Source organism: Microtus oregoni, unplaced genomic scaffold (genome assembly GCF_018167655.1).
Source record: "Microtus oregoni isolate MIOR12 unplaced genomic scaffold, Mior012 000012F_ref0000307, whole genome shotgun sequence".
Classification (NCBI taxonomy): domain Eukaryota; kingdom Metazoa; phylum Chordata; class Mammalia; order Rodentia; family Cricetidae; genus Microtus; species Microtus oregoni.
In genome coordinates, this window is record NW_024543071.1 from 46588976 (window position 1) to 46659374 (window position 70399).

Sequence of the window (70399 nt, forward strand, 5' to 3'; positions counted from 1 at the left end):
TTTCTTTTTTCTGACTGAGACATAAGCTCTGCTTCACTTAAGTGTTTGGATAAAGGCAAGAAGTATGGTGGGCATTATAGGGTAGAAAACTTTTGCTCTGTGTAATAACTTTTAAAAATAGAGTTGGTACCATTCAGTCATTGAACATACCACCTTGAGAATACACAGACAAACTGAGCAAATTAAAATGATCAATGACCACCACCACCACCAAAAAGCTGTTCCATGCTAGGTACCTTGTGGTGGCCTTATCTAATGCATTTTTCTGATGATATAATGGTCTGTGCCTTTCATTGCCCTACAGTTATTGTCCATCTGTGTAAATCAGAGACAATTGGTAGTAACAAAGGTGCTTCTATCCACGGAGATGAAAAGAACTTGGTCTGTAGGAGAAGAACAGGCTCTCCCACCTCCCTAAAACCAGTTTGCACAGGCTCTCCTACACCTCCTTCCCAGCCAGTTTTGCACCAAGTAACCTATTTATACCAGCATCTCTGCTGTTTTGAGGCAGAATATCTCTCGAGCATCATCCGAACATTTTCCCCCATCAAAGGGAGCAGTCTGTGGGTCTGAACCAGTTTAGCTTCTTATTGGTTGCTTCATTATTAAGCTAAAAAGTTGAAATATATTTATTTCATATTTTCATGAGATTGACAATTACCCTGTTAAAATCAATTATGTTTTTAAAAATATTTTTTGAGACTTTTCAAAAATATTACTTATTTGAATGTTTTTGCTAGTGTGTATCTGTACACAATATGTGTGCAGTGCCTGTAGAGGCCAGAAGAGGGCGATGCCTCCTCTGCAACCGGAGTTACAGGCAGTTGAGAGTCATGTGGATGCTGGGAATCTAGGTTCTTCATTCAGTGGTCTTAACCGCTGAGCCATCTCTGCAGCCTGAAAGCAGCTATGTCTTACTAGGAAGCCTCGGTTCTGGCTTCAGAATGAATTCTTATTCTTTCCTCACCGCTACACTTCTGCCCAGACTTAAGATGTCTCTACACTTTAAGAATGTTTCACTCTAATTCCTCTTACTGGAGAGGTTGAAACAGGAGAACGGCAAGTTCAAAGCTTGCCTGGACAGTTTTGGGAGTCTCTGAAAGTAAGAAGAAAACAAAAGGCTGGTGCTGGAGAATGAGCTCAGCGATGGAATGTTTTCCAAGTCTACTCTGTATGCCAGGCAGCAGATTCAACCCCAGATTTAGGGTTTACGACCACCAGGAGGCGTGGAAGCCTTCGCTTGTCCGCTTGGGGCACAGTGGCAGACGGACCGGAAAAGGGGGGTTGGAGTAGAGAACCGCAGGGCTGGCTCGTCAAAGCCCAGCCTTTCTTGACTATCTTTATGGCAGCAGAGGAAGTCAGTAGGAGAGCGCACACCGCAGAGGGCAAAGTCCGGTTGGAATTAAGAAAGTATCTATGACCTTTAAAACTGAACGCAAAGCGCAAGATCCTCCCTGAACTAAATCTTCGCTGGCTCCGATTTTTGACCACCATCCCGCTTGACGTGTTATCCAAAATCAAATAGGGAGGAGACGGGGGCACTGTTGAAGAGGGAAGGACAGTGAGAGGAACCCCACTTTTTCACAAATTCTTCAAATCCTGAGGCTCTTTACAGCAAGGGGATGTGTGGGACTTTTCCAAATCAAACGTCTTTATCCTACAACCCTGCCCTGTAGTTACAAGTCAGTCACTTCTTTTCTCGCATAGACTTCGCAGCTAACTGCTAAGTAGTTTCTGATTTCCGGCTATGGAAACGGAATTCTCTCGAGGAAAAGGATTTCCCTAACAGTTATTCAAATTGTTAGTAAAAGATGATGATTGAACCGCCTACACGTCTCCAAGAGGCCCCAGGGCCACCAACAGCATAACTCTCAAATTCCTAGCCACAGCTCAAATCGGAGTTTCATCTTCGGTTACGTTCTCTGGAACCGGTCTCTGAGCCGGATCATACAATTCTCTACCTCGCAGATCCGAACTTTGAGGCAGAATATCTCTTGAGCATCACCCGAACATGTTCCCCCATCAAATGGAGCAGGAACCAGCTTGTCTTTAACAGGACGAATCCGCGGAGGGCTGGACAATATGGACAGTACGGAAAATATGGCATCGAAGCCAGACAGATCTCTTCTCTTTTTCTCTGTCTTGCGGGACTGGGGACCCGGGACGTTCCTGCTTCTTGGGTTGCCACGACGGACCGATGGCGCTGTGCGTGTGCGCGCGGGCCCTTTAATCAGGAGCGCGGGCGCGGCCCAGGTACGGGGCGGGTCCAGGGGCGGGCGAGCGCTGAGCCGGCGCTGGTCTGGGAGCCGGATTTGGAGCGCGGCGCCGGCGGGGGCCGGAGGGGGCGGCGCGGCGGACCTCGGTGGCCTCGGACGCTCCTCCTCGTGAGCGGCCGCCGCCCGCCTCCGCCTGCGCTAGCAGCTCCCTCGCCCCGGCCGGCACCAGCTGCCCTCCAGGCGGCTCACCTGGGACGCGCATACCTGGGACGCGGTGCCCGGCGCCCGCACTTGGGCCAGGATGAAGGACCGGCTGGAGCAACTGAAGGCCGTGAGTTTGCGGCGCCTGGGGATCCGGCGGGCCGGGGGCTGTGGGGGATCTGCCGCCAGGAGGAGTGGCGTGGGAGAGGGGCTCCCCTTAGCTCCCCTAACCCAGGTCGCGGGGGTGCTCTGCGCGCTAGGCCTCTCTCCTTAAGCCCCCGCCTCATCCCGCGGAGCTCTGTACCCTCCCCTCCCCGGCAGGGTCACGTGCTCGGTGATTCACCACCTAGCCCGATTTCCCTGAACGCCGGTAACCCTCTCATCCCTGTCCCCCCCACAACCCCCACAGCCAAGCTGACCAGTGTTCCTTCAGACCTGGATCCACCCCGGTGCTTGAAATCAGTGGGGCTTATGAGGTCAGGGGACTCACCCTCACCATCTGCCTTCTGTCGCCTGGCACTGTGCCCCAAATCGGTCTCCTCTCCTCTTCCTTATTTCCCTCCCGGAGCACCAGGCAGGGCTACCCCATCGCCGGAGTAGCTGAGAGTTCCGGGTGACCTCTGGAGCTGTAAGATTGTCAGGTCCTGGGACGGGCTCCCCTCCTACCAGCCGGTGGTCTCTACTTTTCCTCGCATCCCCTGGGACAGCTGTGGTCGTCTCTGCCGCACCAAAGCTGAAAAGCTTAGGTCACTTGCTTGTTTGAGCCCATTTCCTTGTCTGTCGAGTGAGAATCACCCTCCCGTAGAGGTCTGTAATGAAGATTGAACGGCACGGTGGGATTTGATATAGGGAAGTGCTGAAGGGTGAAACTTTGAGATATAGATTCATTTAGTAAGTCATTGAGTACCTTCTGCGGGATAGGGTTAGTGTGAAACTTTGGGGACCCACCCAGTGATACAGGCTGGCCCTTAATGGAATATAAAGCCCAGCCCTGGATACGCACAGCCAAGCCCATCTACCTGCCATACTAGAAGCTTCGGCCTCAGTCGAGACCTGGGGAAGGCCTCGCTGAATCTTCCCAGGTGATTAAGGAGCTCCTTAGAGTTGGGAAGTATTAGCCTGCATTAGCACTGCGGCTTTGTCCTGCCTGGCCCTGCTGGCCCTGCTGTTCACTGGTTACCCTTTAAACTCCAAGCTTCAGTTTTGTTGTCTGTAAAATGAGTAGTCGTGCAAGCTAAAAGCAAGCAAGCCTGTAGGAGAGCCCTTTGTATGACACGTAGGACTTAATAAATAGCGTTATGCTAATAACTGTTTTTTTTTTTTAAATAGAAATGGTGGCAACCAGCGGGTTGATATTGTAATTGTCTTCTTTCTTCTCCCTTGCTAGGGTGAGATCTTCCTGACCTGGTTCATGTGCTCTGGATACTGGGCTGCAGTGTAGGCTTAGAAGGCAGAGAAGAAAGGGCAGTTGCTTATTTAGTGGGAGGGATCCTCTGCCCCAAATTTGCTCTTTTGTATTTGAACCTCAGGGCATCCTTGTTAAGCACAAAATTTACTTGTCTCTGTTTCATAGGTGGGGAAACTGGAGCTCGCTAGGGGGAGGGACGCCTCCTGCCAAAGAGTTCAAAGCTGAACAGCAGTCAGAGGCAGCTTCCTTTCCTTAGGAGGGGCTCTGGACTTAGTATCTGGACTAAGATACTCCCTGACTCTCTTCAGTAGCTGGTTGTCAACACAGTAGTCTTAAGTGAGTTTTGAGTCCCAAGAATAAGGCATTTTCCAGGGAACCAGAGCAAATCCCTGTGCCTTTCAGTCCTCCAGGGTGAAGCCTGGTAAACCAGGGCTAATGACATGTTTCTCCCCTTCAGCTCTTTGGAATGTAGGGAAAGTGGGCTGCTGGTGCCTCTCTATGACAGTGTCTGAAACCACGGGGAGGCTGCTGTCCTGCTCTAGAGCCCTGCAGTGCACAGAGGACTGGCTTGAGGTTCAAAGACTTCTCTAATTGAGGCCTTGACACCCAATAGCTGGGATCCTTTTGCAACTTTGTGCTGCTGCCTCTGCTTCTGCTTCTTCTTGATTGTTTTTATTTATCCATTGACAATTCCGTACATGTGTACAATGTATCTTGATTATATTCGACCCAAATCCTCCCTCCACTGTCCTCAGGTAACCTCCAATGCTCCCCCTTTTGTACCTTTGTGTCTTCTTTTTTCTTTTATTTTCCTCTTTAAAATTTTTATATAACCAGCTGAATCTGGGAAGGGTTGCCTGCATGCAGATGAGTATGGGACCATCTACCAGGGCATGGGCAGCCTACCAGGTCCAGAAGGAAGAAAAAAAATTCCCCCTTTCCTAGAAGCCATCAACTGCCAATAGCTCCTCACCTAGGGGTAGAGCCTCGTGAACCCTCCCCCACCTGTGGTGGAATGTTGACTGGCTAGATTTTGCGTAGGCAATCACACCTTCTGTCCATGGGTTCGTGAGTGCTGCAGTCCTGTTCTGTCTGTCCAGAAGACAGCGTTTCAGAGCGTTTCTCCTCAGCCTGGCTCTGAAGTTCCTTCTGCCTCCTCTTCCACTATATCCCATGAGTCTGGATGGTGGTGGTGATGTAAGTGTCCCAGCTACGGCTGAACACTCAACTGTCACTCACTTCCAGCATGGACCAGCTAGGAGTCTGCCTTGACTGCTGCCCACTGCACCAAGGAGCCTCTCTGCCCACGGTTGAGGGCAGCACTGATCTATGGGTGTCAATGTAAACATTGAGAAGGCACTTGGACAGCATGACCACTTAGCAAAGCATCAGAAGGAGGTACCTTACCCCCAAGCTTCTTGATGCTTCCTATGTAAAACAAAATTCAGTTGTCTCAGAAAATACTTCTGCCATTATTAATGGTTTCTGTGAAGGATGTTAAGGTTTCTTAACCATTCTGTAGTGTGTCATCGCCTTCTTCCACTCTGTCCCTTAGCTCAGGGGGCATGCACCAAGATGGGGCATGGTCTCTCTCTGATTCCTGTTATATACCAAAAACCAAACCAAACCAAACCAAACCAAAACAAAAATCAACAGCAAAACAACAACAACAACAAAAAAAACCCCAAAATCTAAAACCAAAGCAAAATAAAAACATTTGCTAACCTGTGCATGCAGTACATTTCCCGTTGAGCAGCCAGTGCAATGAGTGTCTTTCTAAACCCCAGGCGGGAGGGGGTGATGGCTGCCTTCAGATGCTGGGGCTGTGTCATGTGCTTGAGACTAGTTGAGCTGTGAGTAGATAGGAAAGGAAGATGTGGGGCTGATGGGTAGAAATCAGACATCTTTAAGAGAGTAATTTAAAAATAATGTAATTAACAGTCAGGCGTGGTGGCGCACACCTTTAATTCTAACACTCGGGAGGCAGAGGCAGGAGGATCTCTGTGAGCTCGAGGCCAGCCTGAGCTACAAATCAAGTTTTAGGATAGCCAGGACTGTTATACAGAAAAGCCATGTCTCAGGAAAGAAAAATGTAATTAGTTGCCCAAGGATTGGGCAGGCCAGCTGAACAGGTCCTGAGTCCTCCAGCATGAGAAGCAAGCAGGAAGACTGTTGAGGTGTTGAGTGCTGTAGGAATTTTGAGCATCTCTTGAGGGAGGGACGAAGAGTGAGATTGAAGGCCTCCATGGACCCTGAGAGTGTATGGTTCTGTGAGATGTTTTTTCTTTGTCTTACTATTCTGGAGTCCACAAGGGTCGAGGCACCAGCGTCACAGCTGTCAAGGGGACCACTCTGCAGGTGAAAAAGAGATAATCTATGACACTCTATGATGGCTATCTACGACAGTACACGTGAGCTGTCCGCACTTAGCTCCTTGGGAGCAATGTCCTCCCTAAACCACAGGGCTAAGTGTAGTCACAGGACCTGGCTTACCTTATCTGCTGACTCTTCTCCTTGGGGCCGTCATTGTTTTCTTGTTGACCTGGAAGTTTGCTGGGAATGTGCACTGTCTGCTCCTGGCCCTTCTCTTCTCACCCACTTCTTACTAGCTGAACTTTGACTCTACTGGACAGCTTCTGGCCAAGAAACCTTTTGTGTGCTCCTGTTTATATTCAGTAAACATTTGCAAAGTGCCTATTGTGTGTCAAGCCCCCACAGTAGATGCTGGGATGTAGTATCAAGCAACACTTGTTTCTGGCGCTTAGGAAGTTCACAGTTGGGTAGAAAGAACAGAGGATTAGACAACATGACGTGTACTTCTTGTGATAGCAGCAACTACTGGAAGACCCTGCTGACTGGCCTCTAGGAGACAGGAGATGAGTCTGGGGATGCTATTCCCAGCTGTAGTTTTTCAGTGGAGGTCCCTCTTCAAATCTAATACAGTCTCTTCAGGTGCAAATAGAAGTAATTTGGAAGATAATATGGATCCTAGATTTTCTCTCCCTTTGGTGGGTGCTTCATATATAAAAGCATCAAGAACATAAAAACATGAATGCTTGCATCCAAAGAGGGGTATAGTGGTGTGTGTGTGTGTGTGTGTGTGTGTGTGTGTGTGTGTATAGTAATCCTGTCCAGCATAATCAGAATTTTTTAACTGCATAAGAGGTTTGGCAGAATTATTGTACAAAGTCCTTATCTTAAAGAGTAATTGGTCAGGTTGGGAAAAAAATATATTTCATGGAAAGAGAAACAAAATAAAGCCAACTTCATAATGCAAACAGAGTAGCCGGTGCTATATAGAATCAAGGTCAAGACTTTGAGCCCCCCAGAGACCTACAAACAAAACTAAAATGACTTGGATGTATTGGACATTCTAAGACCAAGACCATTAGGGGACAGCAATGAATCAGTCGCTCAACAGCCTAGGCTTAACCTTTGACTCTGCCTGTCTTGGTCTTGCTGCTACCCAAAGGCCTGCCCCTGTCCTTCCCCACCAGGAGTTCTGGATCTCCGTGGACACAGAGTTCCCCTTAGAGTAATGTGCTGTAATCCTCTCAGAAATCAGGGGCTGCACCTTTGCATTAAAGCAAATTTAGTCAGTGAGTGTTTACCTATCCGCACTCTGGGCTTTGGATCATAATAAATCTTAACATACCAACTTGCCCTTTGCTGAGATCCCGTTTTTCTTTAGTAATAGGATTTCCGCCCGGTCTGGCTTCCCTCTGCATCTCTCACTGTGCCAGGGAGGGCTGTTTTGCTGTCGGTAGACAGAAGCCGGGATGAGAGTGACGGGGATTGAGTGGGGATTATAGACCCATCAGTTGGAGCCCAGAGAGAAAATGCTGGGATGAGAAAAGGGATTAATTTTATTTTTATTCCTGTGAGCTTGGGGGAAGTTAGGGGACTGGCAGGAGAGGTCCATATTGTCTTCTCTCCCTCCCCGGTGCTTCCTTCCTATGCTGTTATTCTTGCACCGCTCCCCAGATTCATTCTTTGCAGGATTCTTTCATTCCCTAACTGCAGCCTAGTCTAGCCCAGCCATTGCATGAGCTTTGTGTTGTTTTGCAACTAAGTAAGTTAGTGTTTTTTTTTTTTAAATGTATTACCACTGAGTAGGTTTAAAACCTACTAACATTATCTTTTTTTTTTTTTCTAACACAGTCTAGTCCTGGCTCTCCTGGAACTCACTGTGTAGACCAGGCTGGCCTCGAACTCAGAGAGATCTGCCTGCCTTTGCCTTCTAACTGCAGGGATTAAAGTCGTGTGCCTCTGTGCACAGCTTCACTAGTCTTCTTCATGAATTTCTCTTTGTATTCTAAGTCATCTCTTTAAGGCTGGTGACTCAAATACTTGTCATGTGAACTACGGCAAGTATCTCTTATTGAGCAGATTATGACTGGGCAGGATTTTGGGTTGATGCCTGGCACACCTTCTCTCCAGTCCTCTCAGTTCCACAAGGGGAGGTGGCAATGTCTGCCAGTTCTGCTTTACAGGTGAGGCTTGGGTTTGATTGAGATATGTCCTCAGCCGGGAAGTGGTGGGATCAAGAATGAACCTGTCTATTTTGCTTCTTATCTCCCCACACTGTATCAGACCACAGACTGCCTGTGTACCTCCTTCCCCCAAGCCATAGGAGATCGTGAAAGGCCTCTGGGGTCCCAGCACCCAGCATCCTGCATGGTAGTCACATGTTACACCTTCTCTGTCTGCTGGTCCGCATCAGCTTGACTCTTACACACTGACACATCCCTTACTCATTATTATGGTTGACGTTTCTTGTTCCACTCCCTGTGGTAGGTGATACTTTACCTGATTGGAGTAGAACATTTACTCAGGGAATCCATAACTTAGCTAATGAAGCCAGAAGTCACTTGTTCATCCCCAAGGTCAATGAATTCCAAGGGTCTTCCCTTTATCAAAACTCTAGTGTCAGGATGTCACAGAGGCTGTCTAAGTGAAAACCTCATTTTTCCCCTGGTAAATTACTTCTCATCCCCTAAGGCTAGGCTGTGGCATCATCACCATGGGAACGCTTCCCAGGTTAAGTACGTAACTGCGCATTCCCTGATGTCCTCATTTATTTATTTTGATGATACAAACATAGCCATATGGTGCTTGTATTGCAGTTTCAGAAGCTTCCAGTCCTGTCAGGTCTGGAGCCCTGGAAGAAAGCGGACCACACACATACGTCATTTATTTCCTTCCCAGTTGAAGTGTAAACCACTGGGTACTAAGCCATTCAGTAAGTGGATGGAGTTACGCCGTTGACTGCTTTACTTCTAAGCAGAGTGTGTAGTTGCCGACGGTCCTTGTCTTAGTCTCCTTTGTGTATGGCCCTCTTCAGCTTTCTCCCACCACTGTCTTTCCTGTTAGGTCACCTGCTTTGTGGCCTTTGGCTGTTTCTGTGGCAACATTTCCCAGTGTGTGGAGACAGAGTGAAGTTCAGCTCCCACCTAAAGAGATTAGTAGAGTGTGTACTGTCTGGGTATGCCAGCTGTCTGGGTTAGGGCAGCTTGGTGTGGCATGAGGTTTGTTTAGTTCTTTAAATTCTTTCTTTTAAAATGCTTTCCGATTCATCAAGGATAAGACAGAGAGATCCTTTCTACTCATCCAGTTGCACCCCTGTTAACGTCTCTCTTGTACATTCATCAAACAAAAAAAGTGATACTGGCACAAGATTCCTCACTAAGCACCAGGCTTTCTCTGGGTGTTTTTGTTATACCACTAAAAATCCCTTTTCTGTTCTAGGATTTAAGCCAGGACACTTCATTGTGTCCACTTCTCATGCTTCCTCAGCTTCCTCTGTCCTGACACAGTTTCTTGGTCCTTCCTGGTTTGTCATGACTTTGTTGGCATGACATCCACTTTACAGTTGGAAATGCATGCTGGGCCAGGACTGCATGCTGCAGCTGGAGTGGGGGGAGGGGTAGGTTGAGAACAGGTTCCCCTGGCTCGAAACACAGCTGTTGGCACGGTAGCTGGCATCTTTCAGCATTAGTTCCTGGAAGATAGTGCAGGGATTGCATGCCGTGGTAGATAGGAAGTGCACACGTTAGGAGAGCCTTCCTCTCAGTGCTCAGTCAACGCTGCCTGCTCGGCTGGGATGTGATGCTATAGAAGGATCATGCTGGGAAAGAGGATAGGGAAAGGAAGGATCCAGCAGATTCGAGGAGGGAAGACCTTGTCCGTTTCTTCCTCCTCTCTGGACTGGAGGGAGAGGAAGAGAGTCAGAGATAGGAGGCTGGGTCAGGGGTTGAAAGACCTAAAGGGAAGCTGAGCTCAGAAGGAGGAAGAAGAGTTTTCTGTCCTGGCTTCAAGGATGAGAGTGAATGTAGGGTGTGGTGTTCTCACTCAGACTGGTCTTGCTGGAAATTTCCTCTGGGTAAATCAACTCAGTTTTCTCAAATGTTTTTTTGCATGCACTCTCTTAGAAGCTCCCCTCTCTGAAAGGCTCTCATGTTTGGGTGAGGTTGGGCACCCTGTCTTCTGTGTATAGTTTCTCATTATAATCGCTGCCCCCCTCCTCATGTGGTACTGTAGTCATCTCTTTGCCCTGCTGTCTCCCGGTTTAGCCGGAGAGAACCTGGAGAGCCAGGGATGCTGAGTTTGCCTTGTGAGTCTCCAACACTTGGACCATTACTTGGCAAGCGTCAGATGTTCTTCCTGTACGAAGAATGCAGGAACACATAAGCCTGTAGGGGAGGAGGAGAGTCTTTTGGGTGTGGTGGTTGGTTATGAAACCTTGAGATCCTCCTCCAAGTTAATGCAGTAATGAAGCTTAGATCATATCAGAGAGAAGTCCAGAATGAGCATTGTTCCTTATTAGCCCGGTGATTCTGAAGGAATTAACCTTCCTAATTTTTATAGCTGTAACGTCTACCCAGAAGGCCTCCCTTCATCTCCTTCCTCTCATGAAAATGTTCAGTGTTCTACTCTGGATCTAGCTTAGGTCTTGAGAAGCAAAATCAGGTGGTAGTAACTCAGCATGTGGGAATGGGATTTCAGTGTTTAACAAACAGAATGGAAGGCATTTTGAGACATATATAGAAGGTTAATAAATATTGACCCTATACTAAGACCCAAGAAACGATTCAATTCCATAAGCTATGAGTCAGTGATAGTCTTAGAGTGACAGTATAGCAATAGTCTTCCAGTTTACTCTTGTAGGAATTTCAATAGCTTCTTTCTAAATAACACAATAAAAGTCAAAACAGAAAGGACAAAGTATTAAATGAATGATAGTAAGAGTGGTAAATTTGTGAGAGAGTTGCTGGAGCACAGACCAGAGAGTCTTGTTTCAAACTCATACAGAAGAAAAGTGAAAGGCTTCAAATACAATGAACTGAATTCCGATTGTCTGAATTTCCCTCCTCACCCATCACTTCTGAAAACTGGCATTGGAGTCGCACGGAATGGGTGCCCCGTGCTGCTCTGCGCACTTCGCGTGTAATAGCTAATAGGAATTTTGTGATCAGAGTATTCTGGCCATGTTACAGCTGAGAAAACTGAGGCAGGTCTTCACCACAGAAGCCAGATGTACCAGTGTCTCCATATTCACGGACAGAGGCAGGGATACAGGCACGATACCCCTTTCACATGAGGATACAGGCCCATCTAGCTTAGTTTTATGGATGTTGTAGCATCCTCTAAAATAGGTGAAGATTTGTCATTGAGACTGCAGAGAGGCGCTTTCAGGGGCAGGCAGAGGCTCCCATGGCTCTGCTAGAGTAGAGTCCTAATGATGCCATTCAATGTCTAAATTGCTTTGGATGAGTTAATTAACCTAATTAGCAGTTACCCTATCTGTAAGTGGGGAAAGTAATATTTGTCCCTCAGGGTTGGTGTGTGACTTAAATAACACGTTTGAAGTCATGGAAGTACCTGTGACAAATATACAGAGTTATCATCTACTGTCATTGCTGTGACAGATATACATAGTTATGTACACGTTTGAAGTCATGGAAGTACCTGTGACAAATATACAGAGTCATCATCTACTGTCATTGCCATGACAAAGTACGAGCGAGAGTTCTGGGGACTTTGGCTCTTGACATCTAACTGGCTGGTTTTGAACTAATCTGATGATGACTGTATTCCTCGGTGTCTCCTCCTTTCAGGTAGAGCCAATGTTTTGCCTTCAGGTAGAACAAGACGTTGAAAGGAAAAGCAGGAGGCACACCTCGGGTATCATTGTCTCCCGATTTCCTCTTTATGCAGAAGATGAAACTCAGTGAAAAGAGGAAGTGTTCTCTCAGGGACGGTTTGTTAATAAAGAAAATTGTCCATGGGAGAACTGAGCATTGGAAAAGGGTCATCTGATTTTTCAGTGGAGGAACAGAGCACTGGGTACCCACTGAGAGCCCACATACTCACTTAGAATTTCTGAGTCTTTAATCAAAGAAGAGGGGCAGGGTACTCAGGTTGGGCCACCGTATGCCCTGTATGCATGTGTCCATATGTCTGGGGCCCTGTGAATGGTGAGTGGTGTCTGTCTTTGGGAGTTCCCAGACCCTGGTTCTAGAGGAGGCAGCTTTCGAGAAGTGGGCAGCAGGGATAAGAAAAGGGGGATGTCATCGTCCCTCTGAATCACACAGGTCGGGAGAAAACTGGGTTTATAGAGCAGAGTCTGTGTGTGGAGTAAAGGACTGTTTCAACCAGGGGAGAAGATAGAACAATTCATGTTCCGTGCTTGCTAGGAGGGCGCCTTTCCCCAGTCCTTTACTAGCCCTCTAAGTCTAGTCCCCTCTCCTCTCTTGATTCATATCTCTACTCCCTTCTTAGCTGCTGTCTACTTTAGTGATTTTCCACCTCCCTCCCTTCCTCTCTTCCCTCTCCCAAGTCCCAGTGAAGGAAAGACTGCACACTGAAGAGGCGGTGGGGCCCTGGAGTCCCCCTGCTGGGCTCCCCTTACTTGAAGATGCTGGGCAGTTCTGAGGAACATGGGAGGTATCCTGGGAGTTCTCCCAGGCCACAGTGGAGAGCTCAGCTCCTTACTTGGTGAGAAAAACCAATGTTTAATAAAGACATGTATTGTGTCCAAGGCCTACAGCTCCAATTTCACAGCACAGGGTATATTCTGCATGCCTGGGTTGCCAATTTCTTGTTCCAGGCTGCTGGTGGTGGTAGCCTTTGAGCAGGGAGCACTGCAGTAAGAAGGGCTTAGGATAGAGGCCTGATGCCCAAGCTGTGGGCTCTGTACCAGTAGCTGCAAGACCTTGACTGACTTAACTTCAGACCTCTGGTTTCTAAGCTACAGCATGTAGATGGAATTTGTAGATATGATGTGTAAAAACTGGTAAGGGTGCCTGGCCACCAACTACCTAGTAGTGGCTATAGGGGGCAAATAAATTTATCTGTTATATGAGCTGATGAAGAATGATCTTTAGTCAGACAGACAGAGGGTGGTAGAGAAGGCCTCTGAGAAAAAGACAATCTGCAGAATTATAGTTAAGTAGTTTGAGGTTACATTCTAGGCTCCTCAACTACTGTGCAGAAGGAGTCACCATTTGCCTTTGTCTTTGATATTTGGAGTACACTAGGCTTGAGAAGGGGAGATGAATCCTCGGGTAACTTGCTATTTCCTGAGTCGTTGGTGATATCTTTCATCTCCCCACAGGAGAAGTTATCAGGAGGAAGTGAGTGGCTGGGCTTGTGGTTCTCCTGCACACTTTTCTTCCCGTGGTTGAACTTTCAGTTACTGTAACGTCTTCATTACCACATGTCTTGATTCTTTGATAGTGATGTTGATGTTCTCTTGGTTAGGCTTAGTCATGTGAGTCAAGGATAAAGGTCAGAGTGTGTTTTCCTTGCCTCTGCCGGGGTTTGGGTGCAGACCCCGAGGAACCCGGATTTACCACAGCCACTGGTATCAGAAGAAAAAGAGCCCCTTCCTGGGGTACTTCATAGAGACGCCAGAGGATGGTTCTGGGTCCAGTGATGTCAGGTGACACATGACCATGGCCTTTTCTTTGCATTTTCTGTTGCAGGTTAAATGTTGTTGTTACTTTATGTATTTAGAGGCTATACATGGGAAGAGCTCTGTCTGAGAAGATGGACATCCAGAATCTATAGTAACCCCATTAGTGTTGGGCACTCTTAACGTTGCGTTTAGCTCCAAAAGCCCTGTTTTACTGTTGACCCATATTTTTGTCCCATAGAAAACACACAGAGGTCTATATTAATTATAAACTGATTGGCCAATTATATCAGGCTTCTTATTAACTAATTCTTATATCTTATATATCTGTGTTAGCCATGTGGCTTGGTGCCTTTATTAGTGAGGCAGTCACATCTTGCTTGCTCTGTGACTGGCTTCCTCTGTCCTGGATTACGACTGCAGACTGAGCTTTTCTCTTCCTAGAATTTTCCTGTTCTCGTTGCTCCTCTACTTCCTGCCTGGTTGCCCTGCCTATACTTCCTGTGTGGCTACTGGCCAATCAGCGTTTATTTAAAATACAAGTGACAGGGTACAGACCATTGTCCCACAGGATTTTACCTTAAAGACCCTTAGACTTACAGTAAGGCTATTAAGAAGTAGCATTTATGTACAGTGCTTTATTGAGCACACACACACATACACACATATATGCGCACACATATACACACACAAATATATTCACATGTACATATACACATATATGTTATATGTGCATTATATATAGTCTATATATAGATTATATAGCTTTATTGAGCTCATTTATGTATATACTACATAATGTATACATAGTGGCTATAATGACACTATATAGTATATAGACACTATAATGCAATATAACATGTATATACATACACAGTCACACATATAGACATATAGACACTATAAATATAATGTATATATGACTATGTCTATATACATATACAATTAGACATATAGTCACTATATACATTACACAGTATCTTTATATGTCTATTTACATATTTATGACTATATATGTATATATACATATGTAGTCACTACTATATGTATATGTATATACACATATACAGTCACTATACATATACACACACACACACACACAGAGTCATAGGGTTTCTGTTACTGTGAGGAGATACCATGACCATGGCAATTCTTATAAGGGAAAACATTTAATTGGTATTGGCTTACAGTTTCAGATATTTAGTCCATTATCATCATGATGGGACATGGCAGCATGCAGGCAGACATGCTGAGAGTCCTATATCTTGATCTGCAGCCAACATATTTGAGACCTCAAAGCCTGCCTCCACAGTGACACACTTCCTCCAACAAGGCCACACCTATTCCAACAGGACCATACCTTCTAATAGTGCAACCCTCTATGAGTCTAGCACGAGTCTGTGAGGGCCATACCTATTCAAACCAACACACACACACACACACACACACACACACACACACACACGAGCTCCATGAAGGACCATGGTACTGGTAGAAAGCCCAGTAGCAGGAGTAAACATGACATGTGCAGGAGATGTAGGATCAGGTTGGTTGTGACAGAAAGTGCTTGGTACCAAACAGGGAGACTGTGACTCTTAAGACAGGCATAGTCATCTTCTAAAGCATTTTAAAGAGCAGAACTTTGATTTTGTCCAGTGATACATTATATATATTATATATGGGAGATATTTGGATTGGAAAAGAGATGAAGTGGTTGGGCAGGTTGTTGCAGTGGCACAGAGCCTGCTACTCAAGCAAGGTCCTGTGTCATAGTTTCTGCTTTATAGATGAAGGAAAGGAGGCTCAGAGATGTTAAACCATGTTTTAGGGGTTCAGTAACTATCATGTGATAGGACCACATTATAATCCTGGTTTATGTTGCCCCAGCAGAACTATCTTACAGTTGCAGCCTTTAGGAAGGGGACGGGGATGGTCTCTTCCTCCTCACAGGGGTTCTGTTTTTCTATGCTTACATCTTTAATGCTAGGTGATGTGGAAATTGACACCTGGCAGGTGCTGGTTAGGGGGCGGAGCTCGGTATTGTGCTAAAAGATTTCCATATGTGATTTCTTCAGTTGTCATATAAGTAATAAAGTGTGTGGTGTTAGTATCAACAACGTTTTTAAAAAAATTAGGCATGTGTGGTGCCTGAGCGAGGTCTCACAGCTTGAATGGTGACAGGTGCTGGACTGAGTTTGTAGGTCACCAAGGACTATCTTTTCTTTTCCTAGTTCACTTTCTCACAGGTGGACCGGCCATTTGTCTCAAGTTGCTCAAAGCCGAGAGCCATTCTGGGCATTTGGCAGTCCTTGTGCACTATCTAGTCTTAGAAGCTCATGTTATAATAACCATTAAGTGGCCATTGTTTCCAGCTTCTGGAAACGATCCTTGGTGGCTCACTGCTGTCTGTTACTCCAGTACCAGTAGATACAATGTCCTCTACTGCTGTCCATGGGCACTATATGCAAGTGTTACACAGGCATGCATGCAGGCAAAGCAGATTAGTAAATCCTTTAAAAAAGGATGTTCTTGACCAAAGCCTACTAACTTCATCGAGAAAGAATGACTTTGTGTTTTCAAGGAAATATGCAGGCATCTTCCCTGGAGAGAAGATCCTGTTGAGACCTCTGAGAAGGTTGGGTGTTTGAGTAATGGAACATTTTGTCTCAAACATTAGAAACTGATATGTGAATTGAGGCTGCAGGCTACTGTGAATGCATTCATCTCAAAGCGATTCAATTTCTGTTAAATACTGGGAAACATGAAATGAATTATTGACAGGTGTCTTAGTCACTGTTCTACTGCTGTGAAGAGACATCATGACCAAGTCAACTCTTATAAAAGAAAACATTCAATTGGGGGCCTGCTTACAGTTTCAGAGGTTTAGTTTGTTATCATCATGGTGGATCATGGTGGGGAATATGGTGGCACTCAGGCGGACATGGTGCTGGAGAAGTAGCTGAGAGTTCTATGTCCAGATCTGTAGAGAGAGAGAGAGGAGAGGAAGAGGGAGAGGGAGAGGGAGAGGGAGAGAGAGAGAGAGAGAGAGAGAGAGAAAGGGTGACTGGTATAAGCTTTTGAAACCTCAAAGTCTAGCTCCCTTGACACATTTCCTTCAACAAGGGCACACCCAGCCCTTCTAATCCTTTCAAATAGTGCCACTCCCTGATGTCTAAGCATTCAAATATATGAGCCTATGAGGGCTGTTCTTATTCAAATACCACTACAGCAGTTATGGTGTTGCCCTTTGATTGCAGATGATAAGGCTCATGAGCAACAGAGCCCTTGAGCTAACTGAAGAATACAAGGGGAGATCTGCAGATTCTGCCTGCAGTCAAGGGAAGTGGGGCTCAGGAGAAGAGGGTGCCGCCGTTGGTTCACTAGGCTCCATTCCCTTCAGGAGAGGAGGATACCGCCATTGGTTCACTAGGCTCCATTCCCTTCAGGCTCTTCTCACAGCACAGATTCCTTAGGGAGCTTGAGTGATCCCATGGCCTCCCCAAAATCAGGTAGGAAGGGTGAAAGAGCTTTCCCTGGAAGGGACGCTGGGCTGGCAGGCAGACACACCAATGAATGTATTCTAACAGATACGCATGGTAACCTTGATCTCCGGGGATTTATGATCACTGATGACAGTAGGCTATGGTGGTTGCTATGGAGGGTCTTTACAGAGTGGCAGGAGTTTAGGGGAGGTTTTGAATTTTGCATGGGAGAGACAGGTATCAGGATGTCTGAAGTGAATTTGAAGATGACTGGACAGATGTATTTTTGGTTAGAATCCTGTGTGGCAGCATGGGAAGAAAGATATTACATTGAAGGGAAGGATGTGTCTAGGGACTGGAAGGATTCTCAAGTGGTTGATCTCAGGAATGCACTGGGGGAGAATGTGCCTGTGGCTGGACTTTAAAGGCCCTTGTGTGCTGTTTTGGGTAGAGGGATTTTGGTCCTAGGAAATAAGCTGTCATTATATGATCTTGGGTGTCAGGAGGATGTAATCAGTTGAGTTTTTTAGGAGATAGCGGTGGACTGAGTAGGAGGACCCTCAGATTCAGCCCCTCTCTTGAAGGTAGCTATTGAGTTTGGGAGCTGACTGTCTCAGAGCAGACAGAAAATCAGCTGCTGGGAAGACCCTTGGAGAGATTTCCCAGGGCCACAAATTTCTGTGGAAATTGTTCAGATTTGTGGGGGCGGTGACAGGTAATGTGGGCCTGGCCCTTTCCTTTGCTGGTGGAGTTTCCAACCGTTGAGGGTGGTGTAGAAGGCTGAATGCTGTTGAAGGGCATGATGAAGCCAGTGTAGGGGCTCCTCTGCCCCAGCTCCACTCTCAAAGGTCAGTGTTCTGAGTGCTTAGAAGCCAGCAGTCCCTGTATAGCCCTGGTCTGGGAGAGAGCAGTCAGGAGGAATGTGGAAACAGAGCAGGCTTTTGTTGCTGGGTGAGAATGGAGTCACTTCTACTTAGCCCTTTTGTAATTCTGAGGAGGAAGGCAAATGAGGTTGAGAAGGTTTGCACCTGGGGAAGAACTTCCTTCCCGGATAGGGAACAGCACGCTCTTCTTTGCAGTAGGTGGTTTCTAAACACAGGAACATCTTTACTCCAGCTGTGAGGCTCAGCAGCTCAGGCTTTGAAGGAACTGCTTGGAACTTGTTTAAACAGCTTTTGTAGGGTTAGAATCTGCCTGCTACTAAACCTTTCTTAGTTTTAGGTTCTACAGATAGAGTAAATTACTGAAATCCTACCATTAGTAGCAACAAGGTTGGTCTGGCTGTGGAGTTTAGTGACAGAGCACTTTCCTAGTTCCTTTTTTTTTTTTTTTTTTTTTTTTTTTTTGGTTTTTCGAGACAGGGTTTCCCTGTGGTTTTGGAGCCTGTCCTGGAACTAGCTCTTGTAGACCAGGCTGGCCTCGAACTCACAGAGATCCACCTGCCTCTGCCTCCCGAGTGCTGGGATTATAGGCGTGCGCCACCACCGCCCGGCTTCCTAGTTCCTGTGAAGTCCTAGGTTTTGACACCCCCCCTCCCCCAGTATAAAATAAAGCAAAACAAGACAAATGAACAACCAAGGCCCTAATGTTGAGTATATAGCATACTAGATCCTGTGCAGATGTTATGTGTTCATTATCTCATTTGTTTATTATGATTTTTTGGCAGATGGGGTTCCTCTTTGTATCTGTGATGTTACCCAACTGCTTTGTAGACCAGGCTGACCTCAAACTCAGAGATCCATCTGCCTCTGCCTCCTCAGTACTGGGTAGGTTTAAAGGTACTATGGCCCAGATAATCTCACTTATTTCTTAGCTAATTTTATAAAGTAGTGCTATTAGTTTTTGACAGTTAAGGAACCCCAGGCTCAACAAGCTGAGTAGTAACTTGCTTGTCCCTTCCTTCCTACTTTGTACAAAGTCAAGAGGTGGTAGAGTTTGGATTTAATTACAGACAAATTAAATTTTTATTCATTTTAAAGAAAATTATATATGATATAATTATATATAGAGAGATGCATAGGCATGCATGCGTCTATCACCTATCTATGTATCTTGTCTATGTGTGTATGTATGCTTAAATATAACTCTGTCAATAACAGTGGCTGTTGGTTGTGTCTTTCTTCTCACTCTGGCCTGCTCTGGTCTCTTACAGAAGCAGCTGACACAGGATGACGACACTGAGGACGTTGAGATCGCTATCGACAATACAGCCTTCATGGATGAGTTCTTTTCTGAGGTGGGCAGCCTTCCTGTGGTTTTTTTCCTGAATGTCTACAAGGAAACACAGTTTCCTCAGTAAGAATAAAGAAACCTCAGATCTTTCAGTGCTGGCAAGGGAACAGATGGGCAGGCAGAATTGTTCCAGGGAGATTCTGTTTTCAATTCTTGGGAGTATCTAGACTTTACATCTTACTAAGGAAGTCAGGAGACAGAGGCTGGAGAGATGGCTCAGTGGTTAAGACTACTTGCTGTACTTCAAGAGCAGCAGTTCTGACTCTGGGGGTCAGGACCCCAGGCTGAACCACCCTTTCACGGGGGTCACCTAAGACCAGTGGGAAACACAGGTATTTACATGGTGATTCATCACAGTAGCAAAATTACAGTTATAAAGTGGCAAGGAAAATAATGTTATGGTTGGGAGTCGCCACAGCGTGAGCAACTGTATTAAAGGTCACAGCATTAGGAAGGTTGAGAACCACTGCTCTAGAGGAGCCAGGGTTGATTCCCGGCACCCACGTGGTGACTCACACCATCTGTAATTCCAATGCCAGGAATCCCGTGCCTTCTTTCTGCCCCTGTGGGCACCAGGCTTGCACCTTGTACACATCATATACATGCAGACAAAATGCTCATACACATAAAATAAAATAAATAACTAAACAATTTTTAAAAGGTAAGCAGAGGGTAAATTATATATAATTGAAGATAGACTTGAGAAGTCTTAAGTACATGACTTTTTTTTAAAGTTTTTTTTTTATATTTTTTAAAAAGGAAAGCAATCTTTTTTTCATTTTACATACCAATACCAGTTTCCACTCCCTTCCCTCCTCCCATTCCCACCCCCCTCCTCCATCCAATCCACTCCTCAGAATGGGTAAGCACATTGCTTTGGGGAAGGTCCAAGACCCTCTCTACTATATCTAGGCTGAGCAAGGAATCCATCCAAATAGAATGAGTTCCCAAAACGCCAGTACAAGCAGTAGGGATAAATCCTGGTGCCACTGCAATGGCCCCACAGTCTGTCCCGGCCATATGACTGTCACCCACATTTAGAGGGTCTAGTTTGGTCCCATGCTGGTTCCTTTCCTGTCTGGCTAGAGTTGGTGAGCTCTCATTAGCTCAGATAAACTGTTTCAGTGGGTGAACCCATCATGGTCTTGACCTCTTTGCTCATATTCTCATTCCTCCCACTCTTCAACTGGACTTCAGGAACTCAGCCCAGTGCTCCATTGCAGGTCTCTGCCTCTGCTTCCATCAGTTGCTGGATGAAGGTTCTAAGGTGACATTTATGATATTCATCAATCTGACTACAGGGCAAGGCCAGTTCAGGCACCCTTTGCTCTATTTCTTAAGGTCTTAGCTGGGGTCATCCTTGTGGATACCTGGGAATTTCTCTAGTGTCAGATTTCTTGCTAGCCCCATAATGGCTTCCTCATACTACAAGGACATTTGTACAACTATGTTTATAACAGCATTATTTGTTACAGCAAGAACTTGGAAGCAACCTAGATGCCCCTCACCTGAAGAATGGATAAAGAAAATGTGGTACATTTACACAATGGAGTACTACTCAGTAGTAAAAAACAGTGACGTCTTGAAATTTGCATACAAATAGATGGAGGTAGAAAAAAAAATCCATCCTGAGTGAGGTAACCCAGACCCAGAAAGATGAACATAGTATGTACTCACTCGTAAGTGGATACTAGCTGTAAAGCAAAGGATAATAAGCCTATAGTTCATGACCCTAGAGAAGCTAAGTTATAAGGTGAACCCTAAGGAAAACATATATTTATCCACCTGAAAAGGGGAAATAGAAATGACCCCCTGACAAAATTAGAAGCCTGGGGGTATGGGGAGAAGGGAGGGCAGAAGAGGAAGAGGAGGGGAGAAGGGGAGGGAGGAGAACTTGAGGGAATGGGATAGTCGAGATCGAGGATGGAGAGGGATGAGAACAAGGAAAGAGATATTTTGATTGGGGGAGCCATTATGGGGCTGGCAAGAAGCATGACAACATTTTAATGATGTCTTTTCTTATTTAAAATTATATAAATACATTGTCAACCTTAGGGCCACAGCTAGGAGTAAAACCAAATTATTGCTTCTTTAGGCCTTTGATTCATATTGGTGAAATTTGTTGTTTCTTATAATTTTCCTAAATGTCTTAATTCTAGTGGTGATAGAGAGAACAAGATGCTACTGGCTTGTGTTTGTAAAGTCACATGTGCCTACAGATTCATGTGTACTTTGGGCATGAAGAGGGCCTTACAGGGTTGAATTACAGCAATATGGAGTAGTAGAAGCATGGTGGGGGGGGGGGCAGGAGTGTATCAAGACCAGAAATGCTGGCTTCGGAACTGAGAATCCTTAGGTTCAGATCTCCGTTCACTTCTGACCAGCTATTGATTTAGCCTGCCAGGCCTGTTTTCCTTATCTGTAAAGTGGGATCAGTTATACAATGATTCCCATAGGGTGATATTGGTTGGGTTACTAAGCAGCAGGGCAGGAGTTGGGCGTGGCTGTTTGGTCAATAAGAGTACTCATTCTGGATGGCAATGTAAGAAGCCATAAACCTCTGTGATCATGTATTTGAGAAATTTTCTTTTTTTCTGTCAGAAATGTATTTGTTTAAAGATACTGCTGTTTTCTTAATTTACTTACATTTATTTTGTGTGTGTGTGTGTGTGTGTGTGTGTGTGTATATATATATATATATATATATATATATATATATATATATATATATATATGCCTCTGTACATGTATAGGCCAGAGGATGACTTGACTTCAGGGAGTTGGTTCTTTCTGGCCACAGGGGCCCGAGGAATCTAACCTGGGTGACGGGAAGTCTCTTTACCCACTGAGCCATTTTGCTGTCCGTCTCTCAGATATTTAGAGTGCACATATCTTCCTAAAGGCTCCAAGAAGTCCCGTAGTGAAGAATCTTGCTTTCTAGGCTCTCTCGGTGTTTACCTTTCACAGACCTGACGTGGAGCTTTTATTAGTAAGGTTGAGTGGAAAATGTATCATTAAAGCTTTCTTTTGGGGAGTCTTCCTTAGTTTGGGCTGCTATCACAAAGTACATAGTTTGGATGGCCTGTAGATAATAGAAACTTTCTTGCTTGGTTCTTGAGCCTAAAAGTTTGTGTTCAGGGTTCTAGCATTATTGGATTATGTTGGGGTCCTTCTTCTAAACTGCAGAGTATTTCAGCTTCCTGTGGTCCCACAAAGTGGAAATAGACAAAGACAGCTAATCCCACTCATGAGGAATCCATCTTCATGACCTAGTAACCCACAAAAGCCCCACATTTAAATTCCTTTACATTAAGAATCAATGTTTGGCTGGGTGGTGGTAGCACACACCTTTAATCCCAACACTTGGGAGGGAGAGGCAGGTGGATTTCTGTGAGTTCAAGGCCAGCCTGGCCTACAAAAGCTAGTTCCAGGACAGGCACCAAAGCTACAGAGAAACCCTGCCTTGAAAAACCAAAAACAAGAAGCAAAACAACAGCAGCAACAACAACAAAAATAAATAAATAATCAATGTATGAATTTGTGGGGGCACGGCATTCAGTTCATTATAGGTGCACTTAGAAAATGAGACTATTTTGCTGGGGATACAAAGCATATTTCTCTCTCTCTCTCTCTCTCTCTCTCTCTCTCTCTCTCTCTCTCTCGTATATGCTTGTGCACGTTTGTGCATCTGTGTGTGGAGACTGGAGGATGACCTCAGGGTGAGCCTCAGAAATATCCACCTCTTTTGAGAAATTGTCTTTCATTGGCATAGATCTCACCAGTTAGGCTAACCTGGCATCTACCTGTCTGTGCCTTCCCAGTGCTAGGATTACAGACATGCCTCTCTCTATACCTTGGGTTCTTATCTGAGTTCTGGGGAACTGAACTCAGCTTCTTAAGTTTACAAGGCAAACACTTTACCAACTGAAACTTTCCCCACAACCTCAAGCATGTTTATTTCTTTACGCTACTTGTATTCATACATTCATCAAACAGACATTTAGAGAGTGACCCTGCAAATTTGGCATCGTGAGGTCTTTTCTGTTAGTCTGAGATGAGAAACACAGCGTTGGCATTTGAAGCATCTGAGTCGTACTTACAGAAGAGGCCAAGTTCTCTAGAGCTGGCTAGGAGGGTGTGTGTGGATGGAGCAGTAGGAGCTACAGGAGGACCAATCTTGAAGCACAGGAATTTGCTGCTTGGACTTGAGTTTTGTCACTTTCAAAGTGATTATAATTTAGAAATCTAGGCATGAGGTCAAAGCCGCAGGCTGAGAACTTCTTAACTCCTTCAGTAGGGCATTTGTATGAGAGGGAAGTAGGCAAACTGGTAGATTCTGATTTCTAGGCTCTTCCAGGAGTGAAGCTGGTCACTTGGTGATTTACTTTTTGACCTCTCTGTCCCATTTCCTTTCCTGCACTTTGCCCTTTCTTGCTTGAGCTACAGTAAAATGTATATAGTATATAGACTAGCAGATTTATATAACATGTATCTGTATACTGTACTCTGTTTGAAGCCACCTTCCCTACTATGCCCTTCCTTTTCTACTTGGTCCTTCTTCTAAGTTCCTAGTAGTGCTTCATCTACCTTCATCTCTTCTGTGTGTGTATTTATGTGTGTGTGTATAAATTCTGTATGAAAGAAAACATACCTAGTTGACTCTCTGAGACTACTTTAATATGATTTTTTTTCACTTAACATGATGACCCCTAGTTCCATCAATTTTCCTATAAATGACAGTATTTTATTCTTTATGACTCAATATTCTGCTATACATACATTTTAAGAATCTGTTCATCAGTTGGCAAGTATTTGGGCTCATTTTCTGTCTCGGTAACTGTGACTGTTGCCACAGTCATCATGGGTGTGAGCTGTCTCTACTGCGTGCTGACATCATTTCCTCCATGTGTATTTGCGGGAGTGGTGCAGCAGGGTCGTAAACCAGTTCTGATTTTAGCTTTTCGAGGGACTGCCATACTGTTTTCCATAGTGGCTGTACTAATTTATATCCTACCCACAGTGTATTTCCTTTATCCACCATGTTTGTTTTTTTTATGATTGACATTCTGATTAGGGAAGATTAGTGTTTCGGCTTAGTTGATTTGAGAATATTTTCTTAGAAAACTTGTTTTTATTGGTCAGTCAATTTCTGAGATCATACTTTTTATACTTCCATAAAAGGAAGCTGAAAAACTAAGTCATGATAAAAACCCTTTAGGGACTAGGAGTTTAGGAGAGGCAAAGACTAGTTCTTAAGCAGCAGAAGAAAACATCTCACTTTGCCTTTCAACTCACCTAGCCACAGTCTGCCGGGACTTTCTGTTTTCTGTCATTTCAATTCCATTGGAGAATTAGGTTCAGGAGAAGAGGCCTTTGATGCCTTCAAAATAACTACCACTTGCTCGGTGAAATGGCTCAGTGGTTAAGGTGCTTGCCATGCAAGTCTGAAGACCACAGCTCAGATTCCCAGGACCCATGCAAATGCCACGTAGGCGTGCTATCCACCTGTAATTCTAAGCCTCGGAAGACAGAGATAGGGATCCCTAGAGTAAGCAGCCATGTCCATGGATGCTGGGTTTGATTGAATGACCCTGCCTCGATGAATAAGGTGTCATAGGGATTGAGGATGATTCCCAACATATACCTCAGGCCTCCACATGCATTTGCACCCATATGTGTTCATACTCTTGCAAACGCAAGTACGCATAACACACATTTATGCGTGGAAATGGAAGCAGACAAATGCAACTTGTTCCTTACAGTGAGATGACTGTGGTTAATATCATGTGGTGATTCTAATTGGCAGCACCTACCATCAGGAGTAGGTGACTTGATGTTCTTAGATTTTTGTGAGTGACTACATTAAGATTGCTGTAGGATTCAATGAGACACACTTTTAAAGGGCAGCCTGGTGCCTGGCGTATAATCAACGAGCAGTTGTTATTGCTGTTGGTATTTATTGTTATCATCTAACATTCATTATGTCATTATGTACTTGATGTGCTGTAAGCTTGTTCAAGGTCATAAAATGCTAAGAGGTGGAGCTGAACCCTGGACTTGTGCTATCTGATACTAATTTTTAAAGTTGTATTATCGAGGGTTTCATATTGCTGACAGATGATTGGTAAATAGTCTGAGAACCAACAGATAGTAAAAAGGCACAAGGGATGCATTAGCCTCAAATTTAGTGGTGATTTGAAAAGCCTGCTTTTGGGTTGGCTTATTTCATCAGCAATGCTTCTATTCACTGTATAAAAAGCTCCGGATAAGGAGTTGTGGTCAATTTCCTGTTGGTTAATTGTTGCAGTGCTGATGTTCCTTTCACTTTGGGATAAGGCAGAGAGGCACAGTGGGTGCTGAGGTTTCTTCTGCATCTGCTGCCCCCTATATACATCTGTTTCAGGGGCCATGGTGTGCAGACAGCTGTGCCTGTGAATGGAGCTGATGTGTACTGTTGCTGATAGTGCTTTATCACAAAACTATAAACTATTGGAAATCTGTAAACAGGAACTGCTTTTTTGTTTCCTGGCCACCCAGACCCGAATAGTCACACAAAACTATATTAATTAATTTGACTGATGGCTCAGGCATATTTCTAGCTAGCTCTTACATCTTAAATTAACTCATTGGCTTGTGGTATAGCGGTAAGATTATGGTATCTTTCTCCTTCAGCAGCTACATGGCATCTGCCTGACTCTGCCTTTTTTCTCCCTCTATCTCTGTTTGGACTTCCTGTCTTACTATATTCTGTCCTGCCATAGACTAAAGGAGTTTCTTTATTAACCAATGGTAATGAAACATAGTCACAGCATTCAGAGGGGAATCCCACATCAACAGTTGTCTCTCCTGGTTATTCTCCATGGGTTCCCTGACCTTCTTGACTCTGATCTGAACCTTGCTATTCGAGGTGAGTGATTACTTTCCTCCCAGGGAGGAGCAGTGTGGATTGTAATGACAGTTTTTTATAGACCAATTTCCTCGACAGTGGGCATGGCACTTCCTGGGCCATTTTTTTCATCCTCTTCCACAAACGCAGAAGATGGACAGCTTGAAGCAGGAAGCGCTGCTAAGCGTTATTCTCAGGTGTGGACTCTTTCCTCTGTTGTCTTTCTGATTGTAGATTGAGGAAACTCGACTCAACATTGACAAGATCTCGGAGAGTGTGGAGGAAGCTAAGAAACTCTACAGTGTCATTCTATCTGCACCGATTCCAGAGCCAAGTGAGTGTTGACTGAGTGGAGTCACCCTGTACTGACCCTTTGCACTGGGGCTGAGACAGGCCTGCTCTCCTCCCTTCTGGAAACAGCAAGGGGGTGGATACATCCCCTTGTGCTAATGTACATATCACATCACAGATCACCTCTCTTCTCTCTCCCCGAGCTCTCGTTCCCAGCCTCCACCAGGTCTTCTCTCCATAGTCCCACTTGAACCATTCAAACTCCTTAACTTCCCGGGTCAAACCGCTCATGACTGGTAATGCTCCTCTTATACCCCAAGCCCTGTCCCAGCTCTGTGACTTGGCTTGCATTCTTTCTTTTAACTGAGAGTTGGCGAAGTCCCTTCTGTCTCTTCCTTGCATTTGTTTCTGCTGTTGAGGCAGCCTTTTGTTCCCTTGGGTGTTTTATATTTGCAGAATACAGTTTAGTACTGTCTTTTATGTTCCTAAGAAAAGCGGACTCTCTGCTCCTGTTCCCTGCCTTACTTTGCTCAGTGGTTCTCCAGTTCCTGAGCATATGGGGATTGTCTCCTCATGTTCCCACCTTCCTCTCCACCTTTCTCCTGCCACCCCTGCTCCATCCTGCTGGTACTTCCCTCATGCTAACCTCTGACTGTTCGTTCTTCCCTCATGTTCTTTATATATCATGCTTTCTCCTTGGGATTCCTGCTCTTAATCCCCTTGGCTACATAGTTAACCTATAATTTTTTTAACTAACTAACTAACTCTTTTACCATTTACTAACCTGTAGTTTTTTTATTTTTATTTTTTATTATTTTATTTTTTTATTTTTCTGTTGTTGTTGAGACACAGTTCTCCTGTCTGCCTTTTAGGGGGCTCTTCTCGATCCCTGAGGCTGTGCTAGGGATTCTCCATAACCATCCCATGCACATCTTGCTCAGAACTTAAACTATACCTTGTGCTACATATCAAGACTTCTGATGAACTCCCTATTCATCTCCTGCCAGGCTTAGCCCCTTGAAAGTGGAACCTGTAGCTTTTCCTTGATCCCTTAGTTTCTCAGTTCCAGGTATGAATGGAACTGAATGATGGTTCTGGAATGAAGGGTTATAGCTCTTGTTTAATTTGTTCCATAAGCCCACCAGAGTATGGTGCTCCATGCATCAGTTGGGTCAGCTCTGGGCATGTAGTAGATACATCAGAAATACTTGCCTCATTAAAGTTGGTGGGCTTTGGGTGAAATTTCTTTTCCCCAGAACTTCCATAGACTCCTCTCCTGTCGCCTGAGATTGAGCACACATGGCAAGCAAGTTGACTCCTCTAAAAGCGTGACTTGGATTGGGGAGGCTTATTAAATAAAGCAGATCCTAAGCTCTAACCCTGGGGTATTTGGTTCTTTAGGTCTGGGGTGGGGATGCGTGGAAAATGCCTTTTGATTTAGTTAATTAGTAATTTATTTTGGATGTGAGGGATTGAACCCAGGGCTTGGTGCATGCTAGCATGTGATCTACCACTGTGCCTTCCCTTAGTCTGAAAGTGCTTTAAGAAGAAAAAGAAAAAAAGAAAAAACAAAACCATCTTCCTGTGACTGTGTGGTGGATTCTGGAAAGCACAATGAGATCATGGTGCCAGCAGGTGTCTGAGAAAACTTCTGCCTTGCTGTTGATTTTTGTAACTCACAGAGCAGTGCGTCCTCTTTTCTAACCGAGTCTACCTCTTCTGTTTCTCCAGAAACCAAAGATGACCTTGAACAGCTCACAACTGAGATCAAGAAGAGGGCCAACAATGTCCGGAACAAGCTGAAGAGTAAGAAGGGAACACAGGAATAAGCCAGTCTCCACCACATCCAGATGCAGCTTCTCAGGGCTCACTTCTCATCTGTCAGTCATCTCAATGGGGGTGACATCACTTGTGCCATTCTTACTGGAGGCTTGGACTGTTCCTGGACTGACTTACTATATCCTTAGATATTTATTGCCTCTTGAATTCTCACTGTAGTTGAAGTTAGGAAGTGGGAGTTAAGATGAGCTTTCCAAGCTACAGCGGTGGTGGTGTGTGTCGTTAATCCCAGCACTCAGGAGGCAGAGGCAGGCGCATCTCTGTGAGTTTGAGGCCAGCCTGGGCTACAGAATGAGTTCCAGGACAACCAGGGTTGTTACACAGAGAAACCCTGTCTTTAAAAGCAAAACAAAACAACAACAAAACAAAACATAAAACAAAAACCCAGCCCAAACAAAAACAAAATATTTCTGCTTTCCACTGTATCATTTTATTATTTTAGCTTAGTCCTTCCATTCTTTCTTACCGGTTCCCCAGCACCATGTGCCTTTGAGAGGTAACTGCAGAGACTTACAGGTCTGTCGTTCAGCCGGCAGACACTTCTTACTGCGTACCTTCTCATTCCTGCCTCCTGCCCTGGTTTTGGAGCGCAGCTCAGTAAAGCCACTATCATAGACCCAATCCTCCAGGAAACCCCAAATACTTGCTTATTTCCACAGCTGAAATCTGTGTTCCCATTCAAAGTACTTGTTGAGTATGTATTTTTGGTCAGAGAGGAAAGTAGTATTATTTTTTTCCATCCAGTAAATTACAACAGTTATTTTAATGGGTATGGAAAGGAAGACAGCTTCTGAAAATAGTGATAATATGGTTGTCTCTGTGCTAAACAGTCTATTTCAATTTTGCATTGGTATTTTAAAGAGGTTCAGGTTGAGTGTCCTGAATCTAAAATTTCCAAATTAAAAATATTCCAAAATCTGAAATGTTTTTGAGCATTCACATGACACCATAAGTAGAAATTTCACACCTAACCTCCCAAGTGCACTAGAAAGATAGTGCAAAATTATCTCCAAGCTCTAAGGTGTCTGTGAAGCACAAATACGTCCTCTCTGCTCTGTCTATGCAAATATTCCACATTTAGATACAATCTGAGACGCTCCTGGTTCTAAGCATTTCACCTAGAGGGTGCTCAGTTTGTGTTGCTACCTTTTCCATTTTATTTACAAGAGGACAGGTGGCTGAAGGCGGTTACAAGGTTTTCCCCATGTTAAGCTGCTAGTCCATGGCTGGGTAAGGGTGAGCGCCTCAGTCCCTTGATGGCCTGAACTGCACGGTTAGTTGTGTTGCAGAGACTTGGTAATCACAGGCGGATGAGAGCAAGTGTCCAGCTCATGGAGTAGATGTTAGGTCTTTGCAGTCGTACCTCCCTGTTGACCACCTTCATGGCCCCTCTGTGTGAGGATGGGTAAGGGATCTGCATGGATAGGATGCTGTGCGGGAGGAAGGATGGATGTGTTGCTAGGATAACTCTCTCACTCCAGGTATGGAGAAGCATATTGAAGAAGATGATGTCCGGTCCTCAGCAGACCTCAGGATCCGAAAGTCCCAGGTAACTTTGTTTCTGGTTTAGCTGTCATTTTTTTTGCCACTCTTTTAATTATTTTTTGCTATTGTGCATTAAAAAGTGGTGTGATTCTGTTGTTTTGGAACTCAGTTTGAGGAACTGGGGAAAGGGAAGCATCCAGGTGGAAGCAGTGCTCAGGGCCCATTGTTCCCTTTTGGCCTTCTCTCACACTCAGAAGAAGGCACTTAAATTACTTCCCTAGATTCTTCAGAGCTCAGCCTCAGCGCCTCCTTGTTTTATAGGCAGAGAAACTGATGTCTTTCTTCTGAAGACTATTGTTAGTAGTTGTTCACTTCGGAGCCATTGAAACACGGTCCTTGTTCTATGAGAACTGACACAAAGCATAACCCGACACTTGGGAGGCTGAGGCAGGAGGACTGTCAAGACTACAAGGCTGCCCTGCCTGAGCTACAGTGTGAGAACACTAAAAAGTAAAAACCATACAGGAAAAAAAACGGAGGCGCTTGATAGGGTGTTTAAGTGGTCAGGAGAACAATGGAAGAAGACATAACTGAGTGCATGCTCACTCGTCACTGAAAGATCTCATGGAGAACTGTGGGTAGCTAGGGAAGACTGGGCCTCGGGGAAGCAAGAGTGCCTCTGTAGACAGGCTCAGGAGGCGGAGTTTCCTTTTTTTGAGAGGAATAAGAAATAGGATCGGGGATGAGTATGTTTGTACACGTGCGTGTTGGCAGCAGCAGAGGCGTGGTGGAACTGGCAGGGAAGATGGTGGCGGTGGCAGAGGGTTGAGTATAGGACAGCTATAGCAGGAATAGCCTGTCTTGAGAGAAGAGTTTGTTGCTGGGTAGCAGATGCTGACCTTCCAGCAGAGAAAGCAGTGTCACCCTCCAAAGGTCTTTACTAGTTTAGGGAATTTGGATCAGATTCAGTAGCTGACAGTCCTTTTTTTCAGGCCACACAGCATGCTAGGGGGGTTTAATAGCCTTTTGGATGTGAGTGGGGAAGAGGCAAGAGGCTGGGAGGCTCTTACTATGTTTTGCAATGATTTCATCTGAATTTACGAGGAAGTAGTGCGTTTGTTTAAAAAAAAAGGCATCAGTAGAGCTTTGATGCTGTGAGGTGGGCAAGGAATTAAGATTATTATGAAGGTCTGTTGAGAGAAAAATGTTGAGATTATCAGCTGGGGTAAGAACTGCAGGGTCTTTTACATGTGGGAAGGGTGGGTGACATCAGCCAGGGCTCTGGTGGGGCATTGCTGCTGGGCTCCCAGGTTCTCAGTGATTTCTCCTTTTGACTAACAGTTACGATGTGAGTTCAGTAAAGGGGGAAACGGGTAGTGGAGGCTACATTGAAAGTGGCAGTGGACTCTTCCCAAACTAGTTCCCAACTAGGAGAGCAACACTGGGTTTGCCATTTTGTCTTTGGGTTTCAAGCCCAGGCTGCTGCAGACTAGCCTGTGCTGGGGTGGGGCAGAGTTGTCCATCATCTCCTGGGGTCCGCTCACTGACTTTGTTTCTGTAGCATTCTGTCCTCTCCCGGAAGTTTGTGGAGGTGATGACAAAATACAACGAGGCTCAGGTGGACTTCCGTGAGCGAAGCAAAGGGCGCATCCAGCGGCAGCTTGAAATTAGTATGTGTTTGAAGATGGGCCAGTGTCTATCCCTATCTTTTCTTGCTATGTGGTTGTTCATCCCAAGTCCTGGGAGAAGCAACAGTGATCCTGCTGCTTGTGCCTTCTGCATTCTATTTGGTGCTCAAACCCAGGGCAGATGCTATGGCATTGGTATATCTGCCATATGGTATCCTAGGTTGGAAGGTGTTCCATTTGTTGAGCCAAGGAATTTTATTCTTATGGGATCCAATACTTATGCCTGCAGGGGACACCCACTAAAGAGCCGCTCTCCTGAGAACTCATTGCATCGTCTTGCTGCTAAATGGAAAAGTACATTTTATGACACAAATGTGTAGTGCTAGTTGCTGTGAGGAATTAAAAAATTAATAAAGTTACATTGTTTAGGAATTTAGTGATGTGGAAGGGTAGGCCTCACAAGGAAAATGGCTTCAAGTGGGGAAAGCTGTGTGAGCAAAGATATTATCAAGAAAAAGCAGATGTGTTTGTCTAGGAGTGGCAGCTTGTCCAGGGTTGGACGAAGGGTGTGTTTGAAGCTGCAGTGTAAAGTGGAGAGAGGGCTGCCCACAAATTGTGCCCTGTCATGAGGGCCTTGGGCTCTGAGGTATGGTGGTTGGGGCTAATAAGCAGTCTGAGCTGAGAAGTAATGGGGTACGTGCTTAGGGTGGGGGTTGGCTGCTGATAATGTTAAGGAAGGGTTGACTTGGGAGAGGAATCAGAAGAGTCAGTAGGTTGTTGGAGACAGCGCTTGTTTGGGAGGGAGTTTCAGATGGAGTTGTGCTTTGGTCTTCTACTCGATGTTTATTTCTTTTGTTACCAAGCTGGCAAGAAGACAACAGATGAGGAGCTGGAAGAGATGTTGGAGAGTGGTAACCCTTCCATCTTCACTTCCGGGGTGAGTGACCAGAGCACCATGGACAGCGAGGGTCATGGGGGAGATTCATGGCCTTGGCTTCACTGAAGTTGCGGCTGAGCAGGGGCGGAGCTTATGTGGGGTGGGAGGGCTCTGCAGGGGCAGTCTGTTACTAGTGCCGCTGATGGCCTGTCTCTATGGGGCCTGTTGTAGATCATCGACTCGCAGATTTCCAAGCAAGCCCTCAGTGAGATTGAGGGTCGGCACAAGGATATCGTGAGGCTGGAGAGCAGCATCAAGGAGCTCCATGACATGTTTATGGACATCGCCATGCTGGTGGAGAATCAGGTAGCTGGCAGGGGGAAAAGCACACCTTACCTTGAGAACCAAAAATGATATTTTGGAGGTTCAGTGAGGCAGGGAATAGGGAATTTTCACCATGGAAATAGAATTCTAGTGTCTGAGGCAGAGGTGTACATTCTTATCAGGTGTTGGCATTTAAGCCATTTCAATCTTGTTATTTCTGCCTGTCACTTCGGTTCACAGTGATTCTAGTTAGTAATGAAGTTTCCTATATCATGACAAGAACATGGTTCACTCAACATCTTTTTTTGTCTCCTGCTTCTCCCTTCCTCCCTCCCCCTCCCCCTGTAAAGACATGGGTTCTTTGGCTGGGGAATGTATCGTTCAGTTGACAGGATGCCTGCCCAGCTCTCATGAGGCCTTGGATCTAGGCCGTCTTCTAGCCCAGATCTGCATAAACCAGGCATAGCACCATGTACCTATAATCTCAGCACTTGGGAGATGGAGGCAGGCCGATCAGGAGCTAAAGGTTATCTTCCAATACAGAGCAAGTCTGAGGGGCAGCCTGGGATCCACCCTTCCTAAAAAAAGTTAAGTCTTGCTGACAAAACTTTGACAGTCAGCCTACTGATAGCAAATTATTTTACTGAAAAAATTTTCCCTCCAATTCACCATAGAACTTAGTTTTTTCAGTTTTGTTTTGTTTTTATATTTGTCTTTGGCTGAGCATGTTGGCACTTTTTGCCAAGAATCAACAGTAGGCATGAAGGAAGAATTAGGGAAAGAATATTTATAGAAACACAGGACTGGACAGTTCATCCCAAGGCATGCCTGCCTGTTCAGGGGCGACATTTGATATTGCTTGCAGATGGTCTTCATGTCTGTTGGATGTTTTGTCCCTGGTTCTTGGGATAGAGTTAGACATCATGCAGAGGTCGCAGTGCTGTGTGGCTTCCATCAGGAACTTCCAGCTGTTCAGCCATCTGGACAGAATTGGAAACTCCTGCTTAGTGAGCAGACCACTGAACCTCGTCGAAGCCCCAGCACTGGTTGACTGGATTTTAATTAGTTCTCTGCCCCTTGGTGTGGTGCTTTTTCTCCCATTCCTCTTTCTGGCCTTTGAGACCCTTTCTCAATCCCTCTATTCCCACTTTTCTTTTTTCCCCACCACATTGCCTTGCTGAGGATCTGGTTTGAGTTTCAAGTGATGGTAAGTGCCTTGCTCTGTTTATTGAGAGCCCTTTGGTGATAAGATGGGGTTGTGAAAGGTCTGGGTGAGGGGGGGGGGCGTACCCTACTTCAGATTCTCAGGGAGTAACCTGAGTGGGCAAACTTCCTTCAGAGGAAGTAAAAGCTGGGAAACAATTGGGAATCTTATTAATAGACTAGTGTCTAGAGGGGAAGAGAGCAGGGGTAAACCCAACACCTACTGCCTAAGGAACTTGGGAATTTCTCTTGAAGAACATAAGTACTTTCTACTGTGGCCAGCCTGATACTTCCTGACTACCTTTTATGTGTCAGGTGCTGTTTTACAGTACTGCAAAAACTCACTCTAGGCTGAATGAACTTGGTTTGGGTTTGAATGGTCAAGAAGAGGCCAGCATCCTGGGGATATTCTGAAAATAGGAGATTTCTTATTTTGGTCCATCCCTATATGCTTAAAAGATAAGGAAATGAAAGAAAACTGTGAGAGAGGGAATGTTTTTGTGTATATTTACACAGTCACTAAGCCTCTAGAAAAACTGCGCTGATCTCAAGGAAGTAATCCAGTGTTTATAGAATGAGTGACCGCACAGGGACTGGGGACTACAGGTCATCTGGGAAAATGGGAAGCTTGCTCGATGGAAGGCCGTGCCCTAAGGTTTCTGTGTGTGACTTAGCATGGAAGACTAGTGAGTCCCTTCACCACATTTGCTGGGGCTGTTGTGGGTGGGTTAACAGGTGTGGCTGTGTCTCCTTTTCAGGGTGAAATGTTAGATAACATAGAGCTAAATGTCATGCACACCGTGGACCATGTGGAGAAGGCACGGGATGAAACCAAAAAAGCCGTGAAGTATCAGAGTCAGGCTCGGAAGGTGAGGCTTTCCTTTTGTCTCGAGACAAGAGAGCCCATTTTGTTTGCTACTGCTCTTTTCCTCTCCCCTTCTTCTGTCTGTTTCTGTTGCCACCACATGCTGCATCTGGGGAAAGGGAGCCATGATTGATCGTATTGAGAGCAACATGGACCAGTCAGTGGGCTTTGTGGAGCGGGCTGTGGCAGATACCAAAAAGGCTGTCAAGTATCAGAGTGAAGCCCGGAGGGTGAGCGCCTGTCTCTGTTGTACCTTCTCTTCCTGTCTTTTGTCACCTTTATGCCTCTGTCCTTGAGCCCAAGTCCTTCTCTGTCCTACCTCTTCCAAACCTCTACCATAGTCTTTCCTAGAGACTTCCTTCCCAGCGTACCTTGCATGGATCTGGCTCTCACATGCTTTTGTCCCAAGAACCAACAGCACCCCTTTAGGCTGGAGACATGGCCTAGGTCTTGTCACTAATCTCCTGAATGTAGCTTATTAACCTTACAGCTCCTCGGATCTTTGGATCCCGTCTTCCACCTGGCTTGCCATTCTTTTTCTTTTTCTCTAACTTGAACCTAGCGCAGATGCTAATTGTTATGTAAAAGTTACCATTCGTTCATGGAAACACCTCCTTTCTTTACTTCTGGATGAAGCAATTTGAGGGTCAGAGGGTCAGTAGCTGGCTTCAGACCACCCAGCAGTCCAGGAGATGAGCTTGACATTCACAGCCTACTCATACTCTTTCCACTGTATCTTTGTGTCTGCCTGCCCTCCTGGCCTTGTGCTCAAGAACTTCGAAGCTTCTGTCCTCACTGACTGTGGACATCCAGCTATGGCAACTTCTGCCCTTTACTCTTCTTTGTTTCTCTTGGGCTCTGATATTTTTATTCTTCCAACTGCTTTCTCTTCCAGCTGTTCTTTCTCTTCCAACTGTTCCTATTGCTTCTGCAGCTATTCAGGGAACTGGCAAATTATTTTTTTTCTGAATCTATGCTAAATTGCACTTTGGACGCCTATAGTATATGTAGTCTGAGGTATATTCTGGACTTTTAAGGGGACAGATGAATACAAGTTGGTAATTAGGACTATGTCAGAGATACCTTTGTGCTCCCTGTTGAAAAGGCAAACATATGTTTTACGGATTGGTCACGTGCTGCTTGGAGACCTCATGATATAGCTTGCCATGAGTGCACATATGCAAGCCTATGAACTGAGAGCTGTAGGCACTTCACATTTCAACTCACTGGCTAGGCAAAAAGGAATTTAAGGAATGTAAAATGTACATGAGAAAATTTTTATATAGAGATGTATATTTTTTATTTGGATTGAGGAAAATTTTTTCCTTGGTAAAAGAGATGAGAAGGGCTAAATTTTAGATGAGTTGCTATTTTATAAACTTTTTTGTAATGATTTTATTTTTGTTTCTTATTCCTTTCTCCAGAAATTGATAATTATCATTGTGATAGTAGTTGTGTTGCTGAGCATTTTAGCATTGATTATTGGACTGTCCGTTGGGCTGAAGTAGAGTGGCCTATGGGGTCGCTGCACTGAAATGTAAGTAGATGAGTGGTTCTGGGGGCTCTGTAGGACTCCTCCTGCGGAGTCAGTCTGGGATGAGTGGTTCTGGGGGCTCTGGATGATTCCTCCTGCGGAGTCAGTCTGGGATGAGTGGTTCTGGAGACTCTGGATGATTCCTCCTGCGGAGTCAGTCTGGGATGAGTGGTTCTGGAGACTCTGGATGATTCCTCCTGCGGAGTCAGTCTGGGATGAGTGGTTCTGGAGACTCTGGATGATTCCTCCTGCGGAGTTGGTCTGGGATTTCATGATTCTGCTCTTTTCTAATGACAGTCACGGTGACCTTTAAAACTGTTGGTAGCCTTGATTGTTTTTCATGTTCTTAAAATTCTGTTCTTGGGTTCTGGCTGTAGCTGTAGGATCGTGGTCACGCCTTCTGTTTGTTTGTAGTTGCCTGAATATTCTGTTCCTACCTTGTCTTCTTGCTTGGCACACTTGGGCATCTCCTTTTGACTGTCTGTATGTAGAAAGCATAGGTAGATGTTGGGTATGATCTGGGAGCTGTCTTCTAAATCCTCAGTGCCGTCATAGATGCTGGGCTCAGCTTTCCTTGTCCTTTTTCAACATATCTGAAGCTTTATGCTGTGGCTTCTGGCCCTTAAGAGTTATGTTTATGGCTGAATGACTGGCTCTTGAATGAGGTACCTGTAACATTTTTAAGTGTTGACTCATAGCAGAGAGTCTGCTAAACACCTTATACATATAACAGAATCCTTCCGACATTCTTATGAGGCAGGTCATTTTATTTTAGAAGTAGAAAAACTCAAGTCTTAGAGAACGGCCAAACTCACACAGCTTATAGTGGGCCTAGGAGGTGCTCCACCCTAGTTTCCTTCATAAAATATGGTAGTGTTTATCATTGTCTATAAAGTCCAGAGAACTCGAGGCTATCAGTCACAACTTATTAAGATATAGCTGGCCAGTAACTTAGGCTTAACTTCAGTGATCATGATAAAAATGACCTAGTAGTCCTTGGGACTTAAGAGCTTTATTTTTTTTCTGAATAAAACAGAGTATCATTTTGAAAAGCTTGTAAGATATAGGCAGGTGAATATTATTTGTAATATTATTTGTCCAAACACATGGCAGGCTCACACACTCTCCGTTTTGCATAGTTCACACTGTATTAACATATAGTGTTTTTACCTAGGTAGGAAATCATAAAGTCACTCTTTATCACTAAAATCTTGTTGTAAATCTAATTCTCAACATGAGGACATTTAACATTTCCTCAGTGCTGGAGTTTATAGTATTTTGCTGTCATTAAATGTGATGAGCTTTGTATTTTTCTTTTTTTCTATAAATTCAGAAATTAGATTACTGAGGTAATAGGCATGAACCTCTCTGGGAGCTGGTGCAGGCTTGGATGTTGACACTGGGGCTGATCTTGCATTTCACTTTGTACCACCCTAGTGTGCCACTGCGTTTTCCCTCTTTCCATGTGACTGGAGGATCTGAGAGTCAATTATTAAATCTCAGATGCTCAGCTTTACGGGGAGAGACAGCAGCAGGGAGGCAATCAAGCTCTCGTTGGTTCTTTTGATCCCTTCTCTTTTTCCTGGCAGCATTATAGTCCTTGATTATTTATAAAGTTTTAGTCTTCTGCTCAGTCTTGACTATCTCAATGCAAAATATGGTAAAATAATAAAAATTAATGTAATATTTCCATATCCTCAGATGAAAGATGCCTTGCAAATTCTTGATGCCTCTTAATCCTCGTTCCTAGAATTCAGAATGCAGAAGACGCATTTTTGAGGAAGATAATATTGCTTTTTGCAGACTAACCAGACTGCACAGCATTAAGTTGCTCTGAAGTTACGTGGCTTATTGCGGGAGGCAAGGTTGATTGGCACCTGGGTCTTGGCTTACGAGTCTTCCATGCCAATTCATGACTGAGGGCAATCTGTGTTTACATTCTGCGGTTGCATGCCGGCCATAGTGCCAAGGTGTGTTCCGTGCCCCTCACTTCCAGAAAGCCACTGGAGAAACTTGCCCACTCTTAAATCACTTCTAAGATGAAACAGTCATAGTATAACACCTGAGATTTTCCAGTCTTTTGATTGTGCCTGTCTCCTTCTTATGTGAAGGGAGGGGATTTGGATAGAAGATGCTTCTGAAGCTTGAATTCAAGAGCTCCCATGTGCCAGGCAGAGGACTGGTGTTTTCAACTAGTGATTGTGTATCCCCAAGTTCTTCTACAGGTGCTAGTTTGTGGCACAAAGGCTTATAAGTGGCCTAGATATTTCTTGGTCTTACTTTTAAATAACTGAAATACTTTTAAAATTAGTATACAAAGTAATGGGGTTCATTATGTCATGTGTGTATTTTTTGTTAATCCTCCTACCCTGGATCCTCCTGCTTCCTGCTGGATCCCCAACCCCAGTAGCTTTCTGTTCTCCTTTCATGGTACATGTATTCTATCGTTGGTATCCCCCTCCACTACCACCACCATGGTTCCTTTACCTAGAGCAGTGATTCTCAACCTGTTGGTTGCAACCCCCATAAGATCATGAGAAAACACAATTCTAGCAAAATTACAGTTATGAAGTAGTAATAAAAATAATTTTGTTGGGGGTTTGGTCACCACAACATGAGGAACTGTATTTAAGGGTTGCAGCACTGGAAGGTTGAGAACCACTGCCTAGAGTTTTTATTGGTTCTTTACCATGCAGATCTTTTATTTCACATGTCCAGCCTTAGGTTTGTTTCTGGGCTATTTCAGTTTAGTGTTTACTTCTGCATGCTTTTTTGTAGGCATTTCTGATCTTTGATCTCCACATTTGGGGTTTGTGGCTAATTCCTTGTTTTTAGCATTGTCCTGTGTACTGATCTGCCCCCTTCTCCCCACCTCTCTTAGAACCTGATTTCACTCCAGCTTGGCCTGACCACTCTTGTCTCCAGATGGGAATGGAGTCCTAATGGCCTGAGAACGAGGGCACCTGTTCCTTTATTTCCCTGTAACCGCCCTTGGACCTGGCTCAGCAACCTACCCCTGGAGGAATCTAACCTACCTGGTGCAGCCCTGAGTTCTCCTCAGAATCACCTCCCACCCTAGCAGCTGAAGCACCCTCCCTCCTGGACTGTGTGAGGCACCCAGCTTTTCCTCCCTTCTACTGTGTCAGTTATGCCTTGTGTGTCGGAAAGTCCCTGTGAGACCAGCCTGAGGCGCTGTTTTTCTACCTCATAGAACATTCTCCTGGAATATACTTTGTAGGGGAGTAACTAACAAAATAGTGGGGTTTTTCTAAGTTTGTCAGTAGTGTGGCTTGAATCAGAGCCCCTAGCTGGCAAGACGCCAGTCCTTAGTTTGTTGTCCTATGTCCTGAAAGCACGGGGAACTAACAGAAGCCATTTTGGCCTTCTAAGTTGACTTATTAGAAACCCACCCTTTAATTAAGCTCCCAGTTCAGCTTGCAGGCCACTTTGAATTTTCTCTGTATTCGCTCATTTACTCAGAGTGATCAGGGTGATAGTCCTCTGAGGCTGAGGTTGGCAGAGACTGAGGTTATGGAATACGCTTCCACGTCTGAGTCTTGGAAACTGGCTAATCATTGTTAGAGAATCGTTCTTCGTGAAGCCATTACTTTGAGTCCAAGCAGAACCAGGGATTTACAACTGGGCCAGGGACAAGGTGCTACAGTCTCAGGCTCTGAAAGTGTCAGTCATTTGTGTGTTCCAGGTGTACTTTTATAATTGTATGTGAGAGATATGTACATATTTGTCTGCCTCTAGAACTACTATGTTCTCAAAAGAAAGAAAGAAAGAAAAAAGTGAGAAGGTAAACAACAGACTTTGGCGAAAATCAGTAAGGGGCATGTGTCTAGCTCAAGTGATCACTGTAGAAATGTGATTTCCCCTTGCCAGCCCAGAGCTTGTTTTCTGGATGGTTGCTGAGACGGGAATCAAATGAGACCTTTGGAGTAAGGACCGAGTTGATTCCCATTGAATTTTTCTGCATAACAGAGAGTGTAATATTTATTTATTCCCACCTGCTGCCTACAAGAGAGTGGTCCAGAGAGCATCCTGCAGCTACCTGATGTTATCTGCACTATCCATGTGATGTCCCTCTCTGGCAGGAGACTTGGGAGGCTACAGAGCAGCTCTTCCTGCTCTCTTGTCTCCTGCGAGTCTTACCATGGAGGCAACAGCCTGGAAGTCTTTAGTGATTGCAACCCAGTGGTAAGCCTTACACCTTTGGTGGTTCCTGCCATTACCCTGATTGGATAATTAAGACCCAACTTTAATATTTTGTGGGTCAGGGTGAATATTCTAATCCAGATCCTGCCCATGAGCTTCCTTTGTAAAGGCTCTTTCTTCAGTCACCCAGCACTCAAGACAGAGCCACAGGGATGCCCTCCTCCCTATGGCTGTGATGTCTGACTGGATAAGGGCCCCAGCAAGGAGGGGAGATAACCCTCAGTGCAGGCCTTCTCTCTCCTCTGACCATGAGTTCGGGGGCATAAAAGTTCTAAACGAATGTCACATGTGAAGGGCTTTTGTTGTTTGTATTTTTTTAAATGTAAACTTGATTATTTTATTGCTAATTTAAAAATAAATGACTTTATATTGATTGCAAAACACTTTGGTGATTTGGTGTCACCATGTGGTGACTTTTGGTGCCCCAGAAGAGACTGTCACTCAATTTGATCTAGTAGGAAGTAGGGGACCTGTTGGGATGCTATCCAGAAGGCAGAAGGGGCAAGCCACAGATCCCTGTGGATATGATTTTAAGTCTAACCTGGAAACATTCCTGTGAACAGGCCAGATCCATCCATTTTCCTTCTGGCGCTTCCTGTCTCCTCCCTCTCCCGTGTCTAGCTGTACCTGTCCCCTTTCGTAGTGTGTATCTGCACAGTGATGCTGTTTCTCATGTCATTCTCTCTCCTTATGATGAGCAGAAGAAGATCATGATCATGATCTGCTGTATTATCCTTGCCATCATCTTGGCTTCCACCATTGGGGGCATATTTGCCTGAAAAAGGTGAGCTGTCTGGCCGGGGCCTGGGGGTCAGGCCTGCTGTCTCTCTTACTTAACCACTTATATTCTCCTTGCTTTCATTGTATGTCACCAGATTGCCTAATTAGGGGTGGGGGTGGGCGCAGGACTAGGTGAATGGTAGAGAACACAAAGGAAAGGGATGTTTTGGGAGACATAGGTGAGGAATGATTGGGAGGAGGTAGTCAGGGAGATGGGAGACAAGGTAGGAGTCGGCCCCATGATTGAGTCTGGTAGGATAGTGATTCTGAACAGTAAGGGTGTTCATTCCTCTTGTACAATCTCAGCCCTTGTATTTAGAAATGGTAAAAGGAGTAAGAATTAATTTTTGCATTGAACTTGCCTTAAAATCTCCCACTTCCAAGGTTAGGACAAGCCAGTAGTTTTGAGAGTAGTTTCTCACCCCTGCAATGGAGAGTTGGTATTCTGTCCATGAGTACCATGCTGTGTAATACATGGTTTTTCTTTCCATTTTCTGTTACTTCTTTCTGCTCTCACAGATGGAATCTCAACAGGCATCTCCAGTCTTCCACCTCTGGTGCCGTCACTTCTCCCTTCAGAGTCCTCGACAACTCTGCCTCTTTTCATTAGTAAACTTACAACACAGGGCACCAATCAACTGCTTTTCAATGTTACACAGAGGGGGAAGAAATGAATTGAAGGTGGTATGGATGAGAAACAGGGAGCACAGCAATGTGCAGCTGGTTTGGATGTTCTTGAAGGGCAGGCCTGTGTGGTAGAGAAGCATAATGGGCCCCTGCTAGGGTACAACATGAGCCAGAATGCCAGGACAGTGAAGAGGCAGGTATTATAATGCCAAATTCACAGGGTCTTCAGTGCACTCTGTGAGTCTGTCTCTCAGAATGCGGTACTCAGTACTTTACTCTTAAGGCTCTTCTAGGCCTCAACCGTAGCCAACCACATTTCTGCTTCCTTCTTCAGGGTCCAAGAATAATTTTGAAGCCTAGACTGTTTCAGGATTGGCACCATGCCTGTCTTTACCACCACCATGTCCCCACTGCTTAGCACGTGCCTGCCACCTCCACATACTCGCTTACTTGTAGTCGAGCTTTGATTTCATTCATGGAAGAGTTCTCAAGCCTGGTTTTTAAACTCTTTAAGGTATCATAGGGAACATGGTTTATTGCTATCAGAGGCTTATGCAAAAGTACTACAACCACCCCCGTTACCATATCATACTCTTTTTTTTTTTTTTTTTTTTTTTAATATTTTATTTATTATGTATACAGTGTTCTGTCTGTGTGTATGCCTGCAGGCCAGAAGAGGGCACCAGACCCCCTTACGAATGGTTATGAGCCACCATGTGGTTGCTGGGAACTGAACTCAGGACCTTTGGAAGAGCAGGCAATGCTCTTAAGCTCTGAGCCATCTCTCCAGCCCCCATATCATACTCTTTAAAGTGTCTTTCTATGTGTGTGTGGGGGTAAGTAGAAGTTGGGTTTCTATTGGTGGTATAGATTTCTATCAATAGACTCTCATCTGGCAGAGATGGTGGTTGCTTTCAGGATGGAGGTTCATTAACTTCACCAAAAGGAAGAAGTTTATACTATGATTCAGTTCCCAATAGTCAACCAAACCAGCACACTTTGTGATCTGGAACAATGGGAGGTGTAAGGGAAAAAAGTGTGATCAGGCTATTGCTTCCGACCATACCAGATCCGTGTTAGCAGAAACGGCTGGTCAGTGACAGGTGCAAGAACTGGTTCAAGCACATCTCCAATCTAAGGTTTCACTGTGTTTCGATTTTAAAAATATTTATTTAGAGATTATTATATTGAAGACACTCATTAAGATAAATTAAAAATCTGGGACTAAAAATATCCTTTTGAAAGTAAGTGAAATACTTCTGTTCTTTGTTGGAGATGTTATTTTTTTCACAAACAGGATAAAAACCCCTATGTTTCATCAGTGTGCTGTTTTCTACCCACCTTCAAAAGCCAGTGACCTAATACTTCTACCAGTTCCTGCTTCCTTTAGTTTGAATAGGAGATACTGGCTAGCTCAGAAAAACAGGTTAATCTTGTTACATACAAATGGAGCTGGAGCCACGAGGTTTTGGATCACACAGGACCCTCATTTATCCAGCAGTAAGTTGTTTGCTCCACACACATTAGATCCTGAAGGAACACAGAGCCAAAATGTCCTTCCTTAGATAGTTTCAGACCTAGGAAGCGCCAAAGGTTTCAACTTTTGTTATCAGTTTTTTGCTAAATGGTACATTCCTTGTCATATTCCATGTTTCCCCTTCTGAGACTGACAGAAGATGAGCAGCTGGGTATTAATAAATATCTGTTGAACCTACTAATCTACGTACTGTCATTTTTATCTTTATTATTCTAAAAAACGTGCTTGTAATTAGCAAAATGTCATAAACTAGGCAGTAAACACATTTACATTTCCAGCTGTGAGATAGAAAAACAAGTTTCAGCCCTGGAGACATGCATGCTACAGTGTAGGAACTGAGACGTCCTACCAGGGTCCCCCCGCCAAGATCTTGCATGTAGCATGGCTGGCTTTGAACTCGATGGCCTGCCTTTGCTTCCTGAGTGCTGGGATTAGTGGCATGCTCCAACACAGCTGGCTATGCCAAATCATTCTTAATCTCTTTTTTTTTTTTTTGGTTTTTTGAGACAGGGTTTCTTTGTGTAGCTTTGGAGTCTGTCCTGGAACTCGCTCTGTAGACCACGCTGGCCTTGAACTCACTGAGATCCTCCTACGTCTGCCTCCCAAGTGCTGGGATTAAAAGTGTGTGCCATCATCGCCCGGCTCGTTCTTAAACATCTGAAAATGACCAATGCAATACCTCGAGTTACACTCACACTTTAATAGAAACAATCTGACAGCACAGCTTTTCACAAGTCCCTTGCTCATGTGCCCAGTTACGATCCAAGAATCACCAGACCCTAAAGACAGCAGAGACGCAGACTCAGTTTCAGGAGTCTGTGCTTCCTCTACACACGCTGCGGCAGGTAGAATTTGCCCCAATATTGCCCTTTCTGTGTCAAGTCATACGGGCTCAGGAATTTCCGTATGCCAAGCATGTTGGCCGTGGCTATGCGCTCAAAGGTCCAGGGATTTTGGTTGTTATGTTCTCTTTCTTTTTGATCTTGGCGCATCTTTTCTAGAGTCTCACGGCTCACAGCCTTTGCTGGAAAGGGCAGCTTGTGGGCGACCATGTTCAGGAAACCCTGGACCTCTTTAAATTCACAGCGTCCACCCACCTCTACTATGAGGCAGCCAGTCTTCACAGGGGTCACATAGTGATCAATGGCACCTTTGCCTCCCCCCATGCGCTGCCCAACACCTTTGCGAGTGATGGGCTTGAAAGGGGCTGGCACTCGCCATATGGCAAACATGTTCCTGGGGTCCATAGAGCGGTTGATTGTCAGGCGCATCATTTCAAAATGGCCCCAGTGGAGATAACCACCTCCTAGTGCCTAAAAATGAATAGAAAAATTAGAACACATGGGGATTTAGAAATCTTTTACAGAGTCTATTATCTGCCTCTTTTTATAGTAACTGGCTTTAATGATATACTTGAAAATAAACATATAAGTTCTTATGGAAAGCTGAGGATAGAATCCTAAGAACTAGTCAAGAGAGGAGGGTCCCAGACAAACATTGATGTAAATGCCCTGGTACAGCAAAGGGCTTGGTGAGTTAGAGCAGAAGCCAGTGTTTGCTGGGGTGCAGGAGGAGGGCAGAGTGGACAGAAGGCTCTGAGGTCTGCAGTAGTGCTCATGCAGGCCGGGGGGAAACTCTACAGCTATCACTCTGGCTGCCGTGGAGCAGAAATGCTAGTGCATATCCGTTTGTGTGTCTCTGACATTAATCTTTACGGAAACCACTCAACAGATAATGAAGCAGCTGTTCTAATCCTCTACCAGGAATATTTCACCAAAGGCTTAAAAGATCTTGTTCTAACTGGGCAAACGAGGCAGCCCCTTTGCGCCCTGCTTTCCCAGGTGCCTTACTCACCCCCTGTAGTCCCCATCTGAAACAGAAAGTGGAGATCCTGGTGGAAACAATTTATAATTTTAAACTAAACACTTTTTGGAATAGCAAGACAAAAAACCCAAACATTATCTTGTTCTACACAGTTCCACCTAGATATGAATCAACTGTCTGTTCAGTGTATACCTGTTGTATAGGCTACCTCCTGTGGGGTTCTTAGTAGCCACTGGTTTATCAGGTTCACTGTGACAGCATCACAGGGCTTGTACAGATTCAGTACTATCCACACTCTCCAGCTTCCAGTACAGGACTACTGTGTTTTCAACCCTACGACCTATACCTATTTAAAGAACTGAAATGTGGTATCTAGGTGTGGCAGTTCTAAGAATGTGGAGGAAGAGACAAGAATCAACTCAAAGAGTGGAAAACTTTGTTAATCTCTTATCACTCACCAAAATTGCAAAATTGCCTTCTGTAAATTCAGTGGCTTCAGTTGAGGGTCCGCGTATGTCCTTCAGATTTTTAGGTTCTCTTCTTACTTTTGGCACAAGTGGCACCCTTTCAACAAATTTAAGCTTGGACCTTTCAGGGATGGAGACATCTGGGAGGGACAAAACCAACCAAGAGTAAGTGAAGCTACGTTTCTCAGAGGATCTCTCCCATGAAGATTCACACAATCAAGTGGAATTCTTAGGTTACTGAATAATAATTCCAAAGGTTATTGGATTTCCAATATTAATGGTTTATCCATTCTTCTGTGGGTGTTTCCAGCGAGACTGGAATCTTTCAGCTATAACGTTTTCTACAATGTTTCTAAACCAAATTCACTTACTATCCCCCTGCTCTATGTTCGGCACCAGTAGCAGGGACTGTCCTAAGCGATTATTTCACTCCACCTTTAAAGCAGCCTTGGCATTTGAGACGGTCTTCATGGCTGTCAGGTGATCACATTTAACCTCAATCTTGTAAGAAGTGCTGGACTGAGTGTGTGCATCACCACACCCTTGTGACCTTTATACTACTTAGGGCTTCTTCTTTTTTTTTAAAGCTTGAACTTTTGAAAACTAAACCACATACACTAAACGGACAAGGTGGGGGGCATATTACAAAGTATTAGAAATCAAAAACAAAGGGCCTATGAGATGTTTCAACTGGTAAAAAGCACCTGCTCTTAAGTCTGCCCACCTGAGTTGCATCCTTCAGGCCCACAGGGTAGAAGGAGAGCACTGACTCCCAGAAGTTGTCTTCTGACCTCTATATAAATGCCATGGCACGTGTGAGCCCACATGCATACAAAATAAATAAAAAAAATAAAGAAATAAAAAAGAACAAACATATTTTTCACCTAGATCAAGCAAACATAACAGGGCAGGTGGTCTTCTCGTCTCCATTTTAAAGAGGCACTGGGGCATAGAGACATTTTACAATTAAATCAGTTAAAACATCAAGGCAGAAACATGTTCTTTACAAAAAACCAGTCACTGCCCCTCTGAATGCTAATGGAGGTACAGAGTACTACACTGGGCAAAAATATATTAAGTTCTTCAACGTGCTGTATTTTTCTTGAGAAACTTACAGCGTGGGAATTCTCTGATCAGTATTTTAACATCTTTACCCACTTTATTTGGCAACTTAGGAAAAACAATTGTTATTCATAAGAAATTTAAATTAATATGAAAAAAGTAGGACTTCAAGACAGAAATAAAACAAATCAGGAAGCCTCAAAGACTCATCAAATTATCAGTGGAAGTATAAAATTGATATTCCAAGTTATAAAACCCACCCTTCCCCTCAAATTTTTGGGGCAACTACTGAGAAACTTGGTAATGTTCTTTCATCTACAAGTTAGTATGCACTTCCAAAAGCACACAGTACTCTTGTTTCTTAAAAAAAAAAAAAATTTTTTTTTTTCGAGACAAGGTTTCTCTGTGGTTTTGGAGCCTGTCCTGGAACTAGCTCTTGTAGACCAGGCTGGTCTCGAACTCACAGAGATCCGCCTGCCTCTGCCTCCTGAGTGCTGGGATTAAAGGTGTGCGCCACCACCGCCCGGCCTCTTAAAAAATTTTATGAGCGTTTTGCCTGCATGAATTGATGCGCAGCAGAGGGTGTTGGATCCCCTGGAACTGGAATTATAGATGGTTGTGAACCATCATGCGGGTTCTGAGAACTGAACCTGGGTCTTCTGCAAGAGCCACTGCTCCAGCCCACAGTAGTATAACAGTTATGTGCAGAAGACCCTCAGCAGCCCAGGCTGTTTGCATTTTGGAGACTTTAGTATACTACAGAGTACAGTTAGAGTTACAGGGTTGTACCTGACCTGGTTACTATTGCTATGTGTGCATATATGTACTGTCGTTTAGAGAGAAGATCAAGTCTAATAAATGACTCTGAGTAGATCATGGGAGCCACACATCAGTGTCAGGATGCCGGGGAATTAACCCAATAGGTATTTGCTCCGCATGGGTGAGCAACTTTTACGTTCTTTGCCTCTAGTTCTCAGAACACTGCTTGTCAGCACAGTATGCCTTCATCATCTGTGTTTGTTCAATCACTCAAGGAAGCTAGGAAGCACCAAGAACACCTATGTCTTTTGCCATCCGCTGGAGAAACAAGTGGAAAGGACAGGCGCTCACCTTCAAAAGTTGGCACCGGGAGGAGGGTCTTCAGACCAGCACTGGTGGGAAGGGCTGCCCAAGAATCTACAAAGACAAGACAAATCATTCTTGGTACGCTCTGGGCCACTCCTGATGGAGATGTTTAGAAGTGTGGGGCGCGAGTTCCACTAAATGGGCTCCCAAGAGAGCTAGCAGGGTCTCGGAGTGCCTACTCCCGCACATCGACTGGGACCCAGAGATCCGCCCGGCGGAGGTGGCGGCAGGAAAGCGCACGTCTTCCCAGAGTAAACATTGGAGTGGGGGGGAGGAAGAACAGGGGAACGCCTTTTTAAAAGACCAAACAGGCTTTAGGACCTGAAAAGTGCACTCGCAGGAGCGGCGCGGGGGCGCGCGCCAGCAGCCTCCACATGGCCACGCGCAAGCGGCCGGGTCAGGATTCTCTTCGGCGACAGCAGCAGTTTCCCTCCGTAAAACGCAGCGCTCAGGCGGCCGGAAGCCACCCAGGACAGGAAGTGACGTTATACTCTCCATCCCTTAGAGAGTCCCGACGGAAGCGGAGGAAATTTGGGCCCAACTCTTGGTTCCGAAGCAGACGTCTGCAGGTTAAAGGTCTGGCACGCCACGCCCCACCACGCCCGGGTGTTCCATGTTTCTGTGAGGATCTCTGGTTTTTCCCGCATAGTGACCGATCAGGTTTTTCCTCCTTGGTGTAGAAAGCTGTGAAAACATGAGGTTTGGTAGGCAAGTTGTTCCCTTAACTTTCGTTGTATTATGTCCCTTCTCTTGAGGACGTTAGAAAGAGTCATTGGTTTGTCATTGGCTTGTTTGCTGGGCGCTTGCACAGTTTTGTCCCGATAAATCCATGAGAAGAGCTATAGCTGGAGTTTTCAAAGTAAAAGCCCAGACTTGGACTGTCCCAAAAGGCTGGATTCGATAACCTGTCGCCAATATGCCAATGAAACAGAAAGTAATGGCGAAAGCTTACTATTCATTTAAGGTGGTTTCATTTGAAACAACAGATGAAGGGGTCCAGTGACCGTCCAAGACTGTCTTCATGGCCCTGATACGAACTTTATTTGTTTGTTTGTTTTTCAGGCTATCTCTCTATGTAGTCCTGGCTGTCCTAGACCTCACTATGTAGACTAGACTGGCCTCGAACTCACAGAGATCCGCGTGCTTCAGCCTCCCCAGTGCTGAGATTAAAGGCATAATCCACCAGCTTTAAGTTTAAATAGAAGACTTATTGGGGGGTCGGCTAAAAAGTATGCATAATTAAGCAGTTTTGGTCAAGGTGCCTGATTGATCATTGCCTCAGTTCTGGTTTGGCACGATAGTCATCTCAAACTGGCATAGTTTTTAGCGTGTCAATTCTGTTTTTATAATAGATCAATTCTGTTTCAAGATGCAGCCTTTGTATTCTCAGAAGAGTGGCAGCATTCTGTCTTCAAGTTTTTCCCTTCAAGAAATCCAAGAGAAGGAGCTGGGAGGTGGCTGGGTAGATAAGAGCATTGGCTGCTGTTCTATTGGACCTGAGTTCAATTCCCAGCAGCCACACTGTGGCTCACAACAGGCTATAACTCTAGTTTCAAGGGATTAGACATCCTCTTCTGGCCTCCTTGGGGGAACCAGGTATGCATGTGGGGCAGACAGACAGACAAAGAGACAGACAGACAGACAGACACACATACACACACACACACGCACACACACTACAAGTAAAATAATAAAAAGGGAACCCAAAAGAGAAAGTTAAAGTCAGTGATTTATCTCTGGGTCTATAGCCAGAATAAAGACACAAAGTGAAGGTATTTCATCCTGCTTTTATTTACCTTGTGAGCCTTAGTGATGGTTTTTAGAAATGTCTGTTTCAAATAATTGTAATTATTTTGCAAAGGATTTTTCCTCTCAGCATTAGAATGAAAAATTTGAGCACAGAGTCTATGACTTCAGAGACCTTAGTGAATGAACTATGCCATAAATTAATAACAAAGGGAAAAGAAAAAATATATATAATCATCTTTTTGGAAATGTTGAGCACCATCATTTCTTCTGAGGCTGGGGCTTTGAAATCATGAAAACAAGAGGATCTATAGCCAAGCTTTTAGGAGACAAATGGTATTTGCAAGTGAGACATGTCTGTTGTGTTTAAGCCATGTTAAATCTGTATGCCCTTAAGAATTAATTTCATTGGTATGTAAAATGAATAAAAGATTAAAAAAGGAATTAATTTCACAAACAATAAATATAATTTATAATGCTTGTAGATATCCCGGAAGAATTGCTCACAGATCTACACACCAGTACAGTGCGTCTGCTTCCAAAGTGTTTCTGGATTTTTCAGAGCCCCCTAAGGACATAATTTTAACCTGTTTACTTTTGTAAACACCATATTCCCCTCCTGTCCTGGTAAGAGGCCACATTTCGAAAGATCAAGGAGGAGTCAGGACTCCAACATTTTTAAAAAGAGATGTAATTAAGCCCACAACAGGTGCCACCCATCCCAGGAAGGTAAGCAAAGGTGCCTGATCAGAGGCAAGCGAAAATGTTACTTGATTGGGGAGATTCTAAAACAAGGAAACAGAGACCCCCTTCTTCCTGTCTTATTTCCTGTTATCTCTTTACTTAAAATAGTACTGAGTCGAGGGACAGTTTTTCCCCTAAATTTAATTCAGAGTAGTATTATGTAGTAGTGGGCATTTAGATTTTGAAATTATGTTCTCTGTAATTAGGAGGGATAATTTTACGAAGGACATTTTCATGCATGTGTAGGTGCCTAAATAGTCCAGAAGAGGGCGCTGTAGTTCTAGGTGCCCGTAACCTGCCCATAGGCAACAGATCTAAGGTACTGCAAAGGAGCTACGACTGTGTTACTGCTGAGCCACTAGCAGTTGCCTTTTTTAAAGTGTGGTAGCAATGAGGAAGTGAAACAGCAGTAACAACCAACAAAACACCAGCCCCACACTGTCTGGATAGAGGTAGTGAACAAAAGCTGGGTAAAGCAGTAGGCCAAGGTTGATGTCTGAGAGCACCCCAGTTTAATGAACTATAAGCACATAGTGGCGATAGGCTGGTTCTCCTTTCTTCATTGGTGAGTGATAGCAAACTTTCAACATTTGTGATTTGCTTGTGTGTAGACTAGTTTCTTTCGTATGCACGTCTTCACTTTTCCCTTATCAATTCAAAACTGCTTGTTCTGTCTCTCAGGCAGATCCTTGGTGATCCTTGATTTTAATGTGTGGTGTGGTGGTGGTGGTGGTAGTGGTGTGTGTGTGTGTGTGTGTGTGTGTGTGTGTGTGTGTGTTGAAACTAGAAAAGGGACCAATGGGGGACCAGTCTTAAGAGAGAATTGGGGAGGGGGAAAAGAGATGGGAAAAAGAGGGGACAGAGTACATGTGACATGAAGACAGACGGAGGACAAGAGGGAAAAGGGAGGGTACCAGCAGGTGATGGGCAGGGGACTCGGCCTGAGGCAGGGGAGAGGACCAACAAAAATGAAGTATGAACACCCATAATGAAACCCATTACTGTGTACTCTGATTTAAAAGGAATATGGTTACTTTAAAGCTTTTTCTTGTGCATTGGGCTTCCTAACTGCTGCCTACTTGTACAGACCGAAGTCATGTTTTCCATCCTGCAAACTTGCCTTTTCTGTCTCTGCACTGGAAGACGGAAGATTTCATTTAGCTGGTTCCAGTTCCTCGAGAGGTGGTGGACTTGACCATGTGCTTGTACTTTACATAGGTCACTCACACATCTAATCAAAGGCACGTGCAAGTGTGCACACTTCTTATTTGGGGAAAACGTCTTCCTTTCTGTCTTCTCTTCCTTTGTGTCTTTACAAAAGTACGTGCAACTGACTGCACCTCCAAAGTTTAGGCTCTACCATTTGTGGCCATTAGAGGGCACCATTGTGTTTTTATAGTTATACACCCAGGCCAAGTGCATTCTTTTTTTAAATTTTTTAAAATTTATTTTACATACCAACCACAGTTCCCCCTCACTCCCCTCCTCCTGCTCACTCTACCTCACCTCTACCCCACCCCAAGTGCATTCTTGAGCTCTATGAGTTATGTAACCCTTAGCATGAGTTGATCATCTGCTGTGACAGTTACATGTGACAGTTACCTCTCTCTCTCTCTCTCTCTCTCTCTCTCTCTCTCTCTCTCTCTCTCTGTGTGTGTGTGTGTGTTAAGCTCTTTATTCCAGGCTGCGTAGGTATCTTATTATAAACAATATACATATCTTGAAGAGTTCCCTCTCCTTTCCTTTTTTTTTTTTCTTTCTTTCTCTGCATAGATCCCAGTCTGGTTCAAATCCTGGATTCTGCACCTTCCTCTGTTCTGGAATTACAGTCCAGTACAACCATGCCTACTAGAATGACAGCTCCTTAACTTTTTCTAAGCTAAGGATAGGCTGGCTTCCTCAGTTTCCCATGGAGAACCCTGGCATTTTTAGTTTACCTTGCCCAGCTCAGTTAGTGTCCTTATTACAAGTGTGCACAGAATGTGGGTGCAGACTCTTTTCCTTCTCTGTCCAGATTTCTTTTCACACAGTGTTTTCAGACTATTATTATTTTTGTGTATGTCTGGTTATGTAGGTGTCCACATGTGTGTGGGTGTGCACATGTGTGGATATACTTGTTCATGTGTGCACACATAGAGGCCAGAGACCAAGATCAGGTGTTTCCTAGAGTGTGCTCCATCTTAGTCTTTGAGACAGGGTCTCCTGCTGTTTTGGTCAGGCTGACCAGAAAGTATGCTCCGGGCATTTGCTTATCTCTACCTCGCCAGTGCTGGGGTTATGAATGTTCACAGGATCCCATGCCTGACTCTCTTAGGTGGGTGTTGAGGATCCAGGCTCTGTTCTTCATGATTGTACAGCATACACTTTACCCGCTAATCCACCTCTTGTTCCCCAGAAACATTTTTAAAATTTTCTGTGTGGGGGTGTTTTGTGTCTGTATGTGTGTGCATGTATATCTGTGCACCATGAGCATGAAGCGTCCATGGAGGCCTGAGGAGGGTGTTGGATTTCCTGGAACTCGAGATACAGAGAGTTGTGAGCTGTCGTGTGTGTGCTGGGAATTGAAAGGCAGCCAAGTGCTCTAAAGGCCAAGCAATCTCTCCAGTCCCCTCCACAACTGTGAACATTTTGAAACATGAATTTACCCAGAAAATATTAGAAATAGAAGTCATGATGTCATTTACTGAGCTAGAAACCATTCTAGAATTACGTATGGAGTAATTTTGTTCATTTCATACAAATGTGTTTGTGTACATGTTTGTAGTAGGTGAATTGTAAAAGAGCCCTTAGTATAAGAAACACAAGCAGGTGTTTTAATAGTTATCTGTAGAAGTAGTGAGTGTGTTGTTTAATCCAGAAGATTGCACGAATCTCTCCAAATCACTGGGGCTTTCCTTCTCTCTCGCCATAGGCGTCAATGACGACTCGCAGTCTGCCTTGAGAAGCCAGATATTTTATTTCGTGAGTCACAATGGTGAGTACTCCAGGAACTTTGCATTAGGAGCCATTTATTCCACACAATGGCTCTGTGGGTTTTTTTTTTATTTTTATTTCCGGACTAGAGTAGCGTTGTTAACATCCACTCTTCTTGGCATAGATTTGAAATGAGATTTAAGAACTCCTCATCCTTTGGTTCCATTCAGCAGTAGAGACTCCTCCTCAGTACTGGGTGAAGTTGGCTGTGATGTGCTCGTTGTTGAAGGGAATGTAGTAAGCAATTCCTGAAAAGAGGCGGAGGATAATAAATGCCGTGGGACCTGTCAACTTCCCATGCCAGGACGTCAGCCCATTGAGCTGGTTAGAGGGTAAGATCACCGTGGGAGACGTGGGTAGGAATATGAATTTGGGATGTTTAAGGATTTCTTTTAAAATGCTTTTATTGTTGTTACTTTATTTGTGTGCTTGTGAAGGCCAGAGGACAACTTGTGAGAGTTGATTCTCTCTTTCCATCATGTGGGTCCCACAAATCAAACTCAGGTCATCAAGCCTAGTGCCAGATGTCTTTACCAGCTCTTGCTAGCCCTGTTTAGGAATTTCTTTCTTTTAAAAAAATTTATTATTATTATTATTGTGTGTGTGTGTAGATGCATGTGCACATGTATGCACACTACGTGTATAAAGGTGCTGGTGGAGGCCAGAAGAGGGACCTGGGATTACAGGCTGTTGTGAGTCACGTGATATGGTTGCTTGGTACTCTGCAAGAGCAGTTGCTGCTTTTACCTTTGAAGTCCTCTCTCCATTCCCTCGAATGGGTGGCCTGGCACCTTCCCTCCGCATCTTCTTCTGTTTGGCAGATGATTTATTTGCCGCTTGTATTTGATTTTATCTTGCTTTACACATATGTCTATGGATCTCTCTTTTACTACCTTTAGGTTTCCACTTTATGGAACATGTCTTTGGGGGTAAGGCCACAAGTCTCTTTTCTCTCATGTAGAAAATTGTGTTAAATATTCTCTCTGAAATGTTATCTTTAGTATTAGAAGATTTATCTGGCACATATGAACCATGCAATAAATGACACAAAGTATTTACAGAAGAATCTCACTTAGTTTTGGGAGATTTTGTAAGAAATAGGAATGGCAATAGGCTGAGAACCTTTCATGACAAGGATAGATGGTGTTGATATCTTTTATCTTTTAGGTATTCTGGCAACAGGAAGTAGGACAATCTCGTGCCAAAATGTTTTTGAATCTGTTATCTTTACTTTTACTGTATTTGCTTCCAGAGAAAGGAACTATAAAATGAAAATACCACCTTGATCTCAAAAATATCATTCTGAAATTTTAAAGGTAGTGGGAGAAATGACAATAACAGCAGCATTTTGAACACATAATCTGCAAAAGATATTATAGTTAATAATCTTGAACAATTTTTCTAATCCTTACAACAACCCAAGGAATGGTATTTCCATGTTATAGCTACAGAGACTTATTCCTTACTTGTGTATGTAGGTTATCACTATGAGAAGCGCTTTCTCCAAAGCCTGTTGCTGCAGTTCATGAATTCTGACTGGCCAGTCTTTCCTAACTATATGGGAGATGGCAAGCAAAATAGCTCTCCCAGGGTAAACCTGGAGAATGGAACCTTCAGGATACAGCCCTGGCGTCCTGTGGTTCTGGATTTACAGTCCTCTTTATGCTAACAATCAGTGCCTGGTCAACATGATCCTTAGGCAAAACCATGCCTTGGTGCTCTTGAAGTGGGAAGATGTTTTAGCATTTGTGCAAATCTTTCAGGAATACTCAGGCTTTGCTGGAGTCTGAGTTTCATTCTTGCCGCGTTTACCACATAGATGCAGTGACAGACACCCCTTTTGTGAGGGACTAAGCCGGTGGCGAGGGCTGGATTTTTGCTGAAGCTGTATTAGAAAGCTCACGCCCTCAAGTCTGGAAACCTGGACTTCGCTGTTTGTTCTGTCAGATTCTAGTCTTGTGTTTTATACAGGTCCCTTTGACATCTCATGGTGATGAAATATTCTGAAATATTTCTTGCATTCTAAGAGACTGGAATTTTTGCTGGACCTCACTGCCAGCTTTAATAGTACAAATTGTGGTCATTTAAGACTTAAGACTGTTATCTTACTAAGTACTCAGCCTATTTGCTTAGCCTCCTTTTCTGAGAACAGTGTAAGAATCAACTTACTTGCCTTGAATTTCTCATGTAGTCAACTTTTACAGCCTAAGATAATGCATGGCCATAATATTAAGTTCTTAAGTTATATAATCTTGCAAGCCTCTCACCCAGAACAATGCATGCGTATCGTTTGCTGAAAGCATCACATACAGAAGTTGAAAGCGACTTCCTAAGCCTACCATAAAGTCTGAAAGCAGCCATTTATGAAATCGGAACACTGATGTTTGTAACACCGCTAAATGTTTCTGTAAAGTGCCCCATTCTTTCCCCACGTGACGCTCTCCGTGCTGTTCAATAAAGACAGAGCAAAGCCCTTTGTGAGGGACAGACACACAGACAGAAACACGACAGATATACAGCACACACAAACCACACAGATCAACAAGACAGCCCTCTTCAGGCAGGCACAGATTCAGACCCATGCAACAGAAAGACAAAGGATAGAAGACACAAGTCTGATGAAGTAGAGAATTCAAATCTGGACTTGCTCTCGGTGAAATGGCCCCAAGGGGGAAGTACCTTTATTCCTTTCCTTAATGCCACACTGATGCATTATTGGTTACTTGGGGTTAATCACCAGTGTATAAAATTCCCATCACATCTTTTGGATTTAGTTACATTCCTGTAAAAAGAGTCACTAATAATTGTGGAATGTTTATTTTATGACTATATATGATACTCAGTTCCTATGTATACCCTTATTATAAGCACATACAGTTTCATATTCACCGAGTACATTAATTAAAGAATTAGAAAATGTAGCCTCCCAGCTGGAAGGAAACCACATCCCTTTGCTTCCCTTACCTTCCTCCAAAGGTGTTTTGCCACTCAGGAGCTCCCAGTATGTCTTCTGATTAGCATTTTCAGCGATATTGTTGATAGAATAGACCATAGGGCCCCAAGATGTCATTTTGGTTTCAAATCTAAGAATAAAATGTAAGTAGTACCACTCAGTTGAAGTCAGGCAACAGAAGGCAAGATGGAAGGATAGATGTTCAAGTGCTTTACAGAGCAAATAAAAATAATGTTCAAAAGAGAAAATGCAATTGACTAACTTTAGAATCATGCCATTTAAAATAGAATTTCAGTTAATAGGTAAGGGAGTTTTTCTTTATATTTTCACTTGAGTAGGTTGATAGGTATTTCCATTTTTCGATAGTCATGTTTTATGGATATGTTATTTAGAATGGACAATTTAGTTTGCACAGTACATGTTTGCCAGATTCCATGGGTTTATTTCTGTTTGGTGTGGTGAGAACTCCAGACTAATGGGTACCTTCATGTATGTACAATGAAACATTTGTACTCTATGTTACATACAGCTCCATGACTCAGTTAGAGTCCAAGGTTTTCCCCTATGGAATATTGCATAGCAATAAAAGGAGTAGCCGTCATAGAGGGCAGTGCACATGAGGATTTGGGGGATGTATTCTACTATCAGTCAACTTTACTGATGTCCAGATTCTCAGAGGACCATACACAAAGAACGATGGGAGCTGGTGTCTTTGGCCTCCATAGGTGCATATATGTATTCCTCACGTGATTACAATAAAATAAAATAAAAAAATAAGGACTCAACTTTTAAAGAAGTGTATGCCAGCCTATGAATATGATGAATCATAACTGTTTATACTACACATAGAAAAATCCACCAGATTATTAAATAGCTGATTATGTTGTGGTTGTGGAGGCAATTTATTCTTTGTGGGCTTTTTCCTCTCCAAGTTTCTATGATGTATCATCTGTCATTTTTATATTTACAGACGGAAGAAAAATCAGACAACATTAAGTGCTGAACTTGTAAAGCATACCCAGAGGGCTTGGGCATTTCGTGTCCTCCTTTCTTTTCCATGAATTGGCATGGTCCCTTGACTCCTAACCTGTGACCTCCCTATCTTCCCCTGTTGCTTCCTCTTTTTTTGTAAACAGTTGACATTTCCATTTTCTACTCTTTCCTAACAGGATAGTGGATAGAACATGAATTTCAAAGACAGTCAAATCCATGGTTAGTTCTGAACTCTATTAGTTATATGTTATGTGATCTTAGGGAGAGAGAGAAGGGGTGTAGGGGAGGGAGGGAAGGAGAGAGGAAGGGGGGAGAGAGAGAGAGAGAGAGAGAGAGAGAGAGAATGAATATAGGAATTTGAGTCAGGTTTGGGGACGGCAACCATTGGCACCACTCACTTGAACATGGAGTTTTTGCGCTGCGCTTCTTCTAGGACAGCAAGTAGCACAGATCCACTTTTCACCCTGACCTCGATGGTCACATTGAAGAGCAGGTCAACCCCCCTCAGCTGATTGTTTATGGTGTATATGACGTTAATGTTAGATGCTGATGTGGGGACAGGGGTAGGATGGTCAGTTAGAGTTGGTGACACTTCATGATCTGCGAGGAGCAAAAAGGTCCAGTTTATGAAAGAGTTTGACTGTTATTGGGAACGCATTCCAGAAGAGATTTCAAGAAAATAGTAACCTTTAGGTTATTTAACAAACTACTTGGACAACTATTCTAGAATCCTGGCAAGGACTCCGTGTTAAACTTGTGATGTCCCTGGGAAGCAGCTAGGGACTGAGGCTAAGGTGGCAATGTTTCAGATGATGGCAGTGTGTTTGCTTGAGTTTGGCCCCTGTAGACTTGGCACTGAAGTCTGTGAGGAGCTTATACGAAGCTAGTGAAAGCAAGAGGAAGGATTTGATAAGGAAAGAAGAATTGAAGGAGTTGATTTCAGAGACTTCTTCTGGAGTGACAGAAGTTTTAGAAAGGCTCTGTACAGGCAGTCTGAATTTCAAGTATTTCAGTGTTGTATTTGATTGGATACAAAAATGTTATAAAGTAACATGTAAGGTTTCTACCTCATCCTGTTGGTGTTCTGTGAGTGTCAGGCTGTCTTTGTTAGATCCTTAAGGCTTGGGTGAATTTCATCTATGCCTTTTAAGCCCTCCAGATAAAAACCAACAATTGGTTATTAGTCTTCTCTCCTTTTTCCTTCTGCTCATTTTGTTTTTGCAATGTAGACAATGTTGATTTCTATTAATACTGATTTCATTACTGTAAAGACTGTAGTTTTGCCTATATGTCTGTCTTCTGATGTTATAAAGAGCAGATAAGACATGTGTGATGTTTGGCAGTACATTTGTCAAATTCATGAAGCTCCCTGTCGTGACCACGAACCATCTACCTTCTTAAAGTAGGTGTTCAGTATGAGTAGCTGAATTCTGAAGGCTAGGCACTTTGGCTGTGTGCTAGCACACACGATTGGGGGTTGGAGATCAGTCATCTACCTATCTGGGATGAATTGACAAAACAGTCTTATATGCCACTCCGCATCAAACCACATGCCATTGTACTGTAAGTAGCAACTTTATGACCTAAGAAGGGAGATCGCTGAAAAGTTCTTACCAGCACCGCAAATTACTTGGGGCACGTCTAGGTAAGTCTTGCCTTTCAAAGAGGGGAGAATTTGAGCAATGGACATGGGGTTTTCGAATTTGCCCTGCTTAATCTCATTGAGTATCCCATTCATGGTCTTCTCACAGTCCCACTTCTTGACGGGTTGCTCAGGTGTCACCGAGAGAGCCTAGGAGAGAGGGGCAGGCATGGGCAGGAAGAGAGAAAGAGAGGAAAGCTTAGGTATGGCAGGGAGTTGGCTCTTGGGGGTTGAACTTGATCGCTAATCATTATGATAGTCCAAACTGAAGCAGCACAGGGTTTGGAATTGCGTTTGTCCTCCACAGTGTCAGTCCCATGATGGAGAAGGACTGGAGGTACAGTGTGGAGGCAAGGCATTTGCCTCACATGCATGAGGTGTGGGCACAATCTTCTGTCTAACAATAACAAACAAAATGTTATTTAAAGAAATAAACAATGTTGGGGCTGGAGAGATGACTCAGTAAGGAGGAGCTCTTCCAGAGGACCTTGGCTTGGTTCACAGAACCCACACAACAAACAGCTCACAACATCTGTAACTCCAGTTCCAGGGGATCCGTCCTCCTCTTATGGCCTTGCCCTCTTATGTATGGCCTCCTCAGGGATTAGGCATGCTTATAATGTCTAGACACACAGGTAGGCAGAATACCCTATACACGTAAGACAAAATAAAAGCATTAAAGAAACAAACACTGATAAATTCTTTTTAAAAAAATAGCCACAGAAAAATGATCTGGTCAATGACCAGAGCCAGGAAATACCGCTAAGATGGCTGTGGACAGTGTGTAGATGTGGAGCAGGAGTAACAAAGCAAACCACAGAAGGCGCTGTAGTCTAGGGCAGGCTAGACGGGCACATGCGTAGACTGGTTTTGATTGGAGTTGTCAGGCACACCTTTTGGAGGACTTCTCCCAAAGCCTATGTCTACATAGGCCTGTCAGTCACAGTTTCCACAGCCCTGGCCTTCGGATGGAGTCATGGCCTGGGTTTCACTGGACTGCTTGGGAACAATGTGTGGTGGGTGCCTGCACCAGTCAGTCCTTCCCTGATACTCCAGTGCTGAAGGAGAAAACCATTTCTCTTGCTTGTGTATTTCAGTTGGGGCTGTATGAGGAAACACCAAGCTGTCATTGACCATTTTACATACCACACAGCAGGAGAGTGGGGGAAACCAGTGATGAGAGACAACTAATAGTGGTCCCCGATGTCACCATTTGACCTTTCTATTCTGGTTATGCTTGGAACCACTTCATGTAGCCTTGGACACACCCAAGTATGTGAAATGTTAAATTTCCATCTGTAAAATTGAGCTTCAGGTACTTGCAAAATGAGTCTGGATTAGCACACCAAGCAATCCACTTATACTTGTTTAGTTTTTTATCTTTGGGGTAAATTAGAAAGTACAAGTCCAGCTTGCCCTTAGAAGGCCTATCATTTGAGGGTTCAGTGGCCAAGTGTGGAAAAGAATTTTGCAAGACATGATGTGGAAACTGTCATTGCATCCTCCCTTCCTTTACAGTTATGCCAACTAGAGGCACCAAGTATGGTATTGGTCTTTGTTGGCTAATGACAAATTTGCATGAAACTGGAACGAGAAACTTGGCGGCAGAGGGAAGTCTGAGATGGTTGTTTCAGCTAGGGAAAGCCTAGGGAAAACATTTGTGACAGGTGTGGTCACCCTGATAACTTTGGCAAATGCAGACCGTAACTACCCATTGAGGCCGCTTTACAAGACGGTTTGGTCTAAGAAGCGCCGGGCAGATACTCCTTAGTAGGCAGGTAGGGAGAAGTTGTGTGCCTTAAGTAACAAGAAATCTACATGGTAAGTGGTATCTGGATATGGCTGAGGTCTTACCCTTTGATAGGAAAAGCTTTTATTCTCAGGTGTAATCTACCAGAGTGTACCTAGAAAGCGATAAAATCCAAACTGGAATTCCTAAGCGGAATCAGCAAGGTAAACACTTGTGCACTAAATCTGCTAACCTGTTTAATCTGGCACTCAAACAGTCAAAACCCCTTAGACAAGGTTAAGCATGTGACCCCACCCTGCCAAACCCAGCTTAAATTCATTCTTCAGGCTGCCTGCTTTCTGCAGGAATTTCTAGATGTGAGTTCTGGGTATGCTTTTGTATGGTTCAGCTGTGGGAAAATGGTTTTGTTTCATGACAGAATTCCAGTGACTGAGATGGAGAAGCTGGCTTTGCTCTTAGTCACCCCCACCTCTGGTGTTTTGGACTGGTGATTTGTCTTCACTCTTAGCTTGACACTGACTGTTACATACACTGTTTGGACTCTTCCTAGTTTTAGTGTGTGGAGAGAACCCACACCAGTATCTCTTTTGCTCTGGGAGCTGATTTCCTTGTAATAGTAGCCGAGAGCTACACAAAGTTTAGGGCTGACATTGTAACTCCAGCCCTCTCCCTTCTTGGGGTTTCTGAGGTTGGGAGTTCATGGTGAAATTTTTCTCTTAATTTCCCAAGATATTTAGACCATTAATAGCTCATTATGGACTAGAGGATTTGACTGCTTGTGACTCTATAATTTCTGATTCTAGTTGTTAAGCTGTCTCCACCATCGTGCTTTCCTTAGTGGATGCCTGCTCTAGTCACGGGGGGGGGGGGGGCTGGAAGATGGTGGTGGATTAGGGGCTGTCAAGTAGCATCTTTCCTAATCTAAGCCTGGAGGTATGAGAGGGAGGCACAAGATGGATTCAGACTCAGGACTCAGCTTCTCAGACTCGGCTCCACTGTTTACTGGGTGACTTTTATTATTCATTGGTGTGTGTGTGTGTGTGTGTGTGTGTGTTTGAGAGAGAGAGACAGAAAGAGTCATCTTTAGATTACGCATGTTAATCATTTTAAATACAAGCCATTGTTTTGTGGGTAAGGTTAAGTAGGAGAGAAAGGATACTTTCCTGGTAAGTTTGAAGCAGAAAATATGAATATCTTTTGGAAGAGCTACTCTCATATCAGTATGTGTGCACCAGACTTTCGATAGTGTATGATTGTTATTAGTAAGCTGATTATTATTGGTAATAAACCCTCAAAATTCTTGATTTGTTTCATTTTTTCCAAGAAAGAAGAATGAATTCTTTTAGGTTTATCTTCACATTTTATCCATGAGCTAGCATATACCTGCATTTTGTTAGTAGAGAAACTGAGGCAAGGTAGTTAAGGAATTGACCCCAAATCACATTAGTTGGACTTTCGCAGGCATGTTAGTAGACATGAAGTCCCTTAGTCCTACAGTTCAGGCTTGTTATTCTGGCCTAGATTAGGAGCATATAGGATGCATTTACCTGCATAGCAAGGCCAGTGCTGTAGGTGTCTCCGATGATGCCATCCGCTTTGACCCTCAAGCTGATGTCATCCACGAGAGCCTTCAGTGTCTCACCGAACAGCTCTCTGTAATCTTCCTCAGAGCCTACAGGAATCCTGTTGTACATGCAGGTCAGGGCCAGGGTTGCTACCGCTGCAGTATCTGGAAGGCAGAGGAGAGACAGACCCCACTACAATCACCAGCATAGCCAGTGTTCACCAGTTGCTCACTGTGATCTAGTTACAGGACTTCCTTTAGTTCTTGGGACCACCCATGAACAGGACCTATAAGTATCTTCATTTAAGAGATGAGGAAATGGGAGCTCAGAGCAGTAAAGTAACTGCCCAAGGCTACACAGCCAGTAAGCAGCAGGGCCAGACTTTAAAAGAACACAGCTGAGCAGCTCCGACTTTAAAGCTTTAAATAGTGTAAACGGCAGTGTATTCAGTTCCACGTCTCTCATCTCGGTGCTGAGCTTCTGAGATGCCAGAAGTTCTGGGAGGCCCAGTGGTCACACCTCAGTGAAGGCATTTTGGTCTTCCCAGCACAGCGGTCTGTGGTTTATGGTCTGTGGTTCATGCCTGTTTTACTCTGTCAGCATTCTGTGTCATGTGTGATTCCTGGGCTCCGTGCATCCACCATAGCACTCAGCGCAGAGACTTTCCGTTATTTGCATGTGATACACGTGTGTGGGCCAAATGGGCAAGTTCTGAGAAGACTAGAGCAAGTGGAATGCTATCGAGAAGGCAGCTTTCAGCTCACCGCCTTCCCCAGCTCACTGGAAAATCTCATAGCTCCAGTAAGGGTGCCATGATGGATGCAAACCTTGCTGTTGAGGCCCACAGAAGTGGGTGAAAGCCAGAGAAGATGTTGCTTTGAGAGGGGCAGAGGACCGCGACAGTGAGTCCATGCAGGGGCTCAACAGAGTTAGATCATTGCACATAGCAAGGCTAACAGAAGGAAAAAGCATCACAGAGGAAAAGGATTCATTCATTAGCAGCCCAGCGTGGGTAAAAGAGCGGAACAAGAAGTTCTCTCGGTTGATTCCAGAAAATAGCTGTTTGTAGGAAGGATATGTGGATGGAAAAAGGAGACACATCTTGAAGTTCAGAGTCTGGGAGAATTGGTACAAATTAAGGAGTGCAGGGTAGGGGTGAGGCAAGACATCTATCTCCATTATATTTGAAGACAACTTGTGACTTTTGTGACCGGTTTATTGTCCCAGTGGAAGTCTGCCCTTAACTCATATGTCCAATAAACATTTGTTCAATGTTTTCCATGCACCCACAACTGCAGGGCTCAGCTCCACCTCCATGGAAGGTTCTTCCTCTTTACTTCCCCTCCATCACCACCTCTCGTCTACTGCGACACTGATGCTCTCACCTTGGTCAGTGTCTGATAGCCGCAACTTACCCACACCGATGGAGGACGCCCTCATCAGGTTCTTAGCGAAGTGCACTGCTATGGGCAAGGTTGCCTCTGAGTTCTTCTGGCACAGTGCGAGGATCGCCAGACTGGGCCCATAGAAGCCCGAGGCACCATCACCCTGGCCTCAGAAGACAATAGAGAGCCGTCATTAGATCAACACTTACCACACTGGGGATATTTTGAGTAGCAAAGACCGGGGCTTTTAAATAGAAATCTCTAGAAACCTGTCACCATAAAAAGAGACAATATTAGCGAAGGATGACATCAGTGTTTCTCAGAGGAAGAATGTCATCTGGCATCTGAAGAGGGGGGACAGTGCTGGCTCTGGGAGGATGGTAGCTGCCCGGTACATGCATGGGGAGTTGGCTTCTCTAGTTGGTTTTGGCTGAGAAGTGACTCACTGGTGGGACTGTCAGAGCAGAGGTGGCCTTGTGCCTCTTCCCTGACCTTTCACTCTTCCCACTTCCATAATTCGCCTTTCTGGGTTAAAAGCTCGCAGGAAGAACCCTGCCCCCACTCTCCCCTCCCTCCCCACGAGGTCTTACTTGAGGGTGTCCAGTTCTCCATTCTCTTTAGCAGAGTGGGCACTCTGCTCCCAGGGTCCCGGCATGAGGAGCTGAGAGCCATAATGGTGAGGGCGAGCTGCCCGCTTGTCAGGTCTATGGAAAAGAAAAGAGAATGACGATGGCAGGTATTCCCAGGCAGAGCGCCCCAGGGACCAGACTGAGTGTTGCACTTGTTTTTTAAACTTCTACTATTTATTTATTGTTATTATTATTACTGTGTTTGCGCAAGCATGTGCACGTGCATGTGTGTGTGTGTGTGTGCAAGCCACAGCACACACGTGGAGGTCAAAAGGCATCTTTGCAGAGTCATTATTCTTCTAACATCTTGTGGATTCTGGGGCTCAAGCTCAGATCATCGAGCCTGTGTAACAAGTGCCTTTACCCACGGAGCCACCTCACTAACCCATCTTTCAGCTGCTGCTCACCACCTCCCCCTTTTAATTTTTGAGGCACTCTGTACCCATGACTGGCCAGAGCTCACAGAGATCCCCTGCTGAGTGCTGGAGTTACAGGTGTATGCCACCATACACAGCATCTCCCAGCCTCATAGCCAGAGCCTCAAGTTCAGGATTTGGGTTTTAAGTAGTGCACTCACGTCATTTTGAAATCTCTCTTTTCAAAAAAAAAAAAAAAAGAAAAGAAATATGGAACTAAATCTTTGAGGAAACACTGAATCTAGTGTTCTCTGTACGACTCACAGACTGTATAATGAAACTATTTCGCATAATTAACATATGCTAAGAAAAGCATTCTTGCTGTCTGTTTAGAAAAGAAAGGAGAAACCCCACGAAAGTCTGTGGAAACATTCAGGCAGAAAGTGAACCTCAACGCAGTTCATGCGAAGTGAATAGACCCTAGACTTTGTTGTTGCTGTCACTGTCGTTATTGTTTTTGTCCTTAGAGGGCAAGGAAAGTGGTATCCAGTGACTTGTTCATAAGCAGCAGATTTGAAACCAGAAGCCCCTGCTTTCTGCACTGAGTCTGGAGCTCCCTGTGCATTCCTGTCCTCCTCCATGACAATTCTGATGTTACATACGTTTAGTTACAGACGTCTGCAGCTGTGTAGGGAAAGGTGAATGAATTGGAGCGGGTGATGACATAGACCCGGGGTCTGGGGGGGCCTGTGTGTGGTAGGCTTTGAGGGGGGGCTCCAATGTCTGACCTGCACTGTCAGTGCTCATGAGCTCGTTAGTCAGGCTCTTCTGGGCCTCCGGACTGTAGGTGCCGGCCAGATTCATGGCAATCAGGATGCTGGGGTTTGGGAAATCTGACCTCATCACCGAGCGCTCCATGAGCTTCTGGAGGCCATCGACCCAGGGCTGCTGTTCTGGGGGGACAGCTGAGAAAAGGAAAGTCACTTGCCACACCCCCGCCCTCGTTCCTCATTCCTCATTCCCCCCAGTCCTCATCCCCTTTCCCAGAAGTGTAATTCCTGTGTCTTTTAGGTCTTTTAGCAGAAGACTTGAGAGTTTTGAGGACCGAGTAACAGAAGAGAAATGCAGAACGTGTCAACATTTCTCTTTAGAGGCTCCTTTTGTCTCCAGCAATCTCTATCTTTGAAGTGATTTTTTAATGTGCTAACTTTAAGCAATACAGCTCAGAAATATTTCACACGATTTTTCATCATTGCCTAGAAGTCATCCATTTCTTTTGCATTCATTTCCCTCTGCTCTTCCATGAAGAATATTGATGACTTGAGGCATGCTCTGCTCAGCAAATATTCAAACCTCCTGTGTGGTCATAGTTACCACTAAGTATCTGTCTTGTTCCAGTAACCAGCATTCCTGCATCATGATTCATTCTCTCTCCATAAAAAGTACATGGACTGACTCTCAGAGAATTAGGTTAGACAGTCATGAAAGATGAACATGCCGCTATCCCTAACTTATGCCCACCTCTTCAGAACTCCTGTAGCAGTTGCTGTTCTACCTCTTTCCCATCAGTAAAACTGTGCCTGATATCGCCGCGTGTTTGCCATCGGAACAATCACCATACTCACAGCAAGAGCTTTGGGCTCGGGTGCTGGTTCCTGCCACAGCCCAGAGAACGTTTAGAAGGTAGAGGGTAAGCCAAGCCATGCCACACTTTCTTGTGCTATCCACGTCTCCCTTTTCACAGACACCAGTAGTTGCTAATGAAGTGTGCCTCTGTCGTCTCTTACTTTTGTAAAACAGTCTTCTCTAGACCCAGTCACTCTTAAATACCTATGCTGACCCCTCCTACCTTAATGTAACTCATTCCCATTTGCCTATCTGAGTTTGCTTACTGAATAGGCCCTCCACGGTGTGTAAAGGTGCCTTCCAAGCAGCAGAATGATAGGAGAACCAGAGTGTTGGATAATGCAGCAAAGATAATGAATATCTCTTAACAAATTCTTGAGTAATCACAGGTAGGAAATCTGACTAATCTGTGAATATAGACAAAACTTCTCCTAGGCCAATAGCCTCCTGTTGCTTATCTGCAATGATTTCATTAAGGTTTAGGTGTTTGGTAGGCACTGGCTCATTTCACTGTGCAAGCTTCCCATTTTAGGCTCTTTGGTGGAAATCTGCATTCGGGTAGATATGCTGACTATATGCATTTGAATCAACCTGAACCTGGGTTCCAGTAAAGATTCCCTGAAATTGTTTGATTTTTAGATAAAGAGTGGACTTCAATTTCGTGGAAATTGTTTTGTTTGATTTTGTTTCTTCTACTCGGGGATAAAAGCAGATTCTGCTATGTAGTAAAAAGGCTGCTAGTTTGTTTGTTCCTGGCTGCTCAGCCCCGAAATAATCACACAGAAACCATATTATTTGCAATACTGTTTGGCCAATATTTCTGGCTAGCTCATATCCTAAACTAACCCATCTCTATTAATCTGTGTGTCACCATGGGGCTGGAGAGGAGCTGAGAGTTCTACATCTTGAGCAGGCAACAAGAAGTAGGCATGACTCTAGCATATATGAGCCCTCAAAAGCCCACCCCTACAGTGACACACTTCCTTCAACAGGGCCACACTTACTCCAACAAAGCCACCCTTCCTAAGAGTGCTGTTCCCTTTGGGTGCTATTTTCTTTCAAACCACCACATTAAGGTATTAGAAACTGTACCCTCAGTGAACAGCATGAAGCATGCAGTTTTTTTCACTGATAGAGTCACACTGTATAGTAAGGTGAGCTCCCCTCCTCACAGAACTGGAACTAGCATCTGGAGACTCCAAGGAACTGAGTCTTTCCTAAGTTTTAAGACACTGCACTTAGGAGGAGATCATCAACACAGAGGCTTCAGTGTTAATGAAGTCAGTCTGTCCATCACTCCTGAGGCCCTGCAAGGCGCTGGCCTCCTTCGCAGTCACACTTTGAACCACTTCTCTTGCTGATTCTGTCACAGCCATGGAGATAGATCTCTTGTGCTACTCTCCTTGAAAACTCCAGCTAACTTGTACTTTATGTCCCTTCTTGCCAAGGAGATTTTTCCAAATTAATTTCCTCATGGCTCCTCACTTCTTTCTCCTATCTACAGAGAGGGAAGGCTCCACATGATAGCAAATGTGGTTTTTGCTTTCTGGGGTCATTGATTGCTGGTTCATATTTTGTGTCATTTAAACATGTTTGTGTTTATGTTTGGGGCTGAGTTTCCTTATTTTCTCTTATTAACACAACTGACCATATGTTTTGGTTTTCCCACGATAGTTCCTCATTTTAATGGTCTTCTTTAATTTCTTTTTCAAGTTAGACATTATGGTTGCAGATAATTTTAGGGCTAATATGATGATGGCGGGGAGGTAGCAGAGAGATGTTGGCTGGAGGGAACAATGTTCCTCTTTGTGAGCTCTCCTGTACCACATGACAACCACAGAACTGGCGGTGATGTACTGTTCAAGATTGCTCACAGAATAAATTTCAGTCTCATTACAAAATAAAAAGGGAGGTGGGGGTACACGAGTGAGCTTGATTTAGTCACACCGTTGTCTACATGCTTAGAAACAATATCTCTTCTATGTAATTGATTACAGTGTGTACACTCTTACCAGTGTTTCAGGAAGTAATATATTTTTCAATCACACCACTTACAGTGAACAGTAATGTCAAGTCTTGTAGCTGGAGGTTTCTCTCCCATCTACCAGTTCCCAAATAACTACTCTGAGACTTAATATTAATTACAAACTGTTTGACCTATTAGCTCAGGTTTATTGTTAACTAGTTTTTACAATTTAAATTAACCCATTTCTATTATTCTATATTTTACCATGAGGCTTGTGTCTTGTTACCTCTCGTCTTGCTTTTCTAGCATCTGCTACTGTATCCCAGACTCTGCCTTCTTTTTCCCTTTATCTTTGCTTTATCTAGGTGGGATTTCCCACCTAATTCTATTCTGCCTGGATATTGGCCAAATCAGATTCTTTGTTAACCAATGGTAGTAAAACATATTCACAGCATACAGAGGGGCATGCCATATCAAAGTCTTTGTGTCTTTGTTACCTTTAACCATTAATCCTTTAAAATTTTGTTTTTTAGTTAGTGTGCAAAATGAATTTCAAGCTATACAACAGTAACATATAGGCACTCTGCCTAGGTTAGTCCCATGCAGGCTCCCTAGTTGTCAGTTCAGTCTCTGTATACCCCAGTGAGCCCAGGTTATTTGATTCTGTGGGTTTTCTTGTGGTGTCCTTGACCCCTCTGTCATCTATAATAGTTTCTCCCCCTCTTCCATAGGATTCCCTAAACTCCTGTAGGTCTGCATCTGTTTCCATCAGTTGCTGGATGGAGCCCTCTGAAAGCAATTGGGCTATGGTGTGGGACAATTCTGTATTCTGTCAATTATGTTTTAAATAAATGCTGATTGGCCAGTAGCCAGGCAGGAAGTATAGGCAGGACAACCAGACAGGAAGTAGAGGTGGGTCAATGAGAACAGGAGAATTCTGGGAAGGAGGAAGCCCATTCCTCCCCAGTCCTGTCCCAACCACAGAAGAAGGAAGATGTGATTGCCCTGCTGAAAAAGGTACTGAGCCATGTGGCTAACATAGATAAGAATAATGGGTTAATATAAGTTATAAGAGTTAATAAGAAGCCTGAGCTAATGGGCCAATCAGTTTATCATTAATATAGACCTCTCTGTGATTTCTTTGGGGCTAAATGGCTGCGGGACCTGGTGGGAGGACAGAAACCAGGCAGGACAGAAACCTGTGACAACAGGGCTAAGCACCAATCTGGTCACAGGCGATGGCCAGTTCAGGCTACATATCCATTATTGCTAGGAGTCTTAGCTGGCTTTGAGGTGAGACACTGTGTTCATATGCCCTATGTCTTCTAGTAGCTTACTCAGGAATGAACACAGAAGAAGTTTCTCCTTTATGCCTCATTGCAAAATCTGTTATTTGAACAAGGAATTTACGCTACATTTCTTATAGAATATATCCATCTGCCTTCCACACAGATATTGTTTTCTGGTGAGTTCACACAGTTCAAATAATGAAAATCCAGATACAGGATTCCTATCTTCTATATAGTGGGCATGGTGCTCAGACTTTTGTTTATCAAACAATTGGAAAACACCCTTTTGAAGATAGTCTACCTTTATCACTGGAGTTGGAACCAAAACAGTGTCTACCACCCTAAGAGTAACTATTCAACTGATTCCAGCTTCTGATGATGAAGTGAGAACTGCGTTTCTCCTGGGAAGGATAACACTTTACTTTGAGGCTTACTTTGGCTCGCCAAGGATACCTATATCCTACATGTTTTTGATGTTGTGGTGAAATGCAGCTTTAGTGCTCATATCTAAGCCATGAACCCAAAGAGCATCTTTGCTAACATTTAGGAGTAACCATATTAGAAAAGGCCCAAGGAAGGACTGCAGTGAGATGGCCCAATAGTGATGAAAGTGTCTGCATTTTAGTAGAGTAAAGGCTCCCTTCCTTGTCCAGGAGGCCTGCTATAGAGAGAACTCTCAGCACAACCGTGGAAGAGCAGACAGGATTAGACAGTTAGGCCATGGAGCAGGTACTTGAATTAGGGTGGCATCA

The 70399-nt window shown here is 44.3% G+C and overlaps 3 protein-coding genes across 6 annotated transcripts; 1 reads left to right on the forward strand and 2 right to left on the reverse strand.

The window, feature by feature from the left end:
* Positions 1-2305: 2305 nt before the first annotated feature.
* On the forward strand, positions 2306-42596 carry Stx3 (syntaxin 3). 4 transcript variants are annotated; one of them, XR_005975122.1, is made up of 11 exons: positions 2306-2547; positions 19376-19459; positions 26576-26675; positions 28364-28438; positions 29953-30020; positions 31518-31626; positions 32448-32521; positions 32693-32827; positions 34973-35083; positions 39269-41392; positions 41908-42596. XR_005975122.1 is itself a non-coding variant. In XM_041661000.1 (11 exons), exons 1-10 carry the CDS (start codon positions 2518-2520, stop codon positions 36359-36361), a joined length of 870 nt encoding a protein of 289 aa, XP_041516934.1. In that variant the 5' UTR covers positions 2306-2517; the 3' UTR covers positions 36362-36390; positions 39269-39407. The 4 variants fall into 4 exon arrangements, 1 of the variants encoding a protein (XP_041516934.1); XR_005975121.1 differs by lacking the exon at positions 34973-35083 and adding an exon at positions 34747-34857 and having other exon boundaries at positions 41908-42595; XM_041661000.1 differs by lacking the exons at positions 34973-35083; positions 41908-42596 and adding exons at positions 34747-34857; positions 36278-36390 and having other exon boundaries at positions 39269-39407.
* A 1638-nt stretch (positions 42597-44234) lies between these two features.
* Mrpl16 (mitochondrial ribosomal protein L16) lies at positions 44235-48496 on the reverse strand. Its single transcript, XM_041661001.1, has 4 exons — positions 48352-48496; positions 48016-48081; positions 45835-45983; positions 44235-44865 (listed from the first exon to the last, which is right to left on the reverse strand). Exons 1-4 carry the CDS (start codon positions 48404-48406, stop codon positions 44380-44382), a joined length of 756 nt encoding a protein of 251 aa, XP_041516935.1. The 5' UTR covers positions 48407-48496; the 3' UTR covers positions 44235-44379.
* A 5183-nt stretch (positions 48497-53679) lies between these two features.
* Positions 53680-66470, reverse strand: Cblif (cobalamin binding intrinsic factor). The gene is made up of 9 exons (XM_041662016.1): positions 66392-66470; positions 65555-65731; positions 64372-64485; positions 63812-63949; positions 62379-62560; positions 59054-59231; positions 57838-58039; positions 56458-56576; positions 53680-53741 (listed from the first exon to the last, which is right to left on the reverse strand). The coding sequence occupies exons 1-9, from the start codon at positions 66468-66470 to the stop codon at positions 53680-53682; spliced, it is 1251 nt and encodes a 416-aa protein (XP_041517950.1).
* Positions 66471-70399: the final 3929 nt, after the last annotated feature.

Excerpts from the sequence above, each read along its gene's own strand:
- Cblif (XM_041662016.1), bottom strand. The coding sequence starts at position 66,470 with ATGGCTTGGCTTACCCTCTACCTTCTAAACGTTCTCTGGGCTGTGGCA. Across the intron at positions 65,732-66,391 it reads CCGAGCCCAAAGCTCTTGCT|CTGTCCCCCCAGAACAGCAG; the intron begins GTGAGTATGGTG and ends TCCTTTTCTCAG. Across the intron at positions 59,232-62,378 it reads GCACTGGCCTTGCTATGCAG|GCTCTCTCGGTGACACCTGA; the intron begins GTAAATGCATCC and ends CCTCTCTCCTAG.
- Stx3 (XM_041661000.1), top strand. The coding sequence starts at position 2,518 with ATGAAGGACCGGCTGGAGCAACTGAAGGCC. Across the intron at positions 28,439-29,952 it reads TGTCCGGAACAAGCTGAAGA|GTATGGAGAAGCATATTGAA; the intron begins GTAAGAAGGGAA and ends CTCTCACTCCAG. Across the intron at positions 31,627-32,447 it reads CCAGCGGCAGCTTGAAATTA|CTGGCAAGAAGACAACAGAT; the intron begins GTATGTGTTTGA and ends TTTGTTACCAAG.
- Mrpl16 (XM_041661001.1), bottom strand. The coding sequence starts at position 48,406 with ATGTGGAGGCTGCTGGCGCGCGCCCCCGCGCCGCTCCTGCGAGTGCAC. Across the intron at positions 45,984-48,015 it reads CCCGGTGCCAACTTTTGAAG|ATGTCTCCATCCCTGAAAGG; the intron begins GTGAGCGCCTGT and ends TGTCCCTCCCAG. Across the intron at positions 44,866-45,834 it reads AAGGCAATTTTGCAATTTTG|GCACTAGGAGGTGGTTATCT; the intron begins GTGAGTGATAAG and ends ATTCATTTTTAG.